Raw genomic sequence first — 72089 nt, 5'->3', positions numbered from 1 at the left:
GGTTGTGGTGTGTTGAAGGTTCTACTGACGACACAACTTCTTTACATTTGCTCCAAGTGCCTTGGCCCTCTTCTTATGGTTTACATTCTCCACATGAGAAATTCCAGAAAAATAACAGTAATTTCTATACATTATCAACCTTCTGAGGTGTAACAGATAAAAAGTCACAAGCTATCCAACCCTTGTCATATCATTTTGAGTTGTTAGCAAGTGATTAGCAGCAGTGAGCTGCACGCGCAATGACATGGCATTGAATTAGTTTGAGTTGTCCTGTTTCCTCGACGTGGTACTTAAACTGATATATTTTAAGATGCATAAATTCTCTTATACTAACACTTGCCATATATAAAAACCCAGTATGACATAAACAGGTAGCTAAGAGGGCGACACTTGCTGCCAATAACGTCAAATTTATCTCCTAACATCAAAATTAAAATGTAGAATCCATATTACATAATAGGCAAAATAAGTCTCTCTAACAGTTGAAAGGCGTCACCAACAACAATAAAGCATTTTCCCTAAATGATTCATAAAATAACTAACACAAAAAGCAGACGAAAATAATACGTTAAGTATAAATAATGAACCAATAGAAGTTCCAAGAGTGTCTGTTATAGGCCCTTGTTTTGCCCTCGGCCACATCTCTATCACAAAGGTATAAATAATCAAAATATGAGAGGGAATAAGGAATTAATTAACATGATAAAAGAGAATAAGTTAAGTGTTTTACCAAAGTAGTTAAACACATACAAAAAGCACTTGAAATCAGAAAGCTTAAATGGGTAGATTAGCTTTGCTCAGAATGTTGACCGAGAGAACCGAGATTTGATGTAGAGAGCGATTCCTGAAACCTGAAAAGAGGAAATAAGTGATTCGTTTGAGCAAATCAGTGAGACAAATTTGAACAACAAAGTTGCAAAATTTGACAAAGCACGGCACATTAGACCAATAAAGATAATGAATCAAATCTGCAAAAATAATTTGAACATCAAAAGACAGAGATGGAACTCTCAAATGAAAAAGGGAGAAGGAAAAAGGAAAAAGGAGGATAAGAAGATGCAGCAACAGAGAGGGAAGGTACTACCGGTTGAAAATTTGTGCTCTTACTCTGATTTTAAATGGAAAGAAAAGTGATTGACTATCAGTGGGAAGAAAATCGTGTCATCGGTTTCGAGAGAGGGTGGAGAAAAAGTCTGCTTTGAGTAATATATAATATTGGAAGGAAGTGATGGCCCTTTATTCTGGCAGTTACGGGGTCTTTGACATGCGGCTTTTGGAGTTTTTATTACAACACCGAACCGGCATAAAAAAGAGGAGAAATACAAGAAAAAGGAGAAAAGAGATAAATAGAAATGTTGCTCATAGGAATTGCCACATCATTCTTTTAAGTCCCTCTTTTATATATATATATATATATATATTCTTAATTCCATTTCCAAAATCGTGGTCAAAATCCAAAAATGCTAATTTTTTAGATTTTATACCAAAAATCCCAATTTCTTCAAATTTAAATGCTTAAATCCTTACATAGTCTATGTATTTAACTTATAATAAGTGGGAATAACTTACCTTGCCATAGATGACGAAAACTTCTACTTGAAACTCCTCAAAATCGCCCAACCAAGAAAGAATGAAAGAAAATGGGCCAAATCTCGTTCTTAAAGAATTCTACTGCCCAGCGACATCTCGCACCTGCGATCACTTGACCGCTTATGCGGTTCCGCAGGTGCGGCCAAAATACCGCTTTTGCGGTCCTCCTTCAGGCCCCTCATTTCCCGTATCTGCGGCCCGGCAGCGCTTCTGCGCCTTCGTTACTGCGTCTCTTCGGGCGCAGTCCCGCTTCTGCGGAACTTGACCGCATCTGCGGTCCCAGCCTCCCCCAGCGAATTCTGCTTCTCCGCCCACTCTTGGCCACTTCTGCGGCTCCGCACCTGCGGCCAAAACCTGGCAGGTGCAATTACACCAGACACTAGGTGCCTCAGCATTCCCTAAGTCCAAAAATTGATCTGTTTACCATTTGGAATCTACCCGAGGCCCTTGAGACCTCAACCAATAATACCAACATGTCCCAAAATACATTACGAACTTAGTCGAGCCTTCAAATCACTTCAAACAGTGCTAAAACCATGAATCGAATCCCAATTCGAGCTTAATGAACTTTAGAACTTCAAATTTCTACATTCGATGACGAAACTTATCAAATCACATCTGATTGACCTCAAATTTTGCACACAAGTCACATTTGACATTAAAGACCTACTCCAACTTTCGAAATCGGAATCCGAACTCGATATCAAAAAAATTCACTCCCGGTCAAACTTTTCAAAAACCTTCAATTTTCAACTTCCGCCAAGTGTCCCCAAAATGACGTATAGACCTCCAAATCTACATCTGGACGCGCTCCTAAGACCAGAATCACCGTACGGAGCTATTTCCAGGCTCGAAATCCCAAACGGACACTGATAGAATTAAGATACACTTCAACCCAAATTTATGAAATCACTCCAAAATGCCAACTTCCCACAATAGGTGCTGAAACGCTCTCGGGTCATCCAAAACCTGATATGAACATACGCCCAAGTCCAAAATCATCGTACGAACCTATTGGAACTTTCAAATTCTGATTCCGAGGTTATTTATTCAAAAGTCAAACATTAGTTAATTTCTCCAATCTAAAGCTTCTAAAATTAGAATTTTCTTTCCAAATCAACTCCGAACTTCCCGAATTTTAATTCCGACCACACGTATAAGTCATAATACTTGAAGTGAAGCTACTCATGGTCTCATACCGCTGAACGACGTGTTAGAGATCAAAACGACCGGTCGAGTCGTTACATTCTCTCCCACTTAAACATATGTTCGTCTTCGAACGTGCTAAGAACTGCTCCGGAATTTGCCGAAATCATTGACCAACACCTCGTGCACCTACCCGACCACAACCCAGTTGAGCACATTAGCTTAAGCAAGTCCGAAGATCCTCCCTTTTATTTAGTCAAATAAGCCTTAGAGCCAAATTCCAACATCCAGAATTCTCCATCGGCCTGTTTTCAACATACGAACACCGCATCAGTCACTACATATTGTACCAAGACATGATTGTATACCTGTTCTGAATTCATATCATGCACCGCATAATTCATATGACCATAATAATATCCTCTGACAACAATAGCCACAATTCCACGAATCAGATGCCCACAACACACCTCATGACACATATAAGTCATGTTCCAACTCTTACAATACTGCTACGATGAAAAAGATGTGTAGAAGTTCATAACCAACCGCCGAGTCACAAATCATTGAGTCTCTCCTCCTGACAAGAACCATTACCCCATCGTGAACCAAATAACAATATTTTCTCTTTACTATGCCTTATATACATCCGATCGCACTGATCCCAGGTCCAATAATCTCGTCTCTCCCAGTACAAGCCACTCAGGCAATAAGCTATCTCAGACACTGTCAAAGGTCTCATATGATACAACAACGTGCCAAAAAGCTACCAACTCTAATGTGATACATAAGAAAATCGAACCCTAGAAGGAACTACTCAACCCACGTAACTAATTAAACAACTGAAAAGATGTCATGAACCTTCCTTGGAACATGAGAAACAAGACACACCAGAATAGATATGGGGAACTGTACTCAACATCACACTGTTGCGGCATGCAACATGATCCCCATATGATATCGTTGCGGTGTGCAACCCTATCCAACCATGATACCATTGCGGCGTGCAACCCGATCCAACCATGATACCATTGCGGCGTGTAACCCGATCAAACTATGATATCATGGCGGCGTGCCACCCGATCCAAACAAACTATCCGTGGTTGCGTACCACCCGATCCACACATAATAATCTATAAGGAAATACTTACCGAGCTAGAATTCTCATACTTAAAAAATACCGAATGTCGACCACAAGCACGCCAAGTACATAATGCCATCCATGGGAGACAGATAGCGCCATACGTTACAAAACTCAAGCACGACTAAGGTGAAATAAATGACCTGCATCTCGAGAGCCATCCTGCTCATATAACACTGCAAGCTACACGGGACCATAACACATGTGCGAATAATCAAGTCATCTCGCAACCCACATGGCACAATAAAGTATTACATGGAATATGTGACGACAGAAATAACATCCAAGGCCCGAAGACTTCTCTGTAAACAACGCTATGCTGAAATGAACATATCCGGCCTGATATAGAGCTCACATTCACATTTAGGTCCATCCACAGACCTCCTGCCGATTCTGATCGTACAACACTAGGCTAATAACCTTATAAGGATCCATAATACCCCCATTTTCCCATGACACACAAGAACAACTGTCAAACCTGGAATAAACTTCCACAGTTCACAACCAAATGAATAGAGCGCTTTCCAGGCTTAATTTCTCACATTAGCGATATGACCATAATCTCCATACTTGGTTTCAATCTTTAACAATCAAGTGACTAACATGTTACGCTCATACAAATCTCCCCCGTGGGCCTCGCTCCCATGATCTTCACTCAGGTAGCAAAGTCTGCTCATCCATACCACCAACCGTTCTAATTCTGTAAAGCGAATAAAAAATAATTCGCAAGTCAATGCACAAAGCCTCTTCCATAGAACACCATTCTCAGGTTACATTAAAGAAAATGACAGCTTACTCTGAACATCTGAATTCACCCCTACTCATCCGAGCTCGTGACATTCTATCAACACTGAACCGCAACCTTGACCTTCAACTTCCAGTTCCCATGCCGCTCACTGCATCTATCATGCCGCTACGCGATAATACACATGTTTACCATAACCCTCGAACTACTAGTGGGATAACCACTTCATTGGCTAGAAACCTTTCACTTAGCTCGTTATGTAAGAACCAATGCACCACATAATTGAATTCTCAACCCATAGAAAATACAAACCTCAAGTCGTGATCTAAGCCGCCATAACTCTTCCGGGATCCATTTACACAACAAAGCCATTCGAATCAAATACCTCCCAAATCAACCAAGTGGCAGTGGCGCTCAAGCCCAAGTGTACAACCACAAACTACATGTATAACTTCACGCTAAAGAAACTGATCATTGCCATAACCATGCTAATTCAACCGTTACTAACTGACCCAGCTTCTTCCAATTTATTCTCTACTTGCCTTAGAAATAATAATAATAATAATAATAATAGCTTCATTCAAACGTAACGAACCAAATCCGCACTCGTCCTGATTGACCCTATTTCACGAGATCACATTATCTCAAAACCCAGGAACCATCTCATACACTCCTTGTGTGCACGTTCGCATCTTCAGCTGGTACACCTATTCTGATAATTTCTTAATGAATCCGAAGTTATTTTCTCTCATTCCTCTAATGCTACACCACAGACCGAAGATAACATAGAACACTCCAAACCCCTTTTATAATTCGCTGCAAAAGCTCGATACTTAACCATACTACAGACTCAAAATCCTTAGGCACCGCACTTTAACTTTTGAATCCACTAGGACCGTTGTTGAGAGTCACCCACTCCGACCTGGACCCGAATATAATCAACTCCAAGGCTCTACTAGCACATGAACACTCTCTCAAAGAATCACCCGGCTGAATCACTTTCCTTGTACATCACATCTACATGAAGCATAAACTCTAAGTCTTCCCAAAGCCTTAACATGAATTGATAAGGCCAAATATAACATACATTTCCCATATCCTTTGCTCAAATTACCACTGATGTTTTCTTTCCTTAGTATTAATAACCCACCAATATGCTGATAACCAGAAACCTTACAAGTAGACAACCATGCAATCCAATCGTAGACGGTGGGGCTCTCCCACTTAGCTTGGAGCTATAATTACATAACCCTGGATACCTCCAAGATTCCTTCTTCCTCATTGACGCGATCTCGCACAATCGACCCGCCAAATTCCTTAAAATCTTCCTGTTAACCATTTCATGAACGCTCTGAATCACTAGCCACATTCATAGGTTCGACCTTTTACTGGATAGCCAATCGAATTCTTCGTAGAAGCTTCGTCAACACCGCGCAATCGCTAACTTGCTCCTAGGAAATAACTCGCCTGTGGAAATTCCATGCCGACACCTTCCAGCGACGCTGCGCTGAGTACAATTATTACAAAATCAATAAACCATCTTAGCACGTGTTCATTCACCAGTTGTACAAATCCGTTCACTCCCCATTGACATCAACTACAGGTGCGACAATACATTCCAACCAGAAGTCATATTGCATTCCTCTTCATATCAAGCAACTTATTTCTGTCGTATCCAATCTTCCTTAGTATAGTAGCCAATATTCCAAATTAAGTCCGTAGACCTAGTCACTGTCCACTATGATTCCCAAATTGCCCTAAACTTCTCTTCAGGCGTATAGCTATCCTACCATAGAACCCATATGTTACTATGCCACTCTCCCACTTTGGTTAAACCCTCTCCTTTAGGCAACTTCCCGACTTCCGTTTTTCATACTTAACCTACTAGTAATTAAACCACCGCGAGACTCCCTTTCGCCATGTCCTTCCTCATCCTTCGCTGCCCAATTGTTGCCTTAAATCAAAATCCATCTCTATAGCACTTGGATCAATAGATCGCTACCAACTTTAAACCTCTACGAAGATTATATTTCTTGAACTATCAACACTAGGAACACCGATTCGATTCTGAACCACTGCCCCGAAGGCGAATTGAAGAAGACCATAACACCGGTGAACTTAAAACCTTCAACATGGACAATGACGCCACATTACAGATAAAAATTCCACCATGCTCGAAAATACCAAGTCTCGTTACTCCATCAACCCAAACCTGAACATTCATAGTTCGATTGCCTTTACTCCGCTGGAAATAAAACATTGAACCTCTGAATCACGCACTGAGAAGAACCTCCTCTCAAGTCAATCATTGCCCCGACACATAGGCAAACATCCTACCATTACATCATATTGTGCGATAACAAATTACGAACATCATGACAACCTGTACATAGCTTCAAAACCATCAGAAATACAGCTACTGAGCCGAAATAACAGAACACCCTTTGCAAGGAGACGATAATAACTTGCTCGAATGCGCAGGGAGAAACATCCTGCCCCACTTCTGTAGTACCATTTAAATTCCTCGATTCCCAATTGATGACAAACGCTTTACGTCGCATAAGATTGAGTAAGAAGGAAATCAAGGCACAAGCCTCAAAGGAATCAAATCGCACAATGAGGAATCAAGAAGGGAAGTGCTCCTAACAACCCTGTAGCCTCTCGAAGATAAGTACATACGTCTCCGTACCGATCCGCAAGACTCTACTAGACTTGTTCAGGACTTGTAAGAACTAAGTGAACCTAGTGCTCTGATACCATGTTGTCACGATCCAAAGTCCATTAAAAGTCGTGATGGCGTCTAACACCGTCGTCAGACAAGCCAACAATAAGTGATTAACTTCATTACTCATTTTAGTATTTTTGAAATCATAATTTAACAATTTTTGAAATCATAAATTCCTTTGAATAAATAGAGGAAGATAGACTTTACATAATAAATAACAATATTTTTCAAAAATTTCAATACTGGATAACCTATAATCACCCCCAAAACCCGATGTCACGAGTGTATGAGCATCAACTAGGAGAATAAATTAAATACAGCATCTGTCTAGGATACAATTAGACAAGAGTGTGTAAATAACTCGGATGGAGACTCTGTGCGTGTTGCGGACTCGTAACGTGGAATGCAGCTCACCTAATTCCCCACAATAACCGCGCCTATGCGCCCACAAGTACACTACACATATATAGCAAGTGTAGTATGAGTACGTAAATCAACACGTACCCAGTAAGTATCCAGTCTAACTTCGAAGAAGTAGTGACGAGAGGTCGACTCCGATACTTACTATGGGCTAATAATAAAATACCGATAATATAATTAAGCATGGATTGTATAGAACGACTGTAAACTCAATAACATGAAGTAAGTAAATAATTCTTTTGTTAATAGGAAATTTTTAAATTTATCTTTCGTCATTTAACATTTCGTATCTGAGGCCAAAGAAGCAATAACAATTATTATTAATTCCAAAGATTTATCATGCGCAAATCATGCCGAGGTCATACGAACCGATCCAACATAAATATTTAAACTGTGCATTGCCGAGGGTCGAACGACGTGAACCATAGATGCATCTATATTCTACTGAGGCATTCGGCCCGCTCCACAAAAGAAAAATACTTTAAGAAACACAAATTCTCAATAACAGTCAAGTGTCTCATTCACAACTTTAAGTAAGTGAAATTTAACCCTTTGTGATTCTTTTATCAAATTTCAATATGACTTAAGCAATTAAGTTACCAAGTAGGGGCAAACATTGTAAGTATAACATGATATGAGTCCTAGACTATCCGGACAATAGCATAATTAGTAGCTACGTACGGACTCTTGTCACCTCGTGCGTACGTAGCCCCACAAAATAGTAGCACATATTAATCAAGTCACCTATGGGGTTAATTCCCTCTTACAAGGTTAGAAAAGAGACTTACCTCGCTCCGAAATTCCATAACTGGCTCCCAAGCCTTTCCACCAACTCAAACCGATTCCCAACACTCCAAAACTAGTCAATAAATGTGCAAATCCATAAATATATACTCTAATACTCATTACAATCCAATTTACAGCCATTTTCAACTCCGCTTGAAAAGTCGATAAAAATCACCCAGGGCCCATATGCCCGGATTCCAAAAATTTTTTGAAGGTAAACATTACCCATAACACCACGAACTTAAATATATAATTTATTCTTAATTCCATTTCCAAAATCGTGGTCAAAATTCAAAAATGCTAATTTTCTAGATTTATTACCAATAATCCCAATTTCTACAAATTTAAATGCTTAAATCCTTACAGAGTCTATGTATTTAACTTACAATAGGTGGGAATAACTTACCTTGCCATATATGACGAAAACCTCCACTTGAAGCTCCTCAAAATCTCCCAACCAAGAAAGAATGAAAGAAAATGGGCCAAATCCCGTTCTTAAAGAAGCCTTTTGGCTAGCGATATCTCGCACCTGCGGTCACTTAATCGCTTTTGCTATTCCGTAGGTGCGGCCAAAATACCGCTTCTGCGGTCCTCCTTCATGCCCCTCATTTCCCGCATCTGCGGCCCGGCAGCGCTTCTGCGCTTTCACTTCTGCGTCTCTTCATGCGCAGGTGCGGTCCCGCTTCTACGGAACTTAACCGTATCTATGGTCCCAGCCTCCCCCACCGAATTTCGCTTATGTGCCCCCTCTTGGCTGCTTCTGCGGCTTCGCACCTGCGGCCAAAACCTCATAGGTGTGGTTACATAAGATACCAACTGCCTCAGCATTTTCTTAGTCCAAAAATTGATTTGTTTACCATCCGAAAATCCACTCGAGGCCCTCGGGACCTCAATCAATTATACCAACACATCCCAAAACACATTACGAACTTAGTCAAGCCTTCAAATCACATCAAACAATGCTAAAATCATGAATCGCACCCCAATTAGAGCTTAATGAACTTTGAAACTTTAAATTTCTACATCTAATACCAAAACTTATCAAATCACGTCTGATTGACCTCAAATTTTACATATAAGTCACATTTGACATTACGGACCTACTCCAACTTCCGAAATCGGTATCCGAACCCGATATATAAAAAAATCCACTCTATTCAAACTTCCCAAAAACCTTCAAATTCCAACTTCCGCCAAATGACCCCCATAATGACCTACGGACTTCCAAATTCACATCCGGACGCGCTCCTAAGAGCAGAATCACCGTACGAAACTAGTCCCAGGTTCGAAATCCAAAACGGACACCGATAGCATTAAGATACACTACAACCCAAATTTATGAAATCCTTCCAAAATGCCAACTTCCCACAATAGGCACCGAAATGCTCTCGGGTCATCTAAAACCCGATTCGGACATACGTCCAAGTCCAAAATCATCATACGAACCTATTGGAACCTTCAAATCCCGATTCCGAGGTCGTTTACCCAAAAGTCAAACATTAGTCAATTCCTCTAACTTAAAGCTTCTGAATTTAGAATTTTCTTTCCAAATTAACTCCAACTTTCCGAAATTCAATTCCGACTACACGTACAAGTCATAATACCTGAAGTGAAGCTACTCATGGCCTCAGACTACTGAACGACACGCTAGAGCTCAAAACGACCGGTCGGATCGTTACAAGTATAGTCATATAGTTGTTGGGAATTAACAAATAAAACTGTATACCATGTTGGTATAGTTATATGCCATATTGGTATCAAATGGTAGTTTGAACATGTTTTTGGTTGTTTTAGCTGCATTTTTAAGTGAATTCTATTATGAAATTATTTATATGAACATGATTTGCAGTGCTGGAATTTTTTTGTGCCGATGGACATAGATTGTGTGTATTATATAATAGTTTTTATAGTTATAGACAATTGTTGGAACGATCTCACACAAATATATACCCTATTAGTATATAGAATGAGCAAGTTGCTTTGCGAATATCTAGCTTGCAATATGAGCATGTAATTTTCTCATACTTTTATTGCATCCTTTTATATTTTGGTACAGTAGTATAGTCGCATATAGTTGTAGCAATATTCTAGAGTAATCATATACTCTGTTGGTATATGGTATCATATGGTACTACAAGTCTTTTTTGCTACAAGTATCATAAAAGTATACACGTATACTTTTATTGCATTTTTCAATATTTTATTATCATTTTTATTCTAACTAGGATATATAGAGATTTGATGGCCGTAGATTATATTTTCTTGCTCCATAACTGGTTGTGTTACTGCTAATGATAGAGTGTGTACTGATATTTGTAGGGAAGGAGATCAAGGTTTGCATTGAAATCACGTGTTGATTCTTAGAATATGATTATGTAATTTATGGTGCTCAGCATCAGTCAATGTGATTTTAAGTGAATTAGATCAAGTGACAACTGATATTATTTCAGTTTAATAATTGAATTAAAAATGAGAAAAATGACAAAAGGTATATTATACTAGTTATATTTTTTTTAAAAAGGTGAACAAATATTACTAATCAGTTATTTTTTATTATTGTATAAAAACAAGAATAATAAAAAATAGTGAAAACAGTAAATGAAATTAGATTATGAAGAGAAAAGGAATATAAAAAAAAGAAGTTAAATAAAATTAGAAAAGAAACAAGAAATAAAGAAAATAAAAGAAAAAAGGAGTTAAATTGAATTAGAAAAAGAACAGGAAAAAAAGAAAATAAAAAAAAATAAAAAATTAAGGTGTCAAAATTGAGTGTGAAATAAGTTATGGTAAAAATAACAATAATACGATTTGGGCAAAAATAAATGAATAGAAAAAGAGAAAAAAGAAAAAATAAGAAGAAAACGAGAAAAAAGAAAAGGAGAAAAGAAAGAAAAGAAGCATAGAAATAAAAAAGAATTGGAGAAAAAAGAGAAAATTCCCCACAAAAACTACTATGGGTAGGAAATATAATTAGTTTGATGGGTAGAAAAATAAATGAGTAGATAAAGGTAAATAGTTTTATTTTTGTGGGTAACCGTGTCATTCACCCTTTATTCTGAGCGAGATAAAAATGTTGATCTATGTAATATGACCAAACCTATACATTAAAATTGAAATAATTTATCATACATTCGCATAAATATTTTATTAAACTTTTCTTAAAAATTTCTATATGCCCCACAATTATCTCTTAATCCTTAATTTGGTGTAGATTAAGATCATTTGTTCAATAAGTTATCAAAGGACTTCTTAAATGAGTCAAATCGTAAATTTCTTGTTTTGTTACATCTATGACTTTATTAACTCTGGCTTGCGAAATGTTGTTCCAATGAATCAAGAGATAATCAAGAAATTATTTCTCTACTCATTAATTGTCGAGTTTGGACTTCTTAACCAGGGGCAGATTTAGGGGGCGGAAGGGGTCGAACCCCATTCGCAGAAAACTTATACTGTATATATAAGGCAAAATCTGTTTTGTACCTCTATATATTAAGTTTTGAATCCCCTTGACACAACCCAAAAGTGTAGCTTAGTGATCAAGTGGGTTCAAAATCTTTGTAAGGTGTTCAATTCCCACTAGCTATAATTTTTTTAAAACTTTTTTCTTTTTGAACCCCCTTCGCGGAGATCTTGTCACTGTTCTTAACAACAACACGAAAGGGGCTTCTCAACGTGTATCGTTCACTCGGAGTAGTATTACAATTTGGCCCACCAAACTTCGGCCGAGTGCGTTCACTGTTTACTTTTTGGCCCTATATTTGAAAAATAGTTACTATCCTAAAGTTTTATTTCTCCAAGTGAAACTCTAGAAAAACCCTAGAATATTATACTAAAATTTCACTAGCGGATCGTGGCAATTTTTCAATTTCAGAGGCTGAAAAATGGCTATTTGTGAATGTTTCCCCCAAACATCCGCAAGTCCTAGTTAGACAAGTCTTTTATGAGGTGCAATTTGCAGTGACAAGAAAGACGTTATAGTACAAAACACAGTGACTATACTAGGAATCTCAACGGCCTTCTTCGTTGATCAATAAGGTAGACTCTTGAGCTTAATTTTGGAGATCCATATGTGATATAATGCGATCTCTAACCCTTGCCTTCATTTTCTCCTCTAAATTAGAGTAAATTTTAAAATGGGGTAAAGTTACTCCAACCATTACTCCATTTTTTACTCCAGAAAAGAATATTCTATTTTATATTCTTCTCTTTCTTCAATATTATTGTATACGGGTAGAACCGAGCTCTATGCTTGATTGAGGTATCTGGAACAATAGGTCAAGGCTCGGCACCTGCGTAAGAGATCGAAGTTACAGATGTGACTGAGCTCGATATCGAGGATCGAATTTCAAACGAGACCATCATATTTGCCCTCGAATTTATCGGGGCACGACCGACCCCGCTTCTAACGGCCTCAAACAAAATCTTTACCCACTCACACGATAAGTATCCGTGATTCTCGCCATGACCAATTATTATGGCGGAAATTATGGGATTAAGTCAAAAAGAGAGCCATCGGTCTACATAATTTCTTATAAAATAATGTCTTAAAGGTTTCATCTTCCGGTATATATATCTCTCCTAAATTCGAAGGAAGTTAATCCTACGAGGCTTAAGTTATTCAATCTGCATGGATTGTGTTTATTTTTCTGTTTAGTTTTTCGTATTAAACCCGATTTTCTTTGTATCAAATTGGATCACGTATCCTTAAAACCCCATATAAATTCAATTATTATCTGATTTTTTGGGTAAAACAGTTTGGCGCCCACCGTGGGACTGAGGATAATAGTGGTTATTTGATAAAAATATTCATAACACACAGTACTTTACACTTGCTCTTTGAAGTATCTTTGATTTCAAGCCAAAAATGACAAACTCTCTATTAACGCCTCTACATATTGACAACGAAGCCGGTCATCAAGGTGAGAATAACAACATGGCGTCCGCTAATGCAGGGCAACCCGCTGATGTTGTTGGAATTTAGACTGCAGATCCAGTTGATGTAAATTCACATGTGGGCGTCGACACAAACTTGCGTATCGACCCTGAAAATAACGTACGTGGTAGAGCCCGATATGCAGTTCGAAACACGCAAGACATTGAAGAATACGGGATTAGCCTACGCATGGTCTTCGAAATGCTGCAAGCTCAACAGGTGGCGATAACGCAATTGCAGAGCCAAACCCAGGCACCGAGCAGGGTTGAACTCGATCCGCCCCAAGAAGTCACCCCCAGGACAGAACCAGCCGTGGTAAGGTTGAATGAGCAAGAGCCAGGGACTAACTCCGAAATTATAAAAATGCTCGAGGAGCTGACAAAGCGAATAAAGTCAGGGAAAAAGAAGATGGAAGCGAACGATAAAAAGGTCGAAACCTATCATTCCAGGGTAGATCAAATCCCAGGAGCACCCCCGATATTGAAAGGGTTGGATTCCAAGAAGTTCGTGCAAAGACCTTTTCCTCCAAGCGCGGCCCCAAAACCGATCCCCAAGAAATTTCGTATGCCTGAAATACCTAAATACAATGGAACGACCGACCCAAACGAGCATATAACCTCTTATACATGTGCCATCAAAGGGAACGACTTAGAAGACGATGAAATCGAGTCTGTTTTGCTGAAAACATTTGGGGAGACATTGTCAAAGGGAACCATGATATGGTATCGCAACTTAACTCCTAATTCTATTGACTCATTTTTTATGCTTGTAGACTCTTTCGTAAAAGCACATGCTGGTGCCATCAAGGTCGAAACTAGGAAATCAGACCTTTTCTAAGTCAAACAGAAGGAGAACGAGATGCTCAGGGAATTCGTGTCCCGTTTTCAGATGGAACGAATGGATCTTCTGTCGGTCGCTAATGATTGGGCTGTTCAAGCTTTCACTCAGGGACTTAATACTCGAAACTCGGTGGCTTCATAGCAATTAAAGCAAAGCCTGATAGAATACACTGTCGTTACCAGGACAGATGTACACAATCGGTATCAATCGAAAATCAGAGTCGAATATGATCAACTAAGGGCACCTTTGAAGCCCATATATCCAGCCAGGACTCTCGATAGAGCCAGGAGGGACATCGATCGTGAACCAGGATCAAACGGGGATTGATATCGACCCTATAATGGAGATCGAAGAAGCAGTGGGTCGGGGCGGAACCCCGTAAAAAATGACAGGAGAAGTGTTCAAGGTCGAAGAAACTGGGGACTCATGGTCAAAAATAGCTTCGACACGTCCATCGGGCCTAAAGAAACACCGAGACTCTTAGAATACAACTTTAATATCGATGTTGCCACCATCGTATATGCTATCGGGCGCATAAGTGATACCGGATGGCCTAGACCTTTACAATCCGATCCATGTCAAAGGGAACCTAACCAGATGTGCAAATATCATGGCACCCACGGTCATAGAACGGAAGAAGATTATCGACAGCTGAGGGAAGAAGTAGCCCGTTTATTCAACAATGGGCACCTTCGAGAATTCAAGGAAGAGAGATGAGAAGTCATATGTAACGACCCGACTTGTTGTTTTAAGAATTTATGTCCCGTTCAGTGACTTAAGGTCTTTAGAAGCTTCGTAATATATATTATGACCCGTGTGTGTGGTCGAGTTTGGTTTTCGGAAGATTCAAAATTTAATTTAAAGAACAATTCTCATTTTTTAAGCTTAAATGGAAAGAGTTGACCAGAGAGTTGACTATCGAGCAAACAACCCCGGAATGGAATTTTGATGATATCAATAGCTTCGTATGGTGATTTTGGACTTAGGGATATGTCCGGATTTGAATTTGGAAGTCCGTTGGACAATTCGATGCATTTTGGCAAAAATTGGAAAATACAAGATTTTTTTAGAGTTCACCCGAAGGTTGAATTTTTCATAACGAGGTCGGATTTCAATTTCGGAAATTGGAACAGCTCCATTATGTCATTTATGACTCGTGTGAAAAAATTTGAAGTCATTCCGGATTGATTTGATATGTTTTAGCGTAAAATATAGAAGTTGGAAGATTTAAAAACTAATAATTCGAATCGATGCGCGATTCGTAATTTCGGCGGTTTGACATGGTTTGAAGCCTCGACTAAGTTCGTATTGTATTTTGGGACGTGTTGGTATAATTGGTTAAGGTCCCAAGGGGCTCGGGTGGATTCCGGATGGTTAACAGATGGATTTGAACTTGAAGAAAGCTGCTGGAATTTTGCTGTTTTGGACAGCAACTGATGCAACCGCTTCTGCGAGAAGTTAATCGTAGAAGCGATCTCGCAAAAGTGAGCTTATTGTCGCAGAAGCGATGTGAATGAAGTTGAGAAACGTTGATCGCAGAAGTAGAGCAGTGGAGCGTATCTGCGACATCGCAGGTGCGATGTTGGCAGCGCAGAAGCGAACAGCATCGCAGAAGCGCAACACTGGACGCACTTGCGGTTGCGCAGAAGCTAAGCTAGTGTCCGCAGGTGCGAGCCTTCACCTGGGCAGTGCTATTCGCAGAAGCAGTGATGGCGTCACAGATTCGACATAGCAGATGTGCAAATCAGTCTGCAGAAGCGAAACTGGACAGAAACATAAGGACCAAAAATCAGACACTTTCCATTTTCGATTGGGATTTGTGAGCTCGGTTTTGGTGCAATTTTGGAGGATTTCTTCACGACTTAGACTTGGGTAAGTGTTCTATATTCTAAAGTGATTATATTTCATAAATTCATGGTTATATTTATCATTTATTTCGGATTTAAATGGAAGAAATCAAGATTTTTGTAAAACTTTTCAAGAACAAAAAATTAAGATATGGAAGTCGAGTTATTATCAGAATTTGATAAAATTGGTATGGTTGAACTCGTATCAGAATGGGTGTCCAGATTTCATAAACATTATGTCGGGTTCCGAGAGGCGGGCCCCGCATTGACTTTGGTTGACTTTTTAATGTGAAATTGTAAGTCGACGTTTTATTACCCGAATTTATTTTCGATGAATTTTAATGAAGTTATACAATTAATTTGGATAGATTCGAGCTGTCCGGAGGTCAATTCAAGCAAGAAAGCTATTTTGGAATATCGGCCTAACTTCAAAAAGGTAAGTGTCTTGCCTAACCTCGAGTGGGGGAATTACCCCTTAGGCATCGAGTCTTATGTGCCATTTGTGAAATGTGAAAAGCCGTGTACGCGAGGTGACAAGTACGTACTCGGGCTTATATATGCAAAATTTATTGGGTTAAAGTCTTAGGTATTTTTGTGTAGTAAATTGCATAATTGTTGGCATTTATTAAATCCTATATTTGTCATGCCGCATTCCTTGTTTATTGAATTTCTTTTTATATGATAATTTGGTGTGATTATCACTTGAATTTTTATGTAAATTCCGTGAGTTTGTTGATTTGATATTTCCTGGAAATAATTATATTATGGATTTTTTATCTGCAAATAATTAATTAAATAAGTTTAAAAAGAGGTATTAATATATTTATCGAAAATTTGGATTAAAGAAGGTGTTGTCCTATGTTGAGTTACTTTTCCATCTCTGTTTGTTGTTTTTGAAGTTTTATATACGTTGTATGGAGCCTTGGGCTATTTGTTAAGAAATTTATTGATTTTGCTACATCTTTGGAATTTGATTGTGGTCAGTGGGTAAATTGTGATATGAATTGTTGTATCGTGTTGTCATTTAAACACTCTCCTTGATGTTATTTATGCTTCCTACCTTGCTTGTTAATGATATACATATTCTTGGTAAGGAAGAGTGTAAAGCACGAAGGGTGATGCCATGCCATTTGAGAGTGTAAAGCACGAAGGGCGATGCTGTGCCATTTGAGAGTGTAAAGCACGAAGGGTGATGCCGTGCCATTGAAAGTGTAAAGCACAAAGGGTGATGCCGTACCATTTCAATTATATTATCAAGTGAGGATGAGAGTAAAAGCACGAAGGGTGATGTCGTACCATTATTTTTATATTATCATATGTTCATGGCACGAAGAGTGTTTTCGTGCAGGTGAGGATAAGAGACACACATTATATTGTGATAGCTTTTCGTTGTGTATGCATTCATGCCTTTATCTTGAGATGTTATTGTGCACCTATATTTTCTATGTGACTTGCAGTCATTGTTGCTGCCTGTGTGCCTCCCAATTTATTTCTTTGATTGTTATTGGCATTTCTCCCACCTAGTTGGTACTGTTATATGTATGCTCTGTGAGAAAGAGATAAATGTACGAAGGGTGTTGCCGTGCCTCTCTCTCTCTCTCTCTCTCTCTCTCTCTCTCTCTCTCTCTCTCTCTCTCTATATATATATATATATATATATATATATATATATATATATATATATATATATATATATATATATATATATGTATGTATTACCGTGCTATTCGATGTGATATGTTGAATATATATATATATATATATATATATATATATATATATATATATATATATATATATATATATATATATATATATATCGGGTGAGAATGAGACAAGTGCATGAAGATATTACCGTACTATTTGATGTGATATATTGAATATATTTCTCACACCAGGAAAGTTAAATGAGGTGTCACATGGTTACTTTTACTTGAAAGAATTATATTCGAAAGGTATTTACTAGAAAGAATTATATTCAAAAGATATTTACTTGAAAGAATTATATTTGAAGATATTTATTTGAAAGAATTATATTCGTAAGATATTTATTTGAAGGAAGTATATTCGGGTTGCATTTAATTGTACGGATTACATTCTAAAGATATTTATTTGAAAAACTTATAGATAAAAGATGTATATTTTGAAGGACTTGATTAATTGGATGTATTTGTGTTTATTATTCATTTGAGTAATATTTATAGTGTTCTTGTTGCCTTGTTGTTTACATCACTAGTTGATTATGGTTGCTATCACTGCTATTTATTTCTTATAATTTTTTTGTATACTATATTGCACAGGTTATTAGACTAGTGAGTGTCTTGACTGTACCTCGTCACTACTCCACCGAGGTTAGTCTTGATACTTATTGGGTACCGACCGTGGTGTACTCATACGGCACTTATGCACATTTTTGTGCAGAGCCATATATTGGAGATATCGGATTTGGACAGAGGTTAGAGTATGATCGCAAAGATTTAAGGTAGAGCTACTTGGCCGTCACAGTCCATTAGAGTCTTTCCATTTTTATTGTATTGTCAACTCTTATTCGAACAGTATTGTATATTCGATCCTTGAGATAATTTCATGTATTCAGTTAGAGTTCGTGACTCAGTATTACCAGTCTTGGGAGGTGGTTATATTTATTTTCCGCTTTTGGTTATGATTATCTATTTAAAAAAAATGGTTCGTAATGTAATTGTAATCGGCTTACTTAGTCTTAGAGACTAAGTACCATCAAGACACTTGTGGTGGGATTTTGGGTCGTGACATCGTATCTGAAATAAATTATAACCAGCCATAGTTGGGTGAATGATGAGAATGCAGTCAAGCTATGTTTTCTTTATCTGATAGAGTTCTTCCCCTGTCCTTCTGAGAAAGATAATGGTTTGATAGACCACTTTAGGTTCTATTTGGTTGACTTAGGGCAGTATGCGAATTTCGCATGGGGTATAGAAGTTTATACACAGTTGCTTCAGCCCGTTAGGCATTAGTTGAACCCTTCTGTGCATTTTTATCTCCTTCGAGGTTTTCCACTCGCTATGCAAATCTGGTTGTATGAGTGTTGCTCTACAATCAACATAGATATAGCTACAAGGATTGGTAATTCGATCCTCCGTATCCTTAATTGGACAACAACAAAGGACAAGATATGGATTTATGCATTGGGAGAGAGGATGATCAAACTGTCATGGATCAAGGTAATTTTTTTTCACTTTTGTATAAGGTATCTCAAAGTATTAACATACTTAACACAATAATTCTACATGTTTATGGTAGATACAATATAACTTTAATTTATATACAAATTATATACATATGATGACTGACTTCCCTTTTTTTTTAAATCAGTTCACCAACATGATTGAAATCCCAGAAGAGCTTTCTAGAATGATTTTGCTAGACAAAGTTGAAGATATGTTTGAAGAAGCTGAAACGCAGGCCGAGCATCCGACAAATGCTCAATCTTCATTTGGCAATAAGCAGTCAATGGGAATAGATGACAAGAAAGCTATTCTGAAATAACTAAAAAATTTAAGAAAAGATGTTGATAAGGTAACAACTTATGATATTCCTAGCTGATTTCTGTAATTTATGTTATGCCAAATATTTCTTTAACTCTTTTTATTTTTATCCTTAGGTCGGTTCTGACCTTGGATTGTTCAAGAAAGAGGTATACCTAATTATTAATTTTTAGGCTATTTTATATATCTATAAGCCTCTTATCGTCATACATTTTAACCTTTTTTGGTTCTCTAGATTTTTGAAGAACTGGGTAGCATTCGAGAGATATTCAATGATTCCATCAAGATTGTGTTACAGGCAATAAAAAGTCAACAGGATACTAACATCGATGCTAAGGTTTCATTCAAAATATAGTTATTTTGGAAATTTTTTTTACCCTGTTTATGTTTATATTAGCATTCATAAAGTATATAGCCTCAGAAATTCTGATGCAGTTTAATGGCAGTTCTGAAAAAAATGATGAGCATTACTGATGGTAGGCTATAATCTTGTGTTTTAGTCGCTCATTGCACTCTAATTTATTGCACTTTAATTGAGTTGGAGATTTAACTGCTAGTATTTTGTACTAAGTATATATTTTATGTCTTGTAGGAGTAATTCCGATCTATGTAGTTGGAGCTTTAATCGCTAGTGTTTTGCACTAATTATATATTTTATGCCTTGTAGGAGTGATTCTGATCTATATAGATATTGTGGAATGAATTCATGCTATTTTGGAGCTTTGAAGTCTAAATAAAAGCCCAAGGATTAAGTTGGGATCGTGTTCGGGGATCAAACAGATGATAGTACACTTTAAGAACACAACGAAGAATCGAGCAGGCATACTGCACATTGTCCAGTAAAATGCACATAACGTTTAGCCCAGAAATCCGTTTGGGGTCCACAATATATCGTTGGAAAACTCCTAAACAGGTCTATAACTTTTATGTTTTACACTTTCCCAAATTCACAACCGATACAAACCCAGTGGAGACCAAGTGCGCGATCACGCACTGGGCGCGCACTTGGGGCAGAACGGTGTGCACAATGCGTGACCAAGTGCGCGACCAAGTCCCCAGGTGCGCGACCGCGTATGTCCTATCCGAGAAGAGACCTATTTCGCTAAGAAAAGGGTAGTTTCATCCTTTTTTGTTTTGGGGCGGATTTAATACCCCAAAACACCATTTTAAAGCACTTTTGGACATATTTCGACCTAGGGAGGCCAATGAGGCTAAAAAGGAGTTTGAAAAAAACAAGCACAAGGATTTCATCATTCCTTCCTCACTCAAGATCTGGGTTTGGATTGTATTTATGTTTTTCTCTACTTTTATTTCATTTGTGAAGAACTTTTCCATGTCTATGGAGTAGAATCTTTTGGGTTTTGATAGATTTGGTGTATTGATGGTTGTTTGTGGATTATAACTCTATTTTTATATATTTGAATCGTTTTTAGAAGATTTAATTATTGCATCTATATTCACTTGTTCTTATAATCGAAAGAGGCATAACTTGTGATATCTTTGCATTATATTGTTGGTTGAGTTCATAGATTCTTCTAAGTAATCGAAAGAGGCTAGTTGAATACTTAATTAAACCTAGTTAGGAGGATAATCGAAAGAGGTTCTCCTAAAGACCAATCCATTACGAATTCTTGCATATCTTTACCGAGCTTGAATCAGTTCATATTGTGAAGTTGAAACTTAATCGAGAGAGGAGTTTCTACTAAACAATTATGCTGATAATTAAATTAATTCGAGAGACTCACTTGAACATTAGAAGTGAATTATCTAGAGTTAGATCCTAAACAATTAACTTACACCTATCATATCAACCCGTATTTTCTCCCATTGATAACTCTCTTTCTTACTTTTGTTGTGATTGTCATTAGTTAATAGATGTAGATTTTAGATTATTAACTATATAAACCTCAACTGCTGATCCTCCTGAATAACAATCTAGCTACAAACTACGATAATACTATTTAAATCCAATCCATGTGGACACGATATTCTACTATACTATCTTTGACTAGCGAGCACAATTTAAGTGTATGTTTTGCGCTCGTCAAATTTTAGCATTGTTGCCTGGGATTGGTAATCAATAGTGTTTGAAGTAGTTTGTAGTGATAATTCAGGAATAAGCTTTTAATTTAGAAGAAATCTTGAAGAGCATATTCTTGTTATTGAACTCTAAATGATTTGAAGATGGAGTACAACCAGCCTAAGAAAACGGTTGAAGAGTTAGCAACTGAATATTATCAGCGGTGTGCTACGTGTTTTAAATGCGGTGGAAATCATCTATGGGTTGATTGTCAAGCAGCTAGGTATTCTTCTTATGGTTCATTTTTCGAACACTCTCACTTTATCTCTAGTCCGTATAGGTATGAAGATTCATATGGGTACTATTTTGACTCTTGTTGGGATGAATACCCTTATTATAACTAGAATGAAAGCGAAGTGAGACAACCACCTCAAGCGGAGAATGTTAGTTTAGAAGATCTTATGTATAAGTTCATAAATAAGGTGGAAGAGATATTTACACACGATGATAAAGCCACTAACAACCTAACAATGCAAGTGAATTAATTAGTGAATAGACTTAGCTCGTTGCATTGTGATGGTGAATATATGGAAGAGATACCGTGTGAAAACGAGCCTACCTGAGATGATGAACATCTACATAGAGAGTTTTTCACTCTGCAAAAGGACTCTGTTTCAACTGAAATGATTAAAAATGAGGTTTTGGTTGATTATGAAGCAATACAAGAAGAGTTCAAACCCCCATCCAGCTATCCACAATTGCAACTTTTAGTAGAAGAGAATGAGGAACAAATGGTCTTGAACTTACCAGAGGAGTACTCACATGACCTTTCTTCTTCATTTTCTTATTCTAACCTTGATCATGTGGATTTTATTTTTGGGGATTTACAGAAATATGCAGGGATTGATCTTGTAGATGAATGCAAAAATAAGTTGAGGATAATCCTACAAGAACAATCCACCGCTCAAAATGAGGCCAATAAAGAAAGAAAAGAGCTTGTCTTTCAAAAATCCTTAAAGGACTTTGGCCTGATGAGCTCCATAAAGAATCCCGAGGAGCGAAATCAAAAAATGCATTCAGAATTAGGGGCGGAGTTCACAAGTTCTCGGAAACGGAAAAAGTCTAGGGGAGTTTTATTTACCTCTTTCTTTTTATTTGTGTGTCATCGGGACATTCCACAATTTAAAGTGTGGGGTGGAGATGTAAATATGTAATTAACTGTTGTTTTCATTTCTTGTGTGTGTTTTCATTTCTTTTGATTGAAATTTTTAAAGTCAAAATTTTTTTATAATTTTCTTTATGTAGTATAATAATTTCCCCTTGCTTTTTCATTGTGCCGCGGTTCTTTTTCAAGGGTTTTGTTTGAACCGGGTGTAGTTAATTTTTTTAGGAGTAGGAGATCTTGTGCTGTGATTCTAAATGAAAGCAATATCTCTTGACTTTATTATGCCTTAAGAATAGTAAGTGCTTTAGTTGTGATGCTTATGCTCAGTTTTTGACTCTTGTATAAGTACCTTAAATTATATGATCTTAACTTTGCTTAACTATTTTGATTAGAGTGTCTTGATGAGCCCTATACTGAGTGAGTTATATGTCATGTGTGTGCGGGGCTTTGTGTATTATGTGCAGTGCAATTGATGTCTAGAACTTGCCCCGTGTGTTTGCAAAGCGAAATAGTAGATTTGTTCAGTCTTGGAAGTAATATAGACGTTTCTTTGTTGGGCCAGCTATATATGTTACCTACTAAATGGATATGTATTATAGTTAACCTCGTTGAGCCCGTAATCCCATTTCTTTGGTAACCACATTACAAACCTTACCTTTTTGTTTGAATTGACCATCTATTTGAATCATTTACCTCTCGTGAGCACTTGTTATTGGTATGAACTTTGTAAAATTTGAAGTGTGGGGTGGTTGGTTTGGCTTTTGAGTGGAACTATTGAAATAAAGAGAAAGATGCACTGTTGTGAAAAAGTATGGGCCACTTGAATCGAAAAAGAAAATGAAGAAAAAAAATAGTTTATATTCATTGATAATGGTAACCCTTGATGTATTTGTTCTTAAAGAAGTTGGGAGTCGACATATACGGATGTGAAGGTGGAGTTATGGTTTGACATAAGTGTGGGGTTTAAAGGTTAAGTATATGTATTAAAAGTTCTTAGGGAGGTGTAGTTACTCTTATATCTAAATGTATCCTACCCGTCCCACATCTTACAACCAATTAAAATCCTACTTGATCCTTGACTGAATGAGCTCAATTAGTTGAGTAATACAATATGGGCAAGCCTATGGTTCATCTTTTGTGGTATATGAATATTTTTCCGAGAGTGAGTGAATTCTTTCTATATTGAGTTCCTAGTTGTTCTTGATGTATATTGTGTGTGGAACTATTCTCGATTGTTGTGTGAGGGCACTTGATTCATGAATAAAAGGTAATGTCTTGGACCTCTATGTTAGAGTAAGTGAGTAAGTTATGAATAATGCGTGGTACTTGTGAGTCAATTCTTGAGGTGAAAATATTACACTATTGTGCTTAGTCTATTTTAAATATTCTTGGTGTAATGAGTTAGGGGAGTTGTTTAAAAAAGGTCGTGCCTATATAAAGTGTGGTTTGATTGATCGAGGACGAGGAATGGTTTAAGTATGGGGTGTTGATGGTAGGCTATAATCATGTGTTTTAATCACTTATTGCACTCTAATTTACTGCACTCTAATTTACTGCACTTTAATTGAGTTGGAGTTTTAATCGCTAGTGTTTTGCACTAATTATGTGTTTTATGCCTTGTAGGAGTGATTCCGGTCTATACAGATGTTGTGGAATGAATTCATGCTATTTTGGAGCTTTGAAGTCTGAGTAAAAGCCCAAGGATTAAGTTGGGATCATGTTCGGGGATCAACGGATGATAGTGCACTTTAAGAATGCAACGAAGAATCGAGCAGGCATACCGCGCATTGTTCGGTAAAATATACATAACTGTTAGCTCCGAAATCCGTTAGGGCTCCATAATATATCGTTGGAAAGCTATTTAAACGGACTACAACTTTCATGTTTTACCCTTTTCCAAATTCCCAATGATGTAATCCAGGTGCGTAACCAAGTGCATGATCGCACACTTGGTTGCGCACGCACTTGGGGCAGAACGGTGTGCAAAATGCGCGACCAAGTGCGCGAGAAAGTCCCCAGGTGCACGACCGTGCATTTCCTATCCGGGAAGAGTCCTATTTCTCTAAGAAAAGGTTAGTTTCATCCGTGTTTGTTTTGGGGGCGGATTAAATACCCTAAAATACCATTTTGAAGCACTTTTGGACAGATTTCGTCCTAGGGAGGCCAAGGAGGCTAAGGAGGAGTTTGAAGAACACAAGCACAAGGATTTCATCATTCCTTCCTCACTCAAGATCCAGCTCTACTTTTATTTCATTTGTGAAGAACTTCTCCATGTCTATGGAGTAGAATCTTTTGGATTTTGATGGATTTGGTGTATTGATGGTTGTTTGTGGATTATAACTCTATTTTTATGTATTTGAATCATTTTTAGAAGATTTAATTGTTGCATCTATATTCACTTATTCTTGTAATCGAAAGAGGCATAACTTATGATATCTTTGCATTATATTGTGGTTGAATTCATAGATTCTTCTAAGTAATCGAAAGATGCTAGTTGAATCCTTAATTAAACCTAGTTAGGAGGATAATCGAAAGAGGTTCTTCTAAAGACCAATCCATTACGAATTCTTGCATATCTTCACCGAGCTTGAATTGGTTCATATTGTGAGGTTGAGACTTAATCGAGAGAGGAGTTTCTACTAAACAATTGTGCTAATAATTAAGTGAATTCGAGAGACTCACTTGAACATTGAAAGTGAATTATCTAGAGTTAGATCCCGAACAATTATCTTGCACCTATCTTATCAACCCATATTTTCTCCCATTGATAACTCCCTTTCTTACCTTTGTTGCGATTGTCATTAGTCAATAGCTGTAGATTTTAGATTATTAATTATATAAACCTCAACTGTTGATCCTCCTTTATAGCAATCTAGCTACAAACTACAATAATACTGTTTAAATTCAATCCTTGTGGACACGATATTATACTATACTATCTTTGACTAGCGAGCAAAATTTAAGTATGTGTTTTGCGCTCGTCAATTACAAAGCAAAAAACACACAACAATATCATGACAGTAGTCCTAAACAAGTATTGGGCAGCAACAATAAAACAGGTATTTGATCAATTTTAACCAATTTGATGACATATCTTACATAGGTTAAACAAATTACTAAATTATCAACAAATAATCTACATTATACTTACAATTTTGTTTTAGATACAAGACACATGTCTGACATACAAAAAGAGGAGAATGTTCATATATCATGTCCGGTTGGTGTTGACTTATCTTCCCAATTTCAAGAGGCATTCAAGAAAGAAACTGCTGGTATAATTTAGTATATTTTTCTACATAATTCACAATACATATTACATTCTAGATACAAGACAACATTTCAATAAATTAACTACAATTTAATAATAATTTATCTACATTTTCTTTCTGTTTATTATAAATGATCTACAATTCTCTTTCATTGTACACATTAGTTGTCACAGAGAAGGAAATTATGCATGTGCACTCTCCAAATCAAGATGCAAATGTTTCCATACAAGGAGAACATTTCAATGAGGTAAAAGATCTTATGCATTTGCAATCTCCAATTCAAGATGCAAATGTTTCACAACAAGGAGAGGATTGTAACGAAGATTTCAGTGGTATTAATTATTACAATATAATTGTAGATAAAAACAACAGATTTCGTATAATTTATAGTTTTCCTAACATTTCTGATGCAAGCAACATACAATGTTATTCTTTATTTTTAACTTTGTAGGTGAAACAATCGACTTCATCAATATAGCTAACTCGATCAATGATTTCAAGTCTGGAAAAAGGGCAATAACACTTGATGATTTTGAGCTGCCCGAGAACTTCTCACAGATAGTTAAGTTCGGTGAGGTTAATAAAGATGAAACAACCCATATGCAGCAAGGAAGAACAAGGGTTCCTGAAAAGTATCCTAGATCCCCCTTTCTCCCTTATTTTAGTTCTGGTGGAAGCACTTCTGTTGGACCTCCTCCAATATTTAACATCAAGCACCCATTTACTGGGGTTATTGGCTTGGTGATAATGTTGATCCTGATTTGTTGGAAGAATTCAATAAGTGATTATATTTAGGTACCGACAAGGTTTCAAAGAGCTTAAATTCTACACTTTTCATATAATCGAGTGCATAGAATTTATGAATTTTCAATTATAACTATATTTTAATATTATTTGCTATGTCTTTTAATATGAAGAAGGCGCCTTATACTATAAAAGATAACCAGGTCAACCCATGGTTTGATCTTGGAGTGGAGAAAGTTGATAAAAATGACTGATTTTATACTTTGACACATCCGAGGCAAATCCTGAACAACACGGTACACTCATACCCCTGGCCGAATTTAATAATAAGCTGAAGTATTCTATTATTTTAGATATCTGTAGATTTTTTGTTAAAAAAATTGTAGTTAAATTGAATATTGCATTGAGAAATTATGTAATTTATTTTTTTTGCAACACATTGATGTTATTTTATACTATTTGGGGAAGAGAGGAAAGTATGGTACTGAAAACAGAACAAGGTTTACAACCATTGATTGTATATTCAATACTAGAATAGAACAAATTTATGAGAGGTACAGTAATGCCCCTGCCGAAAGAAATCTTATTGTTGTCAAATCCCAGGACATCGTATCGGAATACATATTGGGGTACCGATTACTTGAAAATGTTGCATGAGACAAAATTGATTTTGTGATTATGCTCATAAACATTGTTCAGAAATTTCATTAGTTGTCGGCTGTATTTGACATTACCGATAGGGTTCCATATGTTTATGATTCTATGGTCTCTTCACGTAATCACAAATTATTGAATATGTTGTTGACAAGTTTGCTATTATGATCCCCCTCTACTTGTCATCCACCGGCTTCTATGGTAAGCATCCAGATATCAACTACAAGAACACAAAGGCATACATTGAAAAATGTGTTACTGACCTTCTTGACATTCAGTGGTTGACCGGTGAGATACCCCTGCAAAAAAGGGATCATTGTATGCGTTGCTTTTCCTTCAATTTAACCAATTTAATTTTACATTGAATGCTAAAGTTTTTTCCCTAATATTTATTGCAGTGATTGCGGTGTATACATGGCGGTATTTGCAGAATATGTCAGCATTGGACAACTCTCGATTTCAAAGGAAGACCTTTGTGATATTGATCAACACCGTAGACGCTATGGAGCGCTCCTTTGGGATTATGCTAGGAAAAAGCAAGAGCTTGGTGTAATTAGTGAAAGTGAGGTGACTCGGAGATTATCAAGAAGAAAAGGTGCACCAGCTGTAAGGGAGAGAACAAGAGTCCGGACAAAAAATAATTAGTTGCCCTTTTAAGTAGCTAAATTGTAGTGAAAGTATTTAGTTGTAGCTGGATTATATTAAAGTTGTAGGAAAATTATTTACTAAGAACAATTCATCTTATTTTGTCCAGAATTCTACTACTTACAAATGAAAATATCTGTAGCATGTTTTTTTGTTGAAAGTTGTTAGTACTTAATCTCCATATTAGTACTCTATAATATATATTTTTTGTTATCTTCTTTTACCATATTATGTGAACATATGTTACTGTAAGGTATCAAACGTTTAGCTTTACAATTAAAGGAAATTTCAAGCAATGATACACTAATACTCTCATATAATAGTTTCTTTACATCATAATTGCAATTATGTCTACAGCTACTATACAAAAATACAGAATCTATTCAAGTTTAGCAGTATTATTAGAAAAAGCTTAAAATTAATAAAGAAACCCAATTATTTGAACAAAACAACTACAAACCAATGTCATTAAGAGTTAAAATATGTGTACCAAACATTTATTATAGGAGATAATCTTTATTCAAATTAGCAACACAATTATACCACAACTATAATTGTCCAGAACATAACAAATACAACTGAATATGTCTTAAGGGACAGATTATCATCAACAATACTCAGTAAAAAATATTCTTTATACTACATCAATTCTTATTTTCTTTTGGGAGCATTCCTACAAGATCTTTTGTTATGACCTTCTTGTCCGCAGTTTCCACATGAAACCTTGTACCTTTTTGCATTTATTTCATAATTTGGTTTGTATCTTTGTTTTTGAGGTCTCCTTGACTGCCTTTTCCCAGTAGGTTGCAGCACAACTTCTTCTGCTATATGTTGTGGCACATCTCATTTGCTTTCATCAGGTAGAGGGTCTACTGGTATTTCATAAGTCTGCAGAAGGCTTTCCCTCGTGTAATAAGGAGAACAATAGTTTTCATAAGACTCGTTCCTGTGCCTCAAAGCCGCCAAAGCATGTGAAAAAGGAAGTTTATCAAGATGGAATTGTCCACAACTATATCTCTTATTTTAAAGGCAAATAATGAAGCGCTTTACACCATCTATTACAGTATGGATGTAATCTGTTGATGCCCTGTCCTACATTTTCATTACAACCATACAACAAATTGTCAGCACTTGATAAAAGACAAAATAACTACAATTGTACAACAACATATATACAATTATCAGTATATATTTATTTTGATAAAATCAATTATCTAATGTTATGGACCATAACTTACTCTCATCTTCTGCGATAATGTCCTGTTATCCTCCAACTCTTTGTTGTATTTTTTCCCAAGGTATGTGAACGTGCTCTTTGTATTCAATAACTTTTCATTAGTCCAACGTTTAAGAAGAGTTCTCATGTACTCTAGTAGTTGAACTACGGGCAGCTCTCTTGCATCTTTGGTTACCGCATTCAAGGACTCTACAATATTTGATATCATCGTCCATGTTCTGTTCACCGTAGCATGTACCAAAGACCATTTATGATAACCAATATCGTATAGGTATGCTTTAACACGCATGTCGATCTCTTCAATTTTTAAAATTCTTTCATTAAATTCATCAAGCGTGTATGATCGTGTCGTGGCAAAGTACAATTCGCTTAACTTTAGATGACCTTTCTTGAACTTTGACCTTATATTTTTTTAAATATGCCACATGTAAGCATAATGTGGCATGCCGGTATAAACCGTAGATGTTGCCTTCAATATACTCTCATTTCGGTTCGAAACAACACACATATTTGATTTTTCACCATGTGCATTTTGAATTGCTCAAAAAACGACCTCCATGATGTGTAATTTTCTGAATCAACAACGGTATATGCTAGTGGTAACATGCTACCTATCACATATGTAGCAAAAAGAAATTCAATTTCAGTAATAAAACTTGAAAATATCAAAAACACATTTTCAGAAACAAATTTAATACAATATTTTTACAATTAATCTACAATACCTATTGCATCCATTGTGCTTATTGTTAGCATGATTTCCCTATATACCGACTTCAAGAAGGTACCATCGACTACTACAACTGGCCTACAATGCTTCCAACCCTTGATGGGCGTACTAAGAGTAACAAATGCATACAAGAAATAGTCATCTTCAGTCTTCTACAATTTGACTATGACCCCAGATAAGTCTTTTTCAAAATATACAAATAACTCGGCAACTAACTGTAGGAATCAGCAGGATGACCTCTCAAAAATTCCAAAGCCTTTTCCTTTGCTCTCCAAGCTTGCATGTATGTTAACTTCACACCATGTTCTGATAACATGTCAGTTTGTATGTCTTTTGGTGTGTATATTGTCTTAGGATCTGCATATTTTGGCATGACCATGCTGCCAACTACCATGCTAGTAACTTTGCATTGTATATATGTGTTGTCCATTAACGAGTATGTGTACAAGCTGTTGAATTTTCGAACCTTGAACAATGTTGATTCATTTATGCTTGTGGACTTGAAGTGTTACGTACAATTATCACCAACACATACGAGACAATAGCTACAGAATAAAAATAATGATAAAAATGTTAGGCAAATTGTAGTTAATTTGTTGATATCAGGATGTTTATGCACAACAAATTATTCTAAACAATTTATATACAATCTATATACATAAAAACTGCAACTTATACACAATATGATTTTGACAAATAAAATATTCTTACTTTCTTGCGCTAGACCTTTTCACCATAAATTAAAATTTATTCATGTCAGCATTGTGTTTCATTGCACTGACAATTGTTTGCTTGTCTTGGTAAATTTGGCCTACTTCAATTACTTTTGGTGCATGTTATGTTATGATTATACTTTCATATTCCACAATTGCTAGAGATGTTGGCATATCGATCAACTTCATTATTCCTGATACTTCTCCAAATATGTTACAATTGCTTCATAATTGTACCACGTTAGTATTATGATAATCAGACGTACCTGCACTCATTTAAAAGTATAGTAATTCAGACCTCCGTATATTCATGTGTTCAGTATTTGACAGAAATTAAATTTGTATTATACTTGTAGATATTTTGTTATGTGATCATAATTTGCTTTTTTCAAACCTTAGTTACTATGTAATAATTACACTTCAATTATTTTTAGAGACATAACAGTTGAACTACATTTGTTATGTAGTATAGTTGTAGCTAATATATAATAAAATTGTAGAACACTTGGAATTGCAAAACATGAGGACTAAGAAAACAGAGCAAACCTGCAATTGTACTCGCATTAGACATACTGCATTCCAAATCGAAATCACTTACTGTTATACACAGTAGATACATTCCTAAGTTTTTATTTTCCTTTTTCGTCTCCATATACACTCGAACTCCCATATCGTTTCGAATTTTCATTGGAGGACAACGTTCATTGACAGTGTATTTGATCTCGATGATTTTTACAGAAGTATCGATCATTAAATGCTCTGCAATTGCGGTATTCAATTGACTATAATTTGTATCTTCATTGACTATAATTCTGCTAATATCAAAATCTATGTATCTTCCAAAGCTATCCCATCGACCATTGAGCTGAAGCATTATCGCCAAATTCAATTCAATTGTAGAGAAAGCAATTATGCAATGGTATGAAAACTTTAGAATATAGCTATATGTTCAGAGTTGATTGTCAATTCTTCACGTTAATCTGCAATTATTTTCTTCATAAGCTTTTTTTTTTGAATTTGTTGCCTTGTTTATAGAAAATCAGAGGAAATCTGCGTAAAAGAAGGATTCTTCAGATTTGTTGCTTTGTTTATGGGGCGATGATTGCGTCTAAATTTTGTAACTGAAATATACGTTGTCCCAAAATCGCACATCTAAAACAGGAAGTCTACAGAAGAAAGGAGTCTATTTTAAACGAATGTATATTTTTTGTAGCTAAAACGTATTTAGGTCGAGTAAATTCCAAAACTGGAACAATTTTGATAATAAGGTTTCATATAGTGTATATGAAAGAAAAAATCCCCTTAACTTAAATAGTTGGTCACACAACCGCTTAAAATTAAAAATAATTGACAGATATATAATGTATGTATATTTGTATTTGATAACCACATTGCTTAAATTCACAAAGAGGGCAGCGTTCTCTTCATTATTTGTGGACAGCCAACTTATTTCTGAGCCCGTCTATGTCGAAATTTTGATGTGAACCCATTTATAAGAACATTTCTCAAGATATATACTAAATATAGAAAACTAAAAAGTTAGAGATTATGCTTCTGCCGATAGAAGTTGTTACAAACGTCAAATACCATTGCATTGCAAATGCAAGGTCAAAATCAACAAATCGTATCAATATTGTTACAAGAAAGAGAGATAACACACAACGTTAGTAAGGTAAATATTTACGGCACCGAATTAATCTACTAATAAATAGACCCAGTACGAATAAACTTTTACCATTGGTAATTGTCAGCATAGTGCTGTGACAATGAGTCAATGAGAAGGACTAGGTAACAGTATAATCATTTTCAGCATTCGCCAATCACCACTTCTAAGTCTTTAAATTAATGATGATTAGGATGACATATGGCGGCTTAAGCGACTGCTCGTTAATTAATTATTCAAAAGAATTTTGGATTACGACATTCCTCTGATAATTATACCAGTATTATTTCTTAAAAATATTTTATTGGTGAGTTTGTCCATAATTAAATTATATTCACGTACAAGAAAATGAAGCCAATCCTATTTATTTTTATTCTCATTTTGGTAATTGAGAATTTTCTTTGTCCATAACATGATATTTTCCTGTGACTTTAACATGATATTCTGGCTTTTCTCTGTTTTCCCCGACTTAACTTAACCACGTACTTGTGTTTTTGTTTTGTCTCATACAGATACTCTTCCCTAGATCTAGGAAGCCAACAAAAATATGTAGATATTTATATACATTATGATAAATAAAAAATGTAATTATTGTTCCCTAACTGCTTATAAATCCCAAATTACGGGATCGCATATTGTTTATGGTAGTCCATAACCCTTTACAATCATGGTGTTCAACACCACTATTGAAGGATACATGAACTATTTAATTGGACATGTGTCTCTTTAGAACTATTCAAACATGAAATCCAAAATCAGTAGTGGCCATGAATAAGAAGAGAGAGATAGTATTTTCATAATCAAATAAATATTGCAATGACAAGTGGAATGTTTCTAATGTTTATTTCTTGTTAAAACCTACTTTATAACAATTGTTTTCTGACAAATTGGTGTGCCTTCTTCATAACAAATATTACACTCTTTCTCCCTTTTGATATTTAAAAATATTTTACTTTTGACTTCTCTTTTTATCCTTGATAAAAAAACTGCCCAGAGTAGAAGAATAGTTAGGGATGACAGGATTTGAAGATTTAGCCACACAATTGTTATTGTATATTTAAAATTATTTTGTAAATATCTTATAATTATAGAAATGTTACGATATAATTAATACCACAAGTTTCAAAAAGTTTAATTATTCTCTAAATTCTTGATGAGTCACATTATAACACATAAATTTGAAATAGGAAAGTACTATAGTTTATTGAATAACTTTACAGAATAACAAATGAAACCATATAAAATCTCTCACTTTTGCACGTCTCAAGTACTAAAGATTAGTCAAACTAAACAACTTTGATTAGTATATTTCAGTTTATAATTTGTTCAACATAACAAGATTTTAATTTGGTATAAGCCACCTTAAGAGGAGCCTTTCATCAGAATATGCAACTTTTTTGGTCTCGAGATTGAGTTGTCATTACCAAAAGTATTAGAAAATCCAATCCTCGGCTCAACCTCAACTAAACGTCTTGTCTAAAATTTGTTCCCCCACTTTCCTATAACACTTGAGTTATCTTTTTAACTAAGTTTTTCATACTATATATGCATATATGGTTGTCCTCTTTTGCAACATCCGGAATTATCAAGTTTGCAAACGTCCAAAATTGCTCAAGCTGTGAATAACATGTTTCCAGGATTTATCTTTAGTTAATAAACAAATAAAGAAACTATAAAGACGTTGAAATAGGAAAACAAGCTTGAAATAAACTCTCTTTTTTTCTTCTTTTTTTGGGCTCTGTCAATACTGTTTTATACGGAATTTGCATTTATATGAAAGAGACATCCTTTAGAAGGGTGAAGATTAGAAAAAATTCATCAGTGATAAAGGTGTCTAAATGCAATCCAATTTTTCCTAATAAAGGAAAAAGGAAATATGATATATCCCCAAAAGAAACGTAGTTGCAAGTTAGCCAATTACAAGTGAAATTTTCCTTTAAAACCCTTAGGAAGGAATTATTATATCTCAAAAATAATGCATTTAAGTTTATTTTCACACGGATTATGAGTAAATCACTTCGACTGACTTACAACGATCTTAAGTTATATATATTTATCAATATTCAATAATTTATTAATATAGATATACAGTATAAGGAACCCGATCCGCCTCTTCTTGTTTGTCAATCCAAAAGGAATAACCAAAAAGGGTAAAGAGTTAGAAATTAAATTACTGGTGGATTCGCACACATGAGATTCCATTTTGTGAAAGGTCGTTTATTCCTTCTTAATATCAACTTTACATATATTTTAATGGAATCCATTTTAATGGTTTGAATCTATCAAACTGGTAAAATAGAAAGTCAGACGGCTATCAAATTCTCTGTATGGTACTATTTTTAACACTACTGGATGAAAAAAATATTCATTGTTAATCCTTTCTTTCAAGTCAATAAGAATTCCAAGTCCTAACAATGCATTATTGCTTATGTGAAATCAAAACAATATATGTGGCATACATTGCTGTACCTTTTTTCTAGACATAAATTTCTTCAACTTATTATCCAAAAAATGTACTAACTGCCAGTGGCAATATACATGTGAATCTCCTCAATATATGAAAGAACAAATTTTTGGTAGACATTCAAAGTAACCTCTCTTATCACCTCCAACAAGCAATCATTTTCCTCCTAAATTATACAAAAGCTAGAACTCAAGAACCACCCTGCACGTTTCCCTTGCTTAGTATAAATTTTATATTTTATAGTATATAGTAATTTTAAAATTAAAAAAAAAAGAAGAAGCTAAAAGTTAAATCTTTATACGTCACTTCAACCAACGTTTTAATCTCAGTGGAGAAATTAAAGTAGATACTATCGCATTCATTTTCAAAAAGGTCCATTTTCAGACAAACCATTTCATCAGGATTTTAACGTTTACAATGTAACTTTTCTTAAACGAGACAAACCGTACTTAGCCCAATGATTCCAACACTCACTTGATTGCCTCATAGGATAAAAACAAGTGCTACTTCCTCACAAACTACTATTCCCGTGAGATTAAAACGTTGGTTGAAGTGACGTCTGGTGATTTAATTCTTTGTCTTTTTTGTTTCTATCTACACTTATATTACTCCTTCCGTCTAAATTTAAGCGTATACTTTTTTAGTTTATTTCAAAAAAATATTTTACTCTTTTAATAAAAATAATTTAATTTAAACTTCTCATTTTATACATCAACAATTTATAGTGAATCAAAATTTCATGACTTATTTTATATTATAAATTTCGAAAGATTTTTCTTCTTCTTATGATCACTCCATATCTTGTCAAACTAAACTGAGACAGAAGGAATTTCAACATAATTTCTTATTTTTGAGAACTTTTTTACTCCTTGTTCGTTTTTTTTACTCCATGTTCTACTCAATATGACGTTTTTACTTTTGGTTTGTTTAAAGGAATACTAACGTTTTCTTATATGTGAAAAATCATTAATTTTAAATATTTTTATTTTATCCATATTAATATATTTTTATATCCATAAAAATATCATGACATATTTACTCTATAAGTTCTAGTAAGATGTTGACATGATCTATCCCTTTTTTTTTTTTGACAATTTGTACATATTTTGGTCTATATTTAAAGAGTCCTATTATATTTTTTCTTTTAAATTTGTGTTTTGTCAAACAAAAACTACAAACAAAAGCGTTAGAACTTGGACCACTTCCACAATCGGCAACACCTCCCCTCCCCTTGCGAAAATCTTCCTCTCGTAAATCGTACGACGCCACTATATACACAAACAAACCTATGGTTCACAAACTGGGAAAACTTCTCCGGTCCCCTCCCTCTCTCTGGACCCATAATTCTCTCTTTTGACTTTCTTCGGTTCTGTGTTTAGACTACTTATAAAATGTCAACCGGTGGCACCGCCACCAATTCCGCCAGCGGTAGTCCCCGAGTGGGCGGCGGACCCACCACCCACCACCGCCGCCGTGTCGCCGACACCATGAACGACCCCGAAAAATTATCAGATCATTTACAAATCGGGCTTGATTATTATGGTGATAATAATACAAATATCAACGCCGGTGGAAACGTTCATCATCACCATTATCACCATCACCATCATAATTCGATAATACGTTACTTATTAGCGTGTAAATGGGTGCCAGAAAGTATTGTATTTAGAGTAGAAGAATGTTTATTAAGTATTGGTACAATTATGGCATATTTAGGATCAAGAAAGAATATGGTTCGTACCATATTTGGGTTGTTATTGGTTTTGGTGGTTTTATCTGTATTTCTCAAGTTTTCTATTATGATGAATGGTAATGTTGAGGATGTAAATAATGGGAATCTCATGAGGAGAGATAATGGACTTTTTGTTCTTCAGAATTTAAAGAATGATTGGATTAATGCTCAAAGAGTTGTTTCTGAAACAGAGACCACTGCCTTTTCTGCTTCTGAGGTTGTGCAAAAACGTCAGATGAAGGAGTTACCTGTAAGTTGTGCAAAATCACTTCTTTCTCTCTTTAGTTTTACCTTTTTCTTTTTCGCACAGTTTTACTTTTTTTTTTAGCTTTACCTTTTTCCTTCTAAGTTAGAATAGTGAAAATATTACCTATTTTTGGTGTTCATGTAAAATATTACCCGGTATATGTGCTGGAGTTATCTGGTACCCGGTGCGATAGTTGAGGTGCGCGCTAGTTGGTTTGAACACCACCGTCATGGAAAAAAACCAGCTTTTACTCTGCATTTTAGTCCAAAGCTTGACATACTTCTTAAAAAGGTGAATTTTTAGAAATAATAATTTTCAGGATGAAACTTATGTAACAATTTTATTTTTCATATTTTTAACTTTTATGGATAAAATTAGGTTTGGCACATTTTCTGATAATTGTTTTACCTGGAAGGATGGACGTAGTAGGCAGCAATAAAGCTAAAGGTTGTATGTGGGCAATGGCTAACTGGCTTTAGGGAATGATTAGGTGACCGTTCTGGACCAAGTATGTTGGATATTCTGTTTATTTTTTGGCTAATTAAATGAGATATTGACTTTCTCTAGTTCAAGTTACTGTTCTCTGTTTAGCTTTTTCAGTAAATCTCCTGAATTAGAACCTTCATTACTACTCTATTTCCAGTTGATTGCTTATGGAAGATGTTTTGCATTGAGCAAGATATGGTTTCTCGTTTCGATTACTCGCAATTTTTAGGCTTGATTGACATATCTAAAGCACTTGTTCAATACTTGATTGTTTTGGACAGGTACCAGAAATATGGATGAAGCCATCTAGTGATAATTACTACAAATGCATTGCTCGGCCTAGGAATCGAATAAGTATGTCAAGCTTTTAGATCTTGAATCCTCAATATTCACTTTGTTCCAAATGGATCAGTTTCATTCCTACTTTGTGTATGCTTACATTTGGAATATTTTAGGAACTGGCTCTTCGACCAATGGATATATCTTGGTTCATGCCAATGGAGGATTAAACCAAATGAGAACAGGGGTGAGTGAAGCTTCAAGCTGTTTATTCCATATTTCAAGCTAATGTGGAGATGTAATTTATTAAGCCTTATAACAATTGTTGTTGGATTACTGCAGATATGTGATATGGTGGCTATTGCAAAGATTTTGAATGCCACTCTGGTTCTTCCTTCCCTTGATCATGAATCCTTTTGGACAGATCCCAGGTTCAATTCTTTAGTTCTTCTGATCAGTTTAGATTCGAGCATGACACGTCTCGGAACCTTTTTGTTTTAGTTCTAATCCCTTTCCATTTGTTGCAGTGATTTTAAAGATATTTTTGACTGGAGACGCTTCATTGACGTTTTAAGAGAAGACATTGAGATTGTTGAATCTTTGCCACCAAAATATGCAGCTGTGACCCCCCTTCAGAAAGCACCTGTGTCTTGGTCAAAGGTCTGTAAAAAGAACTGCAGTTAGAATGCTAAAACTTTTTGCTTGTTGGAACTAAAATTTGATGCTTTTCTGCAGGCTAGTTACTATAGAAGAGAGATTCTTTCTTTACTAAAGAAGCATAAGGTGATACAATTTACCCACACAGATTCAAGGCTTGCTAACAATGGCCTGGCGTCCTCTATTCAGAGGCTTCGCTGTCGAGCAAATTATGAGGCTCTACGGTACACAAATGAGATTGAGGAGCTTGGAAAGAAGTTGCTCGATAGACTTAGAGATAATGGTGAACCATACATTGCTCTCCACTTAAGGTAATCTCTCTAACATGGCGTCCCTTCGTCAGTTTCTCAACAATTCCATCTTTGGATAAGTTACTTAGCATGTATGCAGATATGAAAAAGACATGCTAGCCTTTACTGGCTGCAGCAACAATTTGACTGCTGAAGAGGCTGAGGAACTTCGTATTATGAGGTATCAAGTGAAGCACTGGAAAGAGAAAGAGATAGACGGCAATGAGAAGCGACTGCAAGGGGGCTGCCCTATGTCTCCTAGGGAGGCTGCATTGTTTCTTAAAGCAATGGGCTATCCTTCCATGACTAGAATATATATCGTCGCTGGGGAAATTTATGGCAACAACAGTATGGATGCGTTTCGGAAAGAGTATCCCAATGTTTTCTCTCACTCAACTCTTACAACAAAGGAAGAACTTGAGGCTTTCAGGCATTATCAAAACCGTCTTGCTGCCCTAGATTATCTCGTAGCCCTTGAAAGTGACGTCTTTGTTTATACGTATGATGGTAATATGGCAAAGGCCGTACAAGGGCATAGAAGGTTTGAAGGATTTCGAAAGACCATAAACCCCGACAGGTTACTATTATATTAAGATTTTCATACTTCCTTTGTCATTACTTAAATTATCTAGGATTTGACCAAACTCACAATTTTCTTTTGGTATTTCTCTTCATTTCAGACACAATGTTGTAAGATTGGTTGATTTGTTGGATAAGGGTGCGATCTCTTGGGAAGAGTTTGCTTCAGAGATCAAGGCGTTACATTCCAACAGATTAGGAGCTCCTTACCTTAGACAAGCTGGAGAATTACCAAGATTAGAAGAAAACTTTTATGCTAATCCTTTTCCAGGTTGTATCTGTGATAGATCTTTGATGGAAGTGAACAAGCAGAAAATTAACAAGAGACCGAGTTTGAAAGCTGCTACACAAAGATAAAGGTTTATATTCAAGTTGGTAATAGGTTGTAGATTAGACAAATGCCAGCATATGATCTTACAATATATTCAAGGGGCTGCCAAAATTTTGGCCTTTTATGCATTTTAGTATATTAGGCAGCAAGCAGAATCAAAGAGGAATTTCACCATATGAATTACTTTGATTAACAAATCTTAAGCCAGCAAGCAACTTTGGAAGCAGAGACGGTGGCTAGTAAAAGAGGCAGATACAATACAGGTACTCAAATCATTCTTTACTGTGCAGTATAGAATTTTATTCATTTTCTTAGTATTTATTATGATTTGGTTTTTGTAATTAGTTTATTTATTAGGTTTTCCACAGATTCATATGTAACAATTTACGAAAATTATTATACACGTCTTTGTACACGGTTGCTGAGTTCTTCATCTTCATATTTGTCTGTCTTTTCCTTCTCATTCCATTATGGATTGAAAGATTTACTTAGTAACTGTTTGCATTACTCCAGCTGCTATGATTATGCATAGATAATATTTCTTATTCCGAAATTCTATATAATGTCAAGAAACTCTTTATATTATTAACTCTTCACGCTACGAACCAAAACCAAGCAAACCTAAATACAGATGATTAGTTGTTTCCTTTTTGCTGATATGTTAAGGACCATATAAGTAGTAGAGAAGAATGAAAGAAATATAAGCTTCAGCACATCTCTATTAGCGTCTATTTTGGAAACGTTAAGGAAACAGGTAGATTACCGTAGACTTGTGCTTGAAAATACGTTAAGAAAGACAAAATTTTGAAAGGTTATATAAGATGCACAAAACTTGTGTTCCATTTATTGAATTGTGTGATCATCTTATCTAAAAACTTAAAGGAGACTACACTTCACTTACTTTATTATAACCTGCTCTGCTACTACGTTGAATACTGTGATTCTATCATCTAGAAACATAAGTTGTTTCAGACAATACAGTTTTAGTTAGTCATTATTTCTCATTTCTCATTTTCTTGCACTATAGAAGTGAAGTTGGATATGAACCTGCTAGATTTGTAATACATAGAAACGTAACCAGACATCATCTGTTGATTTTGATATAGACAGAAAGCTAATAAAGCAGATGCGGGACCATAATTCAGAGTTTGGATTTGCTCTTGTTCCTTTATAACGTACTCAAAATACATAAAGCAACATTATGCTATTACTAAGAATAGCAGTGACGACAACTGGAGGCAAGCCCGACATTTACTTTAGTCTGATAATGCTTTCTTATCGTTGAACCTGCATCCGTATCTTGAGCCCAACAGATTCTGGTCCTAAACAAAACTTATTCATCAAGTAAGGTACTGGTTAAATTTGGAAAGATTCATACGCCATTATGTTTCCAGTTTTGTGCTATGATGTCAATCAAATCTACTTTAAATAGGATTGTGATCATTGCGTTGATGTTGGATAGGATAGTGAATTTAAACAAGTCACATGATTATGTTATGACGTTTACTAAAGATTCAAGTTCTCCAGTAAGTTAAGCAGTTTCTGGTTAGGAGAAAGAAAAATAACCAAGAAAAAACATTGGTACTAACGGAGATTGTTTTCTTGAAAGAAGTCACTCATACGAATGTGGCATTGAGAGGTCCGCGGACCTGCAAAATCCCCTTATTTACGGAGTACTAAGTTTTAGTACTAAGTTTTAGTACTAAGTTTACGCAGAGTGCGAGGCAGCATCAGTGGTTGATTCCACGGCTCGAACCCGTGGCCTATAGGTCACATGAAGACAACTTTGCCGTTGCTATACAGTCATTTACATTTTGCTAAAAGGAGACTTGAGAGCATGTTTATTATAACACAATCAACAAGTGGCTGAATCTAACAAGTTACTATTAATGTGGAAACTTGACAGTGTTTTAACTTCATATCTTGCCGTTCCAGCTTGAAGTGAGACTATCAATAATATGGTGCTGCAACAAAAGAATATAAAGAGGGAAGAACAATAATGAAAACTAATTAAGTGTTCATCCATACAATCAAAATCATAGATGGAGATGTCAAAACTTAAGAATTGAAATGGACTAATTTAGGCTGCAAGAATAAGGCCAAAATATCTTAAAATTTGTTACAATAAGGTACTCTCAGTTCCCAAAAGGATAAAACTAACAGAACACTTGTCTTTTTCCTATTGTTTTAACTCGGGAACGCGATTAAAACAACATTCTAACGTGTGATATGAAACTTGTCATGATATCTTGCATTGTATCTGCTTCACAAGCAACTAGGTCAATATACATCTATGTAATTAACATTTATACAGTGTTTTGTATGATAATTACGCTTGGATGAAGTGGTGAACCAAATGGTTGAACTGCTTGAGATGGGGCAGCGAACTGAGAGTTCTGAGAAAGAAAGAATCTCATATCATATGCTACACAGGCTTTCCATATTGGAATTTTTCTTTTTCCCATAATTGGCAAATGAATAACTAACGCTCAATTGGACAACAGTATATTTTAACTTGTGAAGGGGACGTTGGCCCCTAACTCGTGGGCAACACCGGGGCTGAAATAGACCGAACCTCTCCTCAAAGCGACAATAGTAGTCTGGCCTCATACACATGGGAAAAACATCTCACGCCACATCTCTATCATCATCACAACTCACCGGTGCCCAACTAATATCAAGTACTTAACATCACATACGAAAGAATGGAAAAAACTGAACATCACATACGAAAGAATGGAAAAAACTGAAGATACAGGCTTCAAGTTGAGATAAAGTCGCACGACAAATAATTAAGAAAGGAAAAGTTGAGGAAAGGTAAAGTTATCTCCATGTGACCAATAGGTTCGAGTCGTGAAAGCAGTCACTAATGCTGAGATTAGGATAGACTATCTACATCAGACCTTTGAGGTGCGGCCCTTACCCGACCCTGCGTGAATACAAAATATTTTGTGCATCACTTCACACTGGTGAGCGGAGTTTGAAGTGAAAATATAGATCAGAATAAGGACTTACCACATTAGATGCTTGCAAAACTGCATCAGTTTTACTGCTTTACTATGGCAAAGTATAAAAATAAGACAAAATATGTGCTAATTATAACTATGAATAATTGACACTAGTGTATGCAAAGACATTGTCAACAGCGTAAACATATAAACAAGAAATACACAATTCAATAATAAACACCAGATAAAGTAGGTTCATGTCACGAGCTAGCTTCACAGCAGTCTCATGTTTTTCTTTACTACACCATTTTCAGCTCACTCAACTGGAATCATAACTTCATTGGTCTTAAATGGAGGAATTGTCCAAGGAGGATTATACCTAGCCAACTCATAATCACCAATTATCTTATACCCATCTCTCTCTAAACATTTCCTTAAATTCTCCACTTTCTCTTTTACCGCTTTATCACTTGCAGTCCCACTAAACTGCACCACACCAAACTTCCTTTCACCTTCTTCTTTAATCATCACTCTCTCATCCAACGGCTTAGGTGCCTCTTCAGCTTTTGTATACTTTGCAGGTAAAATAAACTGCATCGTCACCATATTGCTCTCTCCATCACCACTCTTAGTCACTACTGGTGCAGTCATCGCGATTTTTTCGGACGATTTGGTGATTACAGGAGCTGTCATGGCGATTGTTTCAGGCTTAGCGTTTTGAGGATTGCCAAGTGCGCCGATGTAATTGGCTAATAGCATAAACCCACCGTCTTTGTTTCCTTTGAACTGGGTTGGATCATATGTGACTTGTGCTATAACAGATGCTGGGTATTTGCGGATTTCGTAGTCAGCTGTAGATTGAATCAACTCGTATTTTGGTGTTTCCACACAGATCTTACCCAAAATCATGCCCATTTTTGTGATGGAATGGGAAATTAGTTATTGAAAATGGAATTTGAGAATGTTTTGATAGTAAATGGGGGCTGTGAATTGTTACATATAAGGGAAGAAAAGAGGAAGTTTCATGTGGGAATTCGGAAAGAGACGATCAGAAGACTTGGGAAAGGGGTTTTGTTTGCTGCAAAATGAGTGGCGGCAGATCAGGGAAGTATGCTGTGGAGTTTGTTTTGCCACGTTTACACCATAAGCTGGTGGAGATAAACCTATACAGGAATAGTTTGTGCACTATTTGTGCACACAGTAATTTTAGTATCGCCGTTAAAATTGACTTGCTCTGTAAAAGGTTAAACCAATCTGCATTACGAAATCAGGTGCTACATCTCCAAAACTTTAAATTATCAATACTTCTTAAAATTATGATTAGATGTTCTATATGTCGGGGCAAATGGTCTGATGGACCGTTACAAATTTATTTTTAGTTTTTGTTACTCCATTGTAATGTTCGGGGCAACTTATTTTTTGTTTTTTTAAAATCATAATTTCCCTAATTATTATTCATAGTAATTGTTCAATTATTACTAATTTATATCGCTTGTATTCAAACGTGCAACGAATATAACTTGTGTCAATTGTATTACGAATACAACATGTATCAACTATATTCGTTCGCGCAACAAACATAACATGTATCAAGTGTAACATCGACTGTATACAAGGATGTATACAAAGGATACAACCCGTATCGACTGTATTTAAACACGCAACGAATACAACTAAGACGAAATACAAAAATATAGAAACTCAAGACATCCGCTAACTAAGCGGACGCTCTAACCAACTAAGCTACGAGAGCTTGTTGCTCTCTTATTTCAGTTCAAAATAATTAATCTCTCGTTTGATGAATTTGTTATAAAATTCAAATATAACTATGAATGGTAAATTTGCTGAAAGTATAGCTACAGATGGTAAATATAGTGTATATGTTTGACGTGTCGCGTAATTTTCACTTTTACACATGAAAATTTTAATTTTACACATAAGAGATCTTAAAAAATAATTTCTTAGAGCCTGTTTGGATTGGCTTAAAAAAGTGATTTTTAAGAACAAGTGCTTAAAAGCACTTTTGCTTGTTTTCTAAGAGCCCGTTTGGATTAGCTGATTGTAAATAGCTGATAAGCTTGAAGTGCTGAAAATTATTTTTAAGTGTTGAAACTGATTTTTTAAATAAGTATTTACGTGTTTGGATAGACGTGCTGAAACTAATAATAGTTGATGTGTTTGGTAGAAAAGTGTTGATAAGTTGTTCTTTTATTAAAATGACTAAAATATCCTTAAAAACTTTACAAAAGGTTATAAATTAAAATATTTCTTTGTAAAGAAAAAGATGAACAATGAATATGGAATGAAAAGAAAGTTAGAAAATTGATTTTGTAAAAAATATTTTGTAAATTAGAAAATATTATTAAGGATAAACTAGTAAAAGCCTTGGTCAAACAGTCAATCTAAAAGTGTTTATAAGCTAAAAAGCCATAAGTTGGGGGTAACCAACTTATGACTTATGGCTGATTTTAACTTATAAGCACTTGGCTTATAAGCATTTTGGGTATTTATCAAATGCGTAGGTAAGCCAAAAAGTGCTTATAAATCAGTTTAACCAGCTTATAAGCTTAGCCAAACACCCTCTAAATAAGTAATTATGTGTTTGGATAATAGTGCTGAAGCTGAAAAAAGTTGTTGAAGTGTTTGATAAACAAGTGCAAGTAAACACTTTTTCTGTTAAAATGACCGAAATATTCGTAAAGCTGTTAACACTAAAAATAAGCTTATTACTACGACATCCTTAATGTAAAATTAACTCAAATACGAACTAATTTATGTCTTAATTAACTCTAAATTAAATTAATCAAATAAGATTATTTTTAATAAATATAAACTGAATTCCAATAGAATTGTAACATGCTTTAGTTCTGAATATTCAACTAAAAAATAAAACTATTTATTTCTAGAGTGAAATGAAAAAAACGAATTAATGCCAATAAAACTAATGCCTCAGCCTTTTGCATCGTTTCTTTCTTTTTTCCTCGGCTAGTTCTCACATTTGTCTAATGTCAGGTAATTAAGGGTCTTATTAATTACTTATAACAGAAAAAATAAAGCTACTTATTTATTATAATAATGTGAAGAAAGATACCTGCAACCTCAGAATGGGAGATGGAAAAAAAATGACGTTATGACTTAATTAATAAAGTAAGGGTATTTTGTAATTTATATAAAAAAAAGGATGGATAATAAGGTTAATTATTTGGTTAAGTGAAAAAGCAATAAGTTGGATATACCAAGCTTGTGGCTTTTGGCTTAATTCAACTTAAAAGTATTTGGCTTAAAAGTTGTTTTTAGGTTTGCCAAACACTGGAACAAGACAAAATGTGCTTTTAAGCTGGTTTGACCAGCTTTGAAGCCAATCCAAACACCTCTTAATTTCAACATTATAAAAATCCATAGGGCTTATTTCCCTAAAGGTTCTCGATGTAATCGCTTAAATTTGTAAGGCTTAGGCCATCTCCAACGGTGCTGCATTTTGCCATAATGGAATCAGTTTTTGGAGAAATTTGGCTCCAATGCTCCCCGATTCTTGGCTGCAAAATGGGGGATGAATAGTGTCACTCCAAATCCTCCATTACTATTCCCTGTTAATTTATTATTATTTTTATTATTTAACTCTTTTAATTTTTCTCTTTATATATACCTAATTATGTTTATGTAATATATTTATATTATTAATTTTACATCTTAACTTTGCCGTATCATTTTGATAAATTAATTTTCATGCATTTATTATTTTTATGTAAAATTGTAAGTTAATTTTATTATAAGTTATAATTGTACACAAAATATATAATTATCTCAAAGATGCTCATTTTGCACATAGAAAATATTAGATGTTGCTAAAATTGAAAGGTGCGAATATAAAATATTATATTTTGTTAAAATTAAAAAGTAAAAATTGAAAATGCATTAAATGAAAATACATTAAAATTGAAAATACATTAAATTAAAATACATAAAAATTGAAACTACGGTAAATATCATAATAACTTAGTGGGGTTCTATGTCATTTCGAGATACACCAATGATTTCACTTTTATTTGAATTATCTGTTACTATATATAATTTATAATATTTGCTTACAAATTATATTATTTAAAAATTTATGGTATAAAATAATTTTATATTAAATGGTTATATAAGAAAGGAATATAAATTATATGTGATGAATATGTAAAAAAGAAAAAAAGATAGAATTTCTTTAATAGAAATAAGAAAATAATATTTACATAAAAGATAATAATATAATTATTTTACCCAAAAAATCGGATAACAATTGAATTTATACGCGGTTTTAAGGATACGTGATCCAATTTGATACAAAGCGGAAAACCAGGGTTAATACGGAAAACTAAGCAGAAAAATAAACTCAAACCATGCAGATTGAATAACTTAAGCCTCGTAGGATTAACTTCATTCGAATTTAGGAGAGATATTTCCGGAATATTATTGAAGCCAAAACAATATGAACAAAGCTGAGAAGATAGTATGTTGTTCTTTTAAGTATGTTACCATGTCCTCCATGAATTACTCTATTTTCTTTATATATACCGGGAGATGAAACCTTTAAGACATTATTTTATAAGGAATTATGTAGACCTTGGCTCCCTTTTTTACTTAATCCCATAATTTTCCTCATAATGATTGGTCATGGCGAGAATCACAGATACTTGTCGTGTGAGTGGGTAAAGCTTTTGTTCGAGGCCGTTAGAAGCGGGGTCGGTCGTGCCCCGATAAATTCGAGGGCAAATCTGATGGTCTCGTTCGAACTTTGATCCTCGATATCGAGCTCAGTCACATCTGTAACTTCGATCTCTTACGCAGGTGCCGAGCCTTGACCTATTGTTCTAGATACCTCGATCAAGCATAGAGCTTGGTTCTACCCGCATACAGATAGTCCCCTCATTTTTCGGAGAGTAAGCGATTAAAAACGATATGAACCCTTGGTCCTTACTTCGATAAATCTTGATGTCGAGTACATGACATAAGGATATTGAAAACGTCCCGTCACTCCAGTCTTCGAGACATTAAATGTATGTCAATTGACGGTCGGCTACCTTGGGAGATGAGCCGCCGCTTAAGGAACCTATAAATACCCTTTAATCCTTTTGTTTAGAACTTTTACGCTCACATCATTCTTGCGTTCTAAGAACTTCAACTTCTTCATCTTATGGTTTTCTCATTTCCAACCTCAAAGCTTCCCCTTATCAACAATCTATTTCCTTCATTTTTTATAAAAATGGCAAAAACTTCCAAGTCTGTTCCTAAAAAATAAGCACATTCTTCTTCAAATCCTTCTGAAAACGCTTCTCATGCTGCTACTAAGGAACTCCCTCTGAGATCATACATCCCTACTGGGTGCCCTACTGTGGCTGATTTCAAAATTGAGAACACGCCCATGGTACCAGGTCGATGCGAATCAGTCCCTCGGTACATATGTACAATCACGGACAGTATCCTTGATAAGGTTAAAGAGGATTGCAACTGGGTAGGCAAACACATAGTGGTCCCTACCCATGAAGAATCAATTACCACATACGTGGAGGGTTTCTTGAGTGTTTACACTTACCATTTCACGTTAGGTCCTCTAGACCCGATTATCATAGCCTTTTGCAAAAGGTATGATGTGATGCTCGGGCATATACATCCTTCATTTTGGAGGATCGTTATTTTGCTTCCATTCTTCGTGAGCAAGGTCTAGGGATGTCCATTCACCATCGACCATCTCATGCGCCTATACAACTCTCGACTTTACCGATGAGGGTTAATTAAGCTTGCACGCCGAGCCACCAAGACCTTGTTTTGAGTATCGACGAGGATCGAGACAGGGCTATTTAGGTAGATTTGTTCAAGTGAGAACCTAGGAATTAATCTCGGCTGCGGACATGTCGTTCCCTGAGAAATGGAACATGAAACATAAGTTTAGCTTTGCCTTCGGTATTCCTTTTATTTCTTTTCATTCTATTTGGTTTCTCATCGATGTTATGTGATGCAGTTGTTGCCCAAATGCCGAACCCCGTTCCTGAACTTAAAGAGTGGGTCGAGGGCATCGCGACATAGAGACCTTACTCTGAGCGTTTATGGCGTGAGCTATCGAAGGGCCGATAAAAGGCTTGTAATCATGGTAAGGGTTTTTTCCCTAATAATATATCTGATCTCATTTTTTCATCATCAGTCTCTGATCCATTATATTTCCATTTTGCAGGTTTACCAAAGGACATCGAGATGAGGCCTCCATCGACTGATAACGATATACACACTGATCTCCCTGCTTTGAAACAGGATAAAGAGAAGAAGAAAAGGAAAGCTTCGAGCCCCCCGGCCCCTGAAAGGAAAAGGTCGAGGAAGCGACTGGCGCAGAAACCTAAGAAAACCAGCGCTCGAGAACTTTCATCAGACTCACTAAATCATTTGAGGGATGAGTCCGAGGAAGAAGAGGATTCTGAGTTAGTGGCCCGCGTGAGAAGCGGTTCCGAAATTCCTCGAGCCGTGGAGGCCGTAGTAGATGAAACAGTGGCCGAAGTCTCCGAGAGGGTCAAGATCAATTTGGCCCGAGCCAGTGGGGTCAAAAAATAAAATGTGACAGGCACATCCTGGTCAGAAGATAACGTACCCAAAGAGGCGCTTGGGGTGATTGACCTTTCTGGGTCGCCTTCTTTACAACTTCTATGATAAACGAGGCCCAAGGAGTAGCCGATTCTTTCCATAATTTTTTTGACGACCTAGATTCCATTGCTTCAGAGGATGTTGCCGGTTTGGGTGACTTATCGGTACCAAAAAAGACATCATCCTTAGAAGCCGTCAGTCCTTCTTCAAGCCCACGATTAGTGAACCAGTTCCCAGCTCCGAGTATTGATCCTACTCGGAGACGGGCAATTTATATGTCTATCCCGGAGGATGCCCGGGTTCTTTCTTCTCCGGTGGGGATTGCCAGTTATCTTCGGTGCCTGGTAACCGAAGAGGATCAAATTAAAATGAACAAGGTAGAGGTGCCCTGCCTATTCAACGAAGCTTAACATGGGCTGAATCGGGTAATTTCGAATGTCTCTTTATTATATACCTAGCTTTCATCATGAATGATTATAACTTTTTTCCTTTGTGTTTGTAGGCCTCGGTGCTTCATCACGAGGCTTTCCTTCGATGTCGGGAGGAGTCAAAATGTTTTGAGTCCGAGACCCGGGAGCTCGCCGAAAAGAGGGATGCTTATAAGCTCCTTAATGAAAAATCCCAGGTTGAGTTGGAGGCAGCTCGTAGGGAACATTCTAACCTGGTCGAGCAGGTAAGAATAGTTTTTGAAGTTAGTGACGATGAGCCGAACTTGGTAGCTAACGATCCTTGCCCGCAGGTTCAGAAAAAACTCGACATGGTCAAGCAGCTCCGAGGGGAGGTGGATGCGGTCAAAGGCGAGATCGAAGAATGGAGGAAAAATATGGATCTCTTAGCCTTGGGGAAAGAGACTGCCCGGACACAGTTGGCTTCTGTTGAGGTTCAGCTTCGGGCTGCAAAAGAGAAGAACTTGGCTCAGGCCAAAATGATCGAGGTACTCCAATCTCAGTTGAGCTTGGTTGTTTTTAGTCAAGAGAATCTGGCCAAGGAACCCGAGGCTGCTAAATCAGAAGTTATCACGGCCCGGAACAAAGCTTATAAAAAAGTGGCCCAGTTCAAAGTTGATATCGAGGCTATCTAGGAGCAGGCAAAAAACATGGTGAAGAATGCGAGGTGGGAATCCCGAAGGGAGACCTTTGAGGGAGTTTCGACATATTTACTAAAATCGAGAATGCCAAGATATGCAAAACCAATGCTCGGAGATTAGCTTTTCCCGAGGAGGATTCTAAGGCGTCTGAAAGGTCGGATGAGTCTGGTGGTGAGGGAGACTCCGAAGGTGATGAAGCAGCCCCCGGTGAAGACTAGGCCGTTCAAATTTTGTACTCTTTCTTTTGTTTAGGCAATTTGGCCTTTGTATATGATATGTAACGGTGCTATTCCGCCTTTGTAAAAACAAAACTGAGATATATATATATATAAGGTTTTCATAGCTTTCAAATTTCTTCTTTGATTTATTATTTATTTTCACAAAGGTCGAAATGCCTTAGCATGTAATAATTAGGTTGTGTTCGAAGGTTCGAACAAACCTTGCCCTTATCGCCCTTTTGGGTTAAGGCTTTGTAGGGGTTCGGTGTTATCGATAATTTTTCCCCGAAATATTTTAAGTTTATATCCTTGCCGAGGGTAATCTTTAGAACCGGACAATGCTAAATAAGCTTTATGCCCTCGAGTGTTTTTAACTCGGACTCAAGGCATTTAGCAAAGCGAGTGCCAATTTTTTCAGGTGGGGATATCTAGTTTCAACCTCACCCAAGGTCCAGCTAACATAATAAATCGAAAATTGCGTACCTTGTTCTTTCCGGACTAGGACTCCACTTACTGCCATCTCCGATACTACCAAATACAAGTACAATTGTTCGTTTGTCCTCGGTGTGTGGAGAAGTGGCGGGCTCGATAAATACCGCTTAAGTTCTTCCAAGACCCGTTGGCATTCCAGGGTCCATGTGAAGTTGTTTTTCTTCTTCAACAATGAGAAATATTGGTGACTCTTATCGGAGGATCTCGAGATGAATCGCCCCAGGGCGGCAATGCGCCTGGTTAGCCTTTACATGACCTTCACGTTGTCTACTACCGTGATATCTTCAATAGCTTTGATCTTGTTTTGGTTGATCTCGATTCTAGGTTGGATACCATGAATCCGAGAAATTTACCCGATCCGACTCCAAACGCGCATTTTTCGGATTCAGCTTCATGTTTTATTTCTTCAATATACTGAAGGTTTCCTGTAGATGCTTTAAATGGTCCTCTGCTCGCAGGGATTTAACCAACATATCATCAATGTAAACTTCAATTGATTTTCCTATTTGTTCTTCAAACATCCGATTTACTAGGCGTTGGTATATGACACCGACGTTTTTAAATCCAAACGATGTTATATTATAACAGTATGTGCCATTTTTAGTGATGAAAAAGGTTTTTTTCTGATCATCCGGGTCTATCCATATTTGGTTGTACCCGAAATAGGCATCGAGAAAACTGAGGATCTCCTGGCCGGAAATGGCATCGATCATACGATCGATTTTGGGCAAAGGAAAAGAGTCTTTGGGGGACACTTTATTCAAATCTTTGTAATATACACACATTCTTAGTTTATTCTCTTTTTTAGGGACTACCACTACGTGTACTAGCCAATCGGGGTATTTAACCTCTCGAATGGACCCTATTTTTAGGAGTTTAGATACCTTGTCCTTGATGAAAGCATTTTTGACCTCGGACTGGGACCTCCTCTTCTGTTTGACCGAATTAATTTTTGGGTCCATGCTTAATTTGTGAATGGTTACTTCTGGTGGGATCTCTGTCATATCAAGATGGGACCAAGAAAAATAATCTATGTTAACTATAAGAAATTAAATAAGTTTTTTCCTAAGCTTGGGAGTTAGTCCCGTGCCCAGGCATACCTTTCGATCGGGCAAATGCTTTATTAATACAACCCGTTCCAGATCTTCAACCGTCGATTTGGTGGCATCGGAATCATCGGGGACTATAAAAGATCAAAAAACCCCGTAATCATCGTCTTTGTAGGTCCTTTGCTTATCTGAGTGGATCGTTACCGGGATCGGTAATTCCTATTTGGCCTCAACATCGATTTGGTTCCTTCGGTGTTGTGAGCGTCGATATCGGAACCACTTCTTTGATGGCAAACATCTCTTTTGCGGACGGTGGTTCCCCGTAGATTGTCTTGATCCCCCCTGGGAATAGAAATGTTAACACTTGGTGAAGATTTGAAGGTACTACCCTAATGTGGTGGATCCATGGCCTTCCGAGAAGGGCATTGTACCTCATGTCCCCTCGATTACATAAAACTTGGCCTTCCGTATGATCTGGTAGTGTTGACTGGTAATGTTATCTCTCCTACTGTAGTTCACATGCAATATTGAACCCATGTAGAACTCAGACTGCATGCGTGATGTCACGCGGCGCCTTCCTAAAGTTCCTGGAAAGGGCGACGTAAGGCTAAGCAACCGATGTCAGTGCGGTTGCTATGCGCCAACCGAGGTCCTCGCCGTACGCTAGACTAGATTGTCAGTGCCGTACGGGAAAACCAATATCGTGAGCAATTGAGCAGCGGAAAATGAGCAATTGATGATGAAAGCTGGTGATTGTATTGATGATGATGAAAGCTATTACAAGATGCAATGCGGTGTCGGGGGGTAGAGACACCAGTACAGAGAATTGTTTGAATGCTTGAATGTTTGAATGCTTTGGTCCCCCTTAATAATGCTTAAAGAAATAAACCAAAGTTACATGAGTTGACCTAAGAAAGCCGTAGAAGCACACTGAAAATGAATGAAGTAAAACTACTCTATAATTACAATGAAAAGGACTTAGTCTTCTATGGAAGCAAGTCCGATGGCAGCAACTTTGTCTTGAGCATCAGGGTTTGCGCGCGCATTGCTGTGGGCGCACGCGACACTATTTGGATCTGCCAGTGGCAGGGCGTTGGTGCTTGGCATTGGGTCTGCGCGCACGACATTATCGGCGCACGGCGCTGATGGCATTCGCTAGCCGCTGGGCACTGGCACTAATTATCGGTGGGGCAACAGAGGCGCATGCTCGCTTGTCACTTGGCGCTGCCGAGACCACGGGGCCGACCGTGGTGCTAGGCGTTGGGAGGCTTGCCGGGATGCCACGGGGCGCGTCCAAGGGGTCATGGGTCGATGATGGAAAGCAGCCCATGACATTCTCCCCCACCTGAGTTGGCGACGTCCTCGGAGCCTTACCTGCCGGATGATGATGATTGGTCAGGCTCTTGTTGGCTGGGAGGTCTGTTCCCCTCGGTGTTGTGAGATGTCTTTCTGAATGATCTTCCATGCATTTTTGAAATAGCCCGAGGCGGCTGATATGGAAGACTGGATGGATTTTCCACCAGGCTGATGTGTTCAGCTTGTATGTGGATTTCCCGATGCGCCTTTCAATAGAAAAAGGCCCGATGTAGTTTTGCAATAGGCGAGGATCTTGGGTCCTCTTTGCAAACAAGTTCCGCCTCGGGGTTCTTACCATCACTTTGTCCCCTGCTTGATGCTGGGCAAAGAGACGGTTTTGTTCGGCATACCTCATTGCCCTCTCTTGGGATTTGACAAGATAGCTCCGTACTATCTTCAAAGTTTGCTCCCATTCTGTCGAGAAACTGGCAGCTCGATGAGATGATGGCATGTCTGGTGCATTCACATTTTGTGGGAGTAGCGGTTGCTGTCCGATAACAATTTCAAAAGCGCTTTTGTTTGTATCGGCGCACTTTTGTGAATAGAAACACAGTTGAGCAGCATCCAGAAGCTTCACCCAATGTGTTTGTGAACCGGTTGCAAATTGGCGGAGATATTCCTCCAGCATGTCATTGAACCGGTCTGTTTGATCATATGTTTGCTGATGATGATGATTTGAGTTGTAACTCAATTTGGATCCGAGGCAACTGAAGAGTTGGGTCCAAAACTTGCTAGTGAAGCGTGGGTCTCAGTCACTAATGATGTTGCTGGGCATACCCCAATGTTTGACAACATGAGAGAAGAAGAGTCGAGCTGTATCTTCTGCTGATATGTTCTGTGGGGCTGCGATGAAGGTAGCATACTTGGAAAATTGGTCTACTACCACCATGATGGTTGCATGATTTCCAACCTTGGGTAATCCTGTGATGAAATTCAGGGAAATGCTTTCCCAAGGTCTCTGTGGGACAGGTAGCGGCTCCAAGAGTTCCGCTTGTGCTGAGTGATCCGACTTGTCCTTTTGGAATGCTTGACAAGTCTTCACAAAATGAGGGGCGCCATGAGCTGTTGGACCCCGATGATGTGATGTCTGTTTGATGATGTTGAGGGCAGCCGGAACTGTGGGTTCAGGTCTATTGGTTCCCTCCTTAAACTGCATGGCTGTGATGTTTCCAGCAGCCATATTCTTGGATATGCACGGTATAGTGTGGGGTCTGGCCTCGTTGTCTCCCATTATTAGGAGCATGTTGGCATATGGTACCGGGATGGTGTTGGTCTGCCTGAGGAATTCCAATCCCACTATCACTTCGAAGTCATCGATGATAGCTATGTGTAGGTCGAATATTCCCTTGTATGGGCTAAGCCTGATTGGCACTTCTTTGGCTATTCCACTCACTTGGTGAGATGGAGAGTTGATAGCCTTGACACGACCCTTGCATTTTTGCACTACTAGACCGAGGCGTTGCACCTGAGTTGAGGCCAGGTAGTTGTGGCTAGCACCCATGTCTATCAATGCCCGAATAGGTCTGCCGTTTACTTTCATATCAACGAACATTAAGGTCCTCTTTTTTGATGTGGGAGGCCTCTCGTCCGCCTTTCCTTTCCCTTTCTTGTCGATTGGGAATGCCTTCTTCTTGGGGTTGCCAGCACTGGTTCCCGCCAAGGTATCATGAATGGAGCTAACAAATGCGTTGAAGGCCCCTACCTGTTCTTCGCCGACTGAGTCGTCCTGATCTGACTCATCATCGTCAACAGTTTGTTGAGCATTGATTTTTGTATTGGGGCATTGATTGTTCCAATGTTCCCCGCCGCAATGACGGCATTCTGATGGGGGCTTTCTCCCCTGATTGTTGTTGACTGATGCAACATTGTTGCTGCTTGAGGAAGGAGTCTTAGATTTGGATGCACCTCGATCTCCTCCGTTTCTGTTGGGGCCACCGTTGCTAGGTTGGCTCCCGTTGTATCCCCCTCGGATAGGCGGCTGGGGCCTATCCTTCTGAGTTTCCAACTGGTAATCCCCAAGGCACTCTGCAGCTTGAATGGCCTTGGGCAGGGTATCTACCCATTGTCTTTGTAGCTCCATACGAGCATGAGGTTTCAAACCTTCTATGAATGCGAACAGTTTGTCTTTGTCCCCCATATCCCGTATGTTTAGCATGAGTAGTGCGGAGAATTCACGCACGTAGTCCCGCACCGACCTGGTGTGAGGGAGTTCACGCAACTTTCTCCGTGCATTGTATTCCATGTTTTCGGGGAAGAACTGTAGGCGTATGGCGGACTTCAGTTCTGCCCATGTCTGGAGAGTATCTTCACCAGCCCTGATGGCTTCATATTTGACTCGCCACCAGAGTTTTGCATCGCCTTGAAGATACATGGCAGCAGTTGCTACCTTCTTGGATTTCTCCAACTGTCCAACGGCATCGAAGTATTGTTCGATGTCGAAGATGAAGTTTTCCACTTCTTTAGCGTCCCGGGCTCCGTTGTATGGCTTGGGCTCCGGAATTTTCAGCTTTTGTGGCATGGGGGCAATGTTCATGGCACCCCTGATGTGGTTTTCGCCTCCTTTGAGCAGGCTTTGAAGGGCAGCATTGACAACATTGAGGTGGCCTTTCAAGTTGTCTATGGTTTGCTGCATGACGGTCTGTCTGTCTGCCTCTAGTTCCCAATGGGCTAAATCCTCGGCACGCTCCTGTTGGAGGTCCTCAAATTTGCCATGAATTTTGGTTGCCTCGACGGCAGCCGTTTCCCGGTCTTCCTCAGAGTCTTGACTGATGTTTGCTATGTCAATTTCTGCCTGCCGCATTCTGCGGTCCAAGTCATCCTGCACTAGGCTGGTTTTTAGATCAGGAAACGTATCCACGATGGGCCGTAATGCGTCAACCGTCTCTTCTAGGGTCGTGATGCGATCCCCGTAATTCACCATGGTCAGAAATGGTGATGATGATGGCAACGAGTTCCCTCGTCCGATGTCGAGCCTAGGCTCTGATACCAACTGTCACGCGGCGCCTTCCTGAAGTTCCTGGGAAGGGCGACGTAAGGCTAAGCAACCGATGTCAGTGCGGTTGCTATGTTCCAACCGAGGTCCTCGCCGTACGCTAGACTAGATTGTCAGTACCGTACGGAAAAACCAATGTCGTGAGCAATTGAGGAGCGAAAAATGAGCAATTGATGATGAAAGCTGATGATTGTATTGATGATGATGAAAGCTATTACAAGATGCAATGCGGTGTCGGGGGGGGAGAGACACCAGTACAGAGAATTGTTTGAATGCTTTGGTCCCCCTTAATAATGCTTAAAAAAAATAAACCAAAGTTACATGAGTTAACCTAAGAAAGCTGTAGAAGCACACTGAAAATGAATGAAGTAAAACTACTCTATAATTACAATGAAAAGGACTTAGTCTTCTATGGAAGCAAGTCCGATGGCAGCAACTTTGTCTTGAGCTTCAGGGTCTGCGCGCGCATTGCTGTGGGCGCGCGCGACACTATTTGGATCTGCCAGCGGCGGGGCACTGGTGCTTGGCATTGGGTCTGCGCGCGCGACATTGTCGGTGCGCGCAGCGCTGATGGCATTCGCCAGCCGCTGGGCGCTGGCACTGATTATCGGTGGGGCGACAGAGGCACATGCTCGCTTGTCACTTGGCGCTGCCGAGACCACGGGGCTGACTATGGCGCTAGGTGTTGGGAGGCTTACCGGGACGCCACGGGGTGCGTCCAAGGGGTCATGGGTTGATGATGGAAAGTAGCCCATGACAGTGATCATATTTTGTAGACCGAGCTGTTCTACAACCTTCGATCAAATAATGTTGGCCGATATACCCGGATCAATTAACACATATTTTATTCTAGTGATATTTACGAGTACAGATATTACCAGAGCATCATTGTAAGGTTGTATGATCCCTTTCGCATCCTCATCGCTGGAGGATAAGGTTCCTTCAGGTATGTAGTCTCGAGTTCGTTTCTCTCTGGTGACAGAAATTCTGGTGTGTTTCATCATTGGCCCCTTGTGGGATGTCGACTCCACCAATGATCATATTTATGATGTGTTGAGGTTCGGTATCTTCTTGACCTATTTGTTTGTTAGAATCCCTGTTTCTAAAGTGGTTCTTGGCTCGTTGAATTTAACTCTAGTTTGGGGGACCAAAAGGATGACAAAATCCGGAAAGAATTGCAATTTGGAGGCTTGATGTTACATTCCAAGCATTTCTCAACATTGGAATTGTGTGGTGATATGAGAATTGAACTACACGAGTCAACGAGGGATTGAGAAGAGGAGAGGTAATGTCTATACATCTTACAATTTGAAGGTACAAGAAGGCAAAATGACATTCCTCATGTGAAAGCCAATAAATGCAAAATGAAGCAAATGGCATTTGTCTTGATCATCAACTTACCACCCACTGCTGCTCGTGGTCACAAGGTTGATTCCAAGTTAGGTGCCCAATTCATATCTTTCAAGTGGAGAAAAAAGTGGTAAAGTTGATTCGCGTCGTACCACGACGTAAAATACGGCATTTGGTGGGAAGCAACCCATCGTTTTCAATTGTTGTTGTTAGATATTTATTTTTGTAGGTTAGTTATTTTTGTTGAACATTTTGTTGTGTGTGGGTGTGTCTTAGAGTGCAGGGAAAGTGATAAAAAAATGGCTAAGCTTGCTTTTCTGCGGCAAAATAATGCGATCGCATTGTGGTTATGCAGACCGCATATTGGTCGTGGAATGAGTTAAAAGTTCGTTAGCTATGGTCGCTCAAAAAGGCGGTGGAATGCCAATTCTACAAACTGCATAACGGTTATGCGACTAAAAATACGGTCGTACATTGGCCAAGCACACACCTATCATTTTCAAATATTTTAGTCATTTTTGACATTTTCTTTTTTAGAATAGCTTAGTTTATTGTTTTTGACTAATCTGCCATGTTTTAGAATTTTTGGAGTTGATTTGAGCAGGTCTAAGTGCCCGAAAAGCCTAAAACCAGTAGCTGAGGAAAATTGCAGAGAACCGCGATCGCGTGAAAGCAAAGTGTTCGCGTAGAACAATTATTTCTCTTACCTTATTCGATCGCAGAAGAGGAAACACGATCGCGACTGTGAGGGAAATTTTTGTTCTTCGCGAAATCTGGACCATTATGCGATCACATTTCACCAGGTAATTGCCCGTCTAATTAAAATACTGGAACTAAAGAACAAAACCACTTCTGCCCAAACAATAGAAGCAACTCTTTCCTACTTCCACATTCCTCAAAATCATCTCAAAACTTCCTCTCTTTTCAATTCAATATTAATATTCAAGGTTTAATCTCAGAGGTATGTGCTTCGTCACTCTACTCGTTTCAACCCAAAAGTTCAGCCTCTCGCCCTTCATCTCTGCTGTGAAAAAATCAGACTCGGATGTGTTCAATTCATACTTCATCAAAAAGGTGAATTGCCTGATTTTGGATATATATTTTGGGCATGCGAAGAAAGTGCCCAAAACATGTCTTCTTAAACACTTTTAGCCCATTAGACAGGAACAGCATGGTCGGATAATGTTTGAAACCTAAGGATACCATAATCAAAATCATGTGGTGCAAAAGAATGTCCGATTTTGTACCAAATGAATAAAAAAGTTAATAAAACATGTTTAAAGACAAAAAATAAAATAATAATAATTCTGCTATATTTTATCTATAGCTAGAAAATAGTAATACATTGCAGACAAATAAATTACAAAATTAATAAACAATAACAACAACTGAACTACAGTGAAGCTACAAATGAACTAACAATTTTATGTTTAGAGCAAGAAACTAGAAAGTAACCTACATTTAAAAATTAGGGAAAAAACAAACAACTAGACATAATATATACAATTTGTTTCTAGAAAATGAAATTAACATCTACAAATAGAGCAAAAATTAACCAATAAAACTAACTAAATCATGTAATACATATCTTAACAAAATTATTTTAAATAATATACAACAAATCTACAATTTCCTGAAATATGTATAAAAATTGATAAACAACAAGAAATATACACAATGTAGACAAAATTTCTAAAATTACAGAACAAAAAAATATAGATACCAGGATGAGAATGAAAACAACTTTCTAGAAGATTTTTTAACCTTCTTCTTTTTTGAAGGTTTGTCAGTAGGAGAAACTTTGAATTTTTTTTTTGCAGGGTTCAGAATAACTTCTTTTTTGACGAAATTATCATCACGAGCAATTTCTTTACCCTTCCGTTTTACTGATTTAGCAGATGTCAAAGTTTCAGCAGCATCCATGTCATGCTTGAGTTTTGTTCGAGCCTCTGCCCTAGCTTCACGGAGGGAAATCTTAGACTTTCTATCTGGTGTTGCATGTCTGGATTTCACCATTTTTTGGGTAATTCCTATGAGAAAGCACCCAAATTAAAAGTAGGAATATCACAATCAGTAGCTTTTTTAGGGCTTTTTCTCGGAGTTCTTTTCTTCTTCATCGTAAGGGAAAGAAAATTAGAAGCAATAACGATTTCGTTGGGATTTTGAGAGAGAAATCAGAAAATTTGAGAGAGATATTGCAAGAGATTTTTGAACAAAAATGGAAGAAAGTGTTAATGGAGGAAGAGGATATCAGAATCGTGGGGGTGTGGGCAGAGAAACGTGTGTGTGGGGGGGGGGGGGGGTGCGTTAGCGTGATTAAAGGAATTAATTGATATCTCATTTAATACCTAAAATGTATATAATTGGTAAATTGTATATGCTCATGTAATTAAATTGAAACTTGAGTAGGGAGGATAATAATGTTTCATATAGTGTATATAGGAAGGTAAAAATCCCTTCAAGTTATGATTTGTGTAAGAGTGATTATGGGCTTCAAACTATTTTATTTGTATGGCCCATTTGGTATCTGATAACAGGATATAGAGGTCCTTTGACATTTTGTTTTAATGGACCACGGTCCAATCACATACTCAGTCCAATATGTCTTAAATTTGTCTAAATGGCATGGCGTAGCCATTTTTACAGGTATTTATTGAAAAGTAGCCAGTATTTATAAATTTATTGAAAAATAGCCACTATTTAATACGAAATAAAATCTGGACAAAAGTATCCCTAGTTGAAACAATGAAAGTTTCAGCGTAATATGATGGATTATGGAACTCATGCACATTATGTTAGAATTTCAGCACATTATGAATTCCAGCACATTATGTTGGAGTCTTATATATAAAAAATTTAAGCTCCAACATATTATGTCAGATTTATTTTTTGGATTTTTTATGGTATTTTGTTCATATTTTATTTTCACATGAAAAAATGATTAAATTTTAATTAATTCTGAAATTATAATTGATTTTCAATTAACATTTGTAAATCCGGCTATTTTTTATTTTTTTTCCTCTTAAATTTTGGTGCTAACATAACTATTGTTATGTTTTCAAGAATAAAGGGCAGCCCGGTGCACTAAGTTTCGGCTATGCGCAGGGTCTGGGGAAAGGGTCGGACCACAAGGGTATATTGTATACAGCCTTACCCTATATTTTTGCAAGAGACTATTTACACGGCTTGACCCGTGACCTCCTATTGTATGTTTTCAAGAATACCACTAACAATTGACCAAAACGAAAATGAAGACATCACAGAATCTGGAATGAGACATTTCCCAAATAATTAGGATAGATAAATTCATTTTTAATACAAAGTCATAAGCACCACGTGTTTAAAAATAAGTTGCAAAATCTAGATAAATAAAACAACCATCCTTGTCTTTTAGTGTTGAAATAATACTTCTTACGTAAGTTGCTATCTCGCTCTGATTTTAAAGAAATTGCTAACAAAATTGGAAAGAAAAAAAACAGAGAAAAAAAGGAGCTGTCTCTTTCTACGAGCAAACGTAATTGAAATCTGAGAGAAAATTTACCTCGTCCCTTGTCACTTGAAATGTCTTATTACTAGGATTGCTTCACATTAAACAGATAAGAATATGATTTGCCAATGTCATAGAAGATCTTTAACAAGGAAAAAGATAAAATGTCTAAAAGTTTTAATATGACATGGAAGACATGCCTATATAATTAATGGTTTTTCTCTCTACTTTTGTATCTACACTCTACAGTGTACAGAAACATTTCTAATTATCTTTTTTCTTCTTTTTTGTTACAGTCTGCATTTGATCTAGAAGTAAGTTTTTCACTTTGACAGGATTCTATTATGGGACTTGGTTCCTATTATCCTATAGTCTGGAAAACGTACACGTTTGACTATAATTTCGCTATCGATCATTAGCTTCAATTTATGAAAATAAAAATATTTGGCTCCACTTATAGGTTACGTGTTCAAGCCGTATAACTAACCGTTGATCAAGAATCAGGGTAGGCTGTGGCTAAGACAACCCTTCTACAAGGGTGTTACCCGACTCCATACTTCATCAAACATTCACCCAAAATATAAGTAAATAATAGTACTTTCTTTTTTGGAAAATAATACGTATATATACTATACACCGGCAATGTTTTTAAAAATAAAGTAAAGCAAAACATTTTTGGACATGAAGTAACGTTGTAATAACCACACAATCGAACCTCATTTCGTATGTAAATTGAGTAGTGAGAGTAGACCAACGTACAACTTGCATGTCCAAACTCCTGCAAATTCTTGTCATCAGTCCATATATCGAACTTATAAGTTCTTCCTTTAACTATGAAACTTTATAGCTTGATTATGATAAGAAACATATCATGACTTAAGGACATACATTTATGACACATCTCCTATATATACTCTCATTTCCATGTTTTCATATATCCTAGCTTAATTTATAGGCCTAAGAAACCCTATTCTATTCATTTCTTTCTTGACCAACTCTCAACTGGATCCAAGGTGTTTCCCAACTTAAACCTCCGAGTCAATTGTTATTAGGAACATGGAACTTAGTTTTCTGAAGAATTTGCATTCATTTATTCTTATTTCACTTATATAAATTTGAAAGTTCGAAGATTTATTCAGCGGAAGAACTTGGGAATCTTTGGCAGAACAATTCTTGATGTATTGATAGTACCCAATATTAAAGAAGTAATATATATTATTCTGACAAAGATAAAAGATAATTTGCAAATATCACAAAGCTCTTATTGCCATTATAAACGAGTTTTGCATGTCTGTCCATACTTTTGAACCCCTACACTATTTGTCCATATTTTTCCCTTTTCAAAAGCGATGATCTAATCTTGAGGAAGCAATAAATAATCTTGAGAGAGTATTACATTTCGTCGTTTTTAGGATTTTATATGGAGTTGTATATTTAGCAAAATGTTTGCTGAGTTTTCCTTTTTTCCGCTTTAATCGGATACTATATTTAATACAGTAGTATTTAGTTCCTCTAGTCTAGGAGAGGGCATGCTTGACCAAATACTATAATTTAATTGCCTACCATTTATTTTCTAAGTCAAGAAAATACTGTACGTACTTTCTTTGTTAATAACGTTTCTGCCGAGGTCGTTCGACTGTTCGACACTTATATCGGATGCAATCCAATTAATAGTATTGAAGCACATCCAGATTAATATTTATGAAAATTTAACATGAAAATTTACAAAACTAGCTAGTTTAATCTCATATTTACAAAACATGAAAATTTCTAGCGTGCCTGAAAACAATTGGAATTTATGAAAGATTAAAAAAGACATACAGACACTCATTTTTTGCATGAGTTCAAAATTAATTAAATTAAGAAAATGGTTTGTTCAGTTGTATAGCGTGTTTACTGAAGTTCTCAGTCATTTTATTAATTGTTGAAGTTTAACAAGAAGAGGCCAGCTGATTATCATCAGCAAATTAAGAGTCTATTCCCATTAACCTCTCTAAATTACTTTTTAAGGCTTAAAATTTAATAATTAAAACACTTTTGTGAGAGAGCTAGGATTACTATTTAATGCGCACAATAGCTCTTATGGTAACTAAATGAGAAGAAAAAAAACAAACAACGGATGACATCATAACTAGTAGATCCTAATCTCAAAGAAAAAGAAAGGGGATGTGGCGTTTTGCTAATTTCACAACATCGCATTTAATCTTTAAATTAGAAGAGCCAAGTCATATACTGTCTAACAAATGTACTTATTTGCCCTACCTTCATGCCTTCTGATTTCTTGAACCAAAAAAATTCAAAATCATGCAATGAATTTTGTTGTCATTAAATCATTTTCCTACCAATTTGTGGCTCTTTGCCTTGTAAGTTTTGTTTGGTAATATTTGGCCAAATATATAGACGGCCCTTAAACTTAGCTTCAATTTCCATTTTGACATCTATTCTTTGCTTAGTACCTATTGAATACTTCATGTTACTCAAAACTGTATTTATTAAACACATTCTCAGCATCTCTAAACATTTTAAGGAGCATGTTGTTAATCGCCTATGACATGGACAAGGGAACAAATTAGGGGAAGACACGTGGCTCTCTAAACCACAACCTTATTCATTTTTTCTTCTCTTTTTTTCCCTTTCTACTTATCTATTATAAAATTTAGCTTGCTAAACTCCATGTTGCTTCGCCGGAACTTACTGAACCCTTTTTCAACCCCTAATCTCACATCTGTTATTTTCTTCGCTCTTTTCACTAAATAAATTAATCTAGATCAGAAAAGAAAGTGTTGGCTGGAAAAAGATCCAAATGACAAATATTAATCGATAAAAAAAAATTTCCGACAACCCCATTATTTCCGATCAAAAAAATTCCGGCAAGTTTTCTACAACCAAACAAATTGCCTTTTAGAGTTTCATGACAACTTTGTATATGTCTGTCTCAAAAAATAATTGTGATGTCGGAGATCCTTAAACCCGACGTTATTGGAGCCGGTTGGACCGGATCCATTATGCCAACCGACTTGGAAATTAACCAAAGAAGAGTGGAATCTAACATTATATCTGCGATATCAAATTGTCCCTCGTGACAACAGCTTACAACGTTGACAACTCCGACAAACCTTTACAAATCTTGCGACGGAAAAGAATTTAGTCTGGTCTCGTGAGTCTGGCACGTGGATTCGAACAAAGCACTTCATCTGAATCTAGTTTATATGATATCGAACACGAAGGATTGAGTGAATTTCCTATGCACCATTGGTTATAACCCCATTAGAATATCACTGTTTATGAGCTACAGCTAGTTTGGGGAGTTGCCTAGGAGATCTGAACTATCTATCGCTCAAAGAAAATGTTGGAGATTGGAAGAACAATCTGGAGGTGCCCAAGTTAGAGAAGAAAGAGAGGCCCACTTACTTTTATCAAACTTATAAGACATTAACTTATAAGACATTAAGTATCTTTAAGTCATTTTTACGTGCCTAATTTAAAGTAAGAAACACGTACTATTCCATGTCACCTAATGTGTTTAATAGGCAAAGTTTTAAATAACATAAAGTGTTCAGTAGGTACTAGGCAAAGAATAAGTGTCAAAATGAAAACTGGAGCCAGATTTAAGGGGGATGTGTATGTATTTGGCCGTAATATTTCCTAAGAATCAAACTTATGAAATTGACAAATAAAAAATCATTTATAAGAATAAAATAAGTTGTTGAGGTTAGCGCACCATCAAATAACAACCACTTAGACCACCCATCAGTTTATTCACCTCAAAAGGAGAAGAATAAATTAACAAATTAAAGTTAACTAATGTAAGGATTATTCAAAAGAAAGCGTGAGAGGTCAAAGAAAGGAAGAGTTGACCATGAATGGTCTTGAGAAAGGACGACGAATATTGATTTTGCTTCTACTCCTCAAAGTGAAGGAACCAAAGCTAATATACATGTACTTGTATCAATATGAGGAGTCTCGTAATATTATTTTTTTTGGTAAAGTTAGATCACCATCCTAATTAATTAGTAGTAGCAAAGACGAAAGGCAGAATACCTCATTCCTTCTCTAAGTTAGACACGACTTATTCAGTATACATATGAACTTTTAGTAATTAATTATCCCAATAACATCTTAACTATTTGATAGTCTTTATCCCCTAAACGTTGATATGATAAAGAGCATGGATGTCACTTTGAGTCGGAGCCAGGATTTAAAGTATAGAGTTCTAAATTTACTTTCGAACTCATAAATAGAAGAAACTTCGGTTTTCATAATATATATATATATATATATATATATATATATATATATATATATATATATATATATATATATATATATATATATATAATGGATTTCATCAAACAACTTATCTAGCTCAGCCTCTAAATACCCTTTCTTTTAGGCGTCTCTGAGTAAAGAAAAAAAAAATCAAAATGTCAGCTTCCATCGGGTAGTTTTCAATCGTTAATTGCCACATAAACATATACAATAGTTTATTTGTTTCTCTTGCTTCTTGTTAAAATAAAATGCATATTAGTTTTCCACTTTGTATTTTTTTAAATTATTTTTTTTACATGCCATGACTATTTATTTCAACTGCATCTTTCATTTATTCAGACCAATTCTGTAAAAAAATGGCTGGAACTTCAGTTTTTTCTTTAGCCAAAATAAGAAAATTTTAAACAAAACAACAAAGTTCTAACGATGTGTTTCTTTTTATTTCTACTTTATACGCAATAATTTTTATTTTAGTTGTGCATTTCTTATTTTCGAGGCCAAATTTGTAAGAAGTTTGGCTGAATTTTTTTATTTTTTGTCAAATAAAAAGTTTTTTAGTCTAAATTGTGGAGTTCCAAACGAATCTTTTATAATATTTGGCCTGAAATAGATGATCGAAAAAATATTGAACTTAACAAGTTAAAAGATACATATTATTTTGATTAAATGCCACGGAGACAAAATAATCTACCTAGCAGGACGTGGTTCTCACCTCCATCAGGTGAGACTGGTCAGTGGTGTCAAAGCTATTAAGGACCCGTTTGGCCATAGATTTTGCCAAAATAAATTTGGATTTTATTTGGCAAATACATGTTTGGCCATAGATTTTGCCTACATTTTGACAAAATCCCAAATCCCAAAACCAGTGCTGGTTTTGGGCCAAAATATCACTATTATATTTTTTAAAAATTGCCCCAAACTTTTGTATTTTATAAAAGAGCCCACAATTTATTATTTTGTAACAATGTTGCTTCGTCTTCTCGGTCACCTGATAGTGTATCATGTAGTTCATTATAAAAATGATAATTTTGTATCAAATTTATTTATGTTCAGGACTATGGTTTGCGATAATATAATAAATGTTATTGATAATGGTACTGTTGGGTATTTGTGATAGTTTTTAGAACTTGTGAGTATAAGTCATGTTTTATGTTTTTTCAAAATAAATTTGGGAAATATGTTTTGAAAACTGATGTCCAAACACATTTTCAACTTCAAACCAAATTTCACCAAAATCAGATTTTTCAGAACAAATTTAAAAATTTATTGCCAAACGCTAGCTAAATAGTCACGTATGCTCCTTACATGTGTTCTTATTGCTCAAATGAAAATGGTTCAAAATTGCCCATTGATTATTTGAAATGGGACACATTTATCTTCCATTAACCGTTGGCATTATTTGTGTCCTTGTCCTGACCTAAAAGGACCAATTTTTGAATTTTTTATTCAAAAACGTTATTTTCTCTTTTTTAAAACCCACCTGGCATACCCCACCTTACCCCTCCCCTTTTCTAGAATGGATCAAAAATTGCCCTTGAAATATATAAAATGGAACAATTATACCCCTCCCCAACCCCTTATTTTAGTTTTATTTTTTTTCACCCCTACATTTTCTTTCTATTTCTTCTCCTTTTCTCAACCCCCCCCACCCCCCTCCCCCTCCCCCCCCCCCCCCAAAAAAAAGTTTCCCAAACAAAGTAATACACGCTAATAAAAATACACTTACGCCCAACCACAAATGTACAAACATAACACACCATCATGAAACTTTCATACTCAAATGAACCTTTAGTAGAATTGTACTTACGTATTATGTGTGCTTTAGGCGATTTATTTTTCTACTAATTTACCTTTTTCCTCTTGGTATGTTTTTCTTCTGGTGAATGGATGCATTAACCGATATATACTCCACATGTTACGATTAGTTATATAGGAAGAAAGTAACTCAAACTAAAAAAAACTTCACACATAACATTAATGGGAGTTAAAACGTGATTCTTGGTAGATAGGAGTCACGACCCAAACCCATGACACGTATTGTCCACTTTGGGCTTAGGCACGCACGAGTTTGTCTTCCAGGCATCACCACCTCGAGCTCTAAAAGTGCGCGTACTATGTGAACTTATGCCATGCCTTGTATATGTAGCTCTTCATTTTCCTCTCCCATTCCGATGTGGAATTTGCCTAAGGTGACATGTGCACCCCTTCTTGAGAAGCTTGCCAGCCTAGAAGCCTGTCAGTCCTGCTTGACCCGCCCTTGTCAGCCTATCCTCTGTCATGGGCATCGCATTTCACCCCCGGGAGGCCGGGACGCAGTGCCCTCGCTGAGATTTGCTCCACCGTCATCGTACTGAGAGAGATTCGGCTTTGATATCATATTTGCCATGCCCACGACACGTATTGTCCGCTTTAGGCCTAGACCCACACATATTTGTCTTTCGGGCTATGCAATCTCAAGCCCTAAAAGCGCGCATAGCATGTGAACTTATATCATGCCTTATATAACTCTTTATTTTTTTCTCCCATTCCGATGTGGGATTCGCCTAAGGTGACATATGCACCCCTTCTTTAGAAGCTTGCCAGCCTAGAAACATGTCATCTTGCTTGACCCGCCCTCATCAGCCCACCCTCCATCATGGGTATTCTAATAGGGCCTCTTCGACGATATTTTTATATAAATATTAAATTAAATATTAGATTTTTTAACATAAAACATTCAAGGCAAGATCACTCATTACGAAAATTTTGATTTTTTCCTTTTTATTTTAAAAAACTATTTAGTTACATAAATGTTAGAGGGTTCTGTGATCATTTACCGCTTTGATATTATTTGAACTATATAAACTGCCTTCTTACGCCTCCTTTTTGAGTCTTTTGAATTTATGGGGTACACGTGCGCATGGCCCACTTTTCTGTTAGAGGTCATACCAAATAGAACGAGGCTGGATCAGTAACTAGGCCGGGTAGACTTTCGTGCTCCCGGTATGTTGCCCCCACCTCGGCTCGAGCTGTCCGCTTGGGTAAGCCAGGTCTAAAACACTCCCCACATGATTTTAAACCTAGAATAACATAGCCTCATGCCGAATCCCTAGTAAGAACGTTTGTTTGCATCACGTGCATTTGACTTTAGAGACTCAACACAGGGGTTGGGTCCGTCTAGGACAGGTGTACCTGAAAATTACAAGACTATCCTGATGCATCTTATGTGCTACATGTACATTATGTTTGATTCGGTTTGTTCATGTTGACCGACTTCTAAAAAATAATAATAAGAATTGAGAGAAAACCATAAGAAAGAAAAAAGGAGAGAAAATTTACCCGTTTTGTTTTTTTTTAAAAAATCTCGGTATTTAAAAATCCAAAAACCTTGTCAAAAGTTTACCCCAAAACGATTATTACAAAATAAGATTGAAATTTTCCAAAAAAAAAAAGAGAGAGAGAGAAGGTGTCATCCCATTCCCGAAATATTTACGAACTACGCGGGTCTAATTCTCACCGGATGTGAGATAGATAGGCAACCTTCATAGGGTTCGGCCCCATTTTTGCAAAAATAACCAAAAGAAAGAAATGTGTCTAGTGTTTTCTTTTGTTTTGTCCAAATAAGCCAACCCAACTTCGGTTAATCCCGAGCCGTTTCTGTCAGAATAGCCTTAGAACATATTCAAAATTGTCAAAGGGCTGAACTAGCAAGAACGGACGTGTCTGTTAATTGGCATCACTTTTACCATAATGTCCTTCCCTTGGTCCTAAAGTTTTCCTTAGAAGTATGAAGGGGCATAGTTGCAAAAATAGCCACCCTCTCTTTGACCTTTTTTTTTCTTTTTTAAATTAGGTTATTTACAAAAGATTATTTTACAAAAAGAGTGCATTGGTTTTGTCTTTTGAACTAGTGTCAACCCTTACCTTAACCACACACAGGTTCAAAATGAGCATTATTCAGAACGCGCATTTGAAGGTTGTAGACGAAGCTCCACTTCAGCTTCAGATGTGGTGGTATGACTTGGGAAAAGATGGTCAGAAATGGGTCACCAAACACCTAGGAGCCCTCACAGATATTATGAAAGTTAAACCACAGAACGATTTGATTGAGGCACTAGTGACTTTTTGGGACCCCGTTCATAATGTCTTCCGCTTCTCCGATTTTGAGCTTACTCCCACTTTAGAAAAGATAGCTGGATATTCCGGGTTTGACAAAGATTTGAGAAACCTGAAGCTCATATTCCGAGGGCTCTCTCTGTACACCGATTCTTCGATCTTCTGAACATCAGTAAGAAAATCAGAAAGACCAACGTAGTCGAAGGGTGTTGTTATTTATACTTCCTGTACTCCAGGTTCGGGCAGCCAAATGGGTTTGAAATACATGAAAAAGGGCCTTAACAATAAGCATAACAAGGACACATGAAAGATTCATCGTCGCTTCGCCTTCATGGTGGCGTTTCTGGGAATTATGGTCTTCCCAAATGAGGAGCGGACAATTGATATCTGCACAGCCAGAGTTGTACAAGTCCTCACTACCAAACAACATCACACTCTTGCCCCGATCATTCTATCAGAAATTTATCGGGCATTGACTTTGTGTAAGTCTGGGGAAATATTCTTCGAAAGGTGCAATATTTTGTTGCAAATGTGGTTGATTGAGCATCTCCGACATCACCCCAAGTTCATGAGCTATGGTTTGAGCACGAACAATTTTATTGAGAGCTACAATGAAAGAGTACAAGATTACAACTCTCCAGAAGGGGTGGAAGCTTGTATATCCCACCTAAGATCTTTAAACGCAAGTCAAATTGAGTAGACTTTAGGATGGCTCTCGGTAAGAGAGGTGATACACATGTCGGCCTTAAGAAGTTATTTGCTGCTGTTGGGTTTGAGAAGTGTCCAGCCGTATGCGCCACAGAGAATTCTAAGACAACTAGGAAGGTACCAGATAGTGCCTGAGGATGAAGATTTGAGCGTGCAAGTGATTGAGCTACATCCCGAAGCCCCACTCCCCGAGGTTTAATCCAACAAATTTGGAATGGTTGTCGCTACTTGAAAGATGATACCCAGGTACCAGATACTGCGAGAGATGAGGTAGATCCGGGTTATTCTAGGTGGTTTGAGAAGAGGTCCTGCGTAAATGATGAACCAGATCCCGAGCCCGAAAGGCCCGTAAAAAGGCCACATGTTCAAGCCTTTAATGATAAGATCCATGAACGGTTAGCTTGGGGTGAAAAGGAAAAGGGATACCAAGCAACTATCCATACTTTGGAAGAAAAGTTGAGGAACCTCCATTTTGAGAAAGACTTGCAAGCACAAGAATCTGAAGGGGAAAAGAAGAGTCTGATCCCCAAAAATGAAGCCATTCGTGTCCAATTTCAATAGATGAAGAAAGCCTCCAAGGTACTGGTCAGAAGTTGGAAAGACCAGAAAACCATTGCCAATTTGATGGGAAGGTGCAAGATTATGACGCCATCTTGGCAAAAACTGAAAAGGAGTTGGACAAAGCCAAGGAAAAAATTATACAATTAAATGATGAGGCCAAATCTAGAAAGGATCGCCAAGCAACAGAATTTGAAGAAGAGAGGGCTCAATTCAAGAGAGAGAGGGTCCATTGGGTACGTTTGGAAGCTCAACTCTAGGCAGAATTGAAAGAAATGATAAGGTACAATAGAGACCGCCAACATGCAAATTTTGATAGGGAGAGGGCTCAGGTAACACTCGAGCAGGATAGACTTCGGGCTCAGTTGGAGTCAGCTTTAGATCGCGAGGGACACATAAGAGAGATAGCCACTACTCGCCAGCAACAGTTACAAGATCGAGACCAGAACTTTCAGTACTTCAAAGAGCAAGTCCATGATTTGGCTGTTTATACACCTCAAAGCTATGTGAACTGCCAAGGGATGAATTATGAGAAGTTTTTGGATCATGCACCTACCTTTGCCCGTCATCTTGTAGCAGAGTTAGAGAGGATGTACCCTACATTTGGGGGTCAGCCAGGGCAAGTGCCACCATGAGCAGATGTTTCAGTGGTTGAAAGCAAAGATTGTGGAGTTTGAAACATCGTCGTAGTTGTTAAGACTTTTCAAACCCAACAATATTTTAGTTTGAGTCATCGTTGAGTTTTTTTTAATCATGGTATTTTATTCTTGTTAGAGTCTGTTTAGTCATTTTCAATGTAATTTCTTTTCTGTCATTGTATTTAGAATTGATTTGAAAATAAATAAATAAATAAATAATGGAAAAAACAAGACTATTACTATTTTCCCTTAACTACATAATGATCTGATTCATGCAGCGACATGATACATAGGCAACCCCCAAAAGGTTCGATCAAAATATTTTTTAATGATTCTAAGATTAGGGATAAAAATGAGGCGCGAGTAAAAAAGAAAAAAAAATAGAGAGAAGAAAATAAGAGTGTCAATAAAAAATAACATGGTAAGCCGGAATGAAACATGAAGCATTCCAAAAGCATGTTAGAAATTGTGATGATGTTAGGAGCATGGCATATTATGTGTGATTCATATCAATAAAATATCTAACCCTAACACATTTGGTGTATCTTATAAAGTAAGCTTAAGGTGGTTGGTTTGTGGTGAAACTGGCAACACATCATTACTTCACCAGATCAAAGGGAGCGGT

At 36.9% G+C, this 72089-nt stretch overlaps 2 protein-coding genes and 1 long non-coding RNA gene across 4 annotated transcripts in view; 1 reads left to right on the top strand and 2 right to left on the bottom strand.

Annotated features, from left to right (window-relative positions):
* Window positions 1–1308, bottom strand: part of LOC107802211 (uncharacterized) — a 2121-nt gene extending 813 nt beyond the window's left edge. Inside the window, exon 1 of the long non-coding RNA XR_012706855.1 lies at window positions 1–1308. This exon is cut by the window's left edge and continues 20 nt beyond it. This is a non-coding gene — a long non-coding RNA (uncharacterized LOC107802211).
* A 34849-nt stretch (window positions 1309–36157) lies between these two features.
* On the top strand, window positions 36158–40995 carry LOC107802209 (O-fucosyltransferase 19-like). 2 transcript variants are annotated; one of them, XR_001651786.2, is made up of 9 exons: window positions 36158–36986; window positions 37751–37823; window positions 37925–37995; window positions 38091–38179; window positions 38276–38408; window positions 38484–38716; window positions 38796–39272; window positions 39376–39868; window positions 40712–40995. XR_001651786.2 is itself a non-coding variant. In XM_016625663.2 (8 exons), the coding sequence occupies exons 1-8, from the start codon at window positions 36396–36398 to the stop codon at window positions 39629–39631; spliced, it is 1923 nt and encodes a 640-aa protein (XP_016481149.1). In that variant the 5' UTR covers window positions 36158–36395; the 3' UTR covers window positions 39632–40028. The 2 variants fall into 2 exon arrangements, 1 of the variants encoding a protein (XP_016481149.1); XM_016625663.2 differs by lacking the exon at window positions 40712–40995 and having other exon boundaries at window positions 39376–40028.
* Window positions 40996–42684: 1689 nt separating this feature from the next.
* Window positions 42685–43681, bottom strand: LOC107802215 (heme-binding-like protein At3g10130, chloroplastic). The gene has a single exon (XM_016625669.2). It carries the CDS (start codon window positions 43466–43468, stop codon window positions 42869–42871), a length of 600 nt encoding a protein of 199 aa, XP_016481155.2. The 5' UTR covers window positions 43469–43681; the 3' UTR covers window positions 42685–42868.
* Between the last annotated feature and the right edge of the window lie 28408 nt (window positions 43682–72089).

Source organism: Nicotiana tabacum, chromosome 24 (genome assembly GCF_000715075.1).
Source record: "Nicotiana tabacum cultivar K326 chromosome 24, ASM71507v2, whole genome shotgun sequence".
Lineage (NCBI taxonomy): Eukaryota > Viridiplantae > Streptophyta > Magnoliopsida > Solanales > Solanaceae > Nicotiana > Nicotiana tabacum.
Note: the sequence above shows the minus strand (reverse complement) of the source record. Positions and strands in the feature narration are given on the sequence as shown.

Coding starts and splice junctions, on each gene's coding strand:
- LOC107802209 (XM_016625663.2), top strand. CDS start 36,396: ATGTCAACCGGTGGCACCGCCACCAATTCCGCCAGCGGTAGTCCCCGA. Junction 38,717..38,795: donor TACATTGCTCTCCACTTAAG/GTAATCTCTCTA, acceptor GCATGTATGCAG/ATATGAAAAAGACATGCTAG. Junction 39,273..39,375: donor AAGACCATAAACCCCGACAG/GTTACTATTATA, acceptor TCTTCATTTCAG/ACACAATGTTGTAAGATTGG.
- LOC107802215 (XM_016625669.2), bottom strand. CDS start 43,468: ATGGGCATGATTTTGGGTAAGATCTGTGTGGAAACACCAAAATACGAG.